The sequence below is a fragment of the Ruditapes philippinarum genome, unplaced genomic scaffold (genome assembly GCF_026571515.1).
Source record: "Ruditapes philippinarum isolate M1 unplaced genomic scaffold, ASM2657151v2 ctg2411_1_1_1_1, whole genome shotgun sequence".
NCBI lineage: Eukaryota > Metazoa > Mollusca > Bivalvia > Venerida > Veneridae > Ruditapes > Ruditapes philippinarum.
This window is the reverse complement of record NW_026855927.1, coordinates 1-72,089: the sequence shown is the minus strand read 5'-3', so window position 1 is coordinate 72,089 and position 72,089 is coordinate 1. Positions and strand designations below refer to the sequence as shown.

The 72,089-nt window shown below is 31.5% G+C and overlaps 1 protein-coding gene and 3 long non-coding RNA genes across 4 annotated transcripts; all 4 read left to right on the top strand.

Annotated features, from left to right (window-relative positions):
* Positions 1 to 50,753: 50,753 nt before the first annotated feature.
* Positions 50,754 to 52,801, top strand: LOC132744859 (uncharacterized). The gene is made up of 3 exons (XR_009627756.1): positions 50,754 to 50,886; positions 51,999 to 52,259; positions 52,718 to 52,801. It is a non-coding gene; the product is annotated as an uncharacterized LOC132744859 (long non-coding RNA).
* Positions 52,802 to 53,464: 663 nt separating this feature from the next.
* On the top strand, positions 53,465 to 57,732 carry LOC132744858 (uncharacterized). Its single transcript, XR_009627755.1, has 3 exons — positions 53,465 to 53,620; positions 54,960 to 55,175; positions 57,601 to 57,732. It is a non-coding gene; the product is annotated as an uncharacterized LOC132744858 (long non-coding RNA).
* Positions 57,733 to 59,566: 1,834 nt separating this feature from the next.
* On the top strand, positions 59,567 to 64,001 carry LOC132744857 (uncharacterized). Its single transcript, XR_009627754.1, has 2 exons — positions 59,567 to 60,040; positions 63,318 to 64,001. It is a non-coding gene; the product is annotated as an uncharacterized LOC132744857 (long non-coding RNA).
* Positions 64,002 to 68,072: 4,071 nt separating this feature from the next.
* LOC132744856 (uncharacterized) lies at positions 68,073 to 71,993 on the top strand (the record flags this gene model as incomplete). Its single annotated transcript, XM_060733648.1, is given in 3 exon segments — positions 68,073 to 68,277; positions 69,962 to 70,334; positions 70,958 to 71,993. Coding segments are annotated over 3 exon segments (927 nt in total). The 5' UTR covers positions 68,073 to 68,271.
* Between the last annotated feature and the right edge of the window lie 96 nt (positions 71,994 to 72,089).

Here is a 72,089-nt window from a genome sequence, read left to right as displayed (position 1 = left end):
GACCTATAGACATTTGCACCGTCTTTATTATTTATTGATATTTAACTGCGCGTATTAACCCATCTATCGCCTACGAATAATGCAACTTTTTTGTCTGCAGATCGTAGAAATATTGTTAATTTTGTGTCTGTGTTTTGCTGTTGTTTTTTTTCTCTTCTGTGTGCAACTGTCGATGTTATAAATACTTGAACATTTACATGGAAAATAAATTATCTCACAGGTTCATCAAACTGTGAAACTACATTGCTACATGTTAAAGAAAGGGATTTGTAAAAGTCCCTCTTGTCCTGAATTAGTTATAGATGAGCGGACTTACAAATAAAATATGACATATGAATATATAGCAGATAAATGTAATAAAGTGTTCTGAACAAAATATTATTATTCAACATATATATGTTTATAAAAACTTTAGAACTCCGTCAGCATTTTGTTTTCCATTAATATTTCATTAGATTATCCAGATGATAAATTTCTATTGTTTCTATTGGTAATAAGCTCACTCCCATCTTATTTACTAATTTGAACCAGATCACTGAACTATTCCGATACATACCTGTCGAATTGCATCTTTAATTCAGTTTCGAGATTGATACGATATACACATTATGTTGTATTTTTTTAAAATCTCAAATGGCGTTGTTGTCGACAGTATAAAATACTGTTTTAGAAATAATTCAATATTCTCATAGTTACAGCAAATGTCACATGTGTTACAAAATGTCAGATGTTATCATTTGAATGTCACTTATGACAAAAGTCTACGAATATCCAACAGACAAATGTAAAAGAAGACGCAAGAGGTCTTAAAATGATAACATTATAGAGTATTATGTCTATCAGTTGTAACAAAATGTGTATAAATTGCATACGATGTGGTATCTAACTTAACCCCTGGGAAAACCAATACTGAGTAGGTAATTTTCACGATTTCGAGAACAAACATGGCGTTGTCCATATAGCCGACAAGTAAACTTGCAAAACAAGTTTTTCCAAGTAAAAATCGACTTCAAGTTTGTTAAGTAATTTGTTTTAAGTTATTACAAACATTTTTTCTAACAAAAAAACTCCCACGTCTATCGGTATTTTGATACTTGTATGTACCGGTTTGATTGAATGGCTGAAAATAATTTTCTCGGGAAATCTGAATTATAAAGAAGGCGAAACATAAGCGGTCGTCTTCAGATCTACATAAAAGACATAAGTAGATATGAACCTAAGTCAGATTGAAAACCTAGTTAAATGAAAATGTGCTATCTTATTTATCATTCATGCTATATGTTTTATTAAATATCAGTTGAGATGTAAAATTCACACATAACTCTATGCTTTTAAAAAAACAACTTTTTTGTTACTTCAATATTATTGTATTGAACAACTTCAGTTTAAGAAATGTTTTCCCTAGTTAGAACGTGTTTAAAAATTCATGTATTTCATATAATTTGAAATTGAATGGGAAGCTAAGAACTGGTGTAATAATTCGTATTAAAACAATTAAACACTTTCTTGACATTTAACATATTTATTTACTTATTGACATTTAACATTTTTATTTACTGTCCAATATATTCAACTTTGTTTAAGTCTTGACTTAAAGTGTACATGAATTTAGTGTAATCTTGTTTTTGAAAAAGGATTGCATTCTGCTATGCTAAACAACTTTCTTGGGACACAATCCAAAGTACAAGATTTCTTGCTTTTATTCCACGTTAAAATGTTTTTTTTTAATTAGGAACACATATTCTGATGAATACAGCAAATATCAAGTAAATCCCAGAATAACGGAAAGAGAATATTGAATACTTTAATCGAAAAAAATAAATTTCAATTTAAAACAAAAGGTTGGAAGCAAGAACTGTCAGCAAAAAACGATTTATTTACAAGAACATAAATACTAATGTCAGCAAATTCAATACGATTCCTGCGGCTCCACTTTTATAATTATCCTTGTGCCATAGTGACATGAATTAGTTTACCGACCCATTAAAAGTATCTAAATTATTTGCACTGCTTTTAAATGAATATGAACATGTTTTATACCTCAGTTATAATACATAAATAAAATGGTAAAGGGTAAAGTACCACCAGGGTTCGCTGAAAATACATGTCTGTACCATTTAAAATATAAACATCTCTCTCATCTTCTATTCGAGAACTTTCACTATATTCCAATGCGTTAAACATTTAAAAGATGGGGAATATTTCAATTGATGCTATAGTTAAACTTTTAAACCATTCGCAGTTTTGAGAAATCATGAGAGTGTCATCTAAATGAAGTTTCTTTTTAAGTGCGCTTGTCGCTTGTGAAGACAAGGTATGTATATTTTTCACGTTGTTCTCTGTTTAGCGGCAGATACCATTTTATATAGTATAGTTTGTCGTTATCAAAATATATACAAACTTAAACTAAGCTTAATATCACCTTATTATGGCATTTATTTCAGTAAAATAATTATGTCTTTAGAGAAATAAAGATAAAGATCGCTGTAAGCGATGCTCAAAAATTTATTTGTTGGGGATATTAAAAATGGATCATAGAATGTATCAATATTTCTGTTAAGAAAGAAAAATGTATCTAATTTCGTTGAGGAATACCGGTATAAATTAAAGAATGAAATAAATTACTTATATGTGCCACTTGCAAAAGAAAATTTTGTTTTTCAGAATTCTCTTTTGAAAATCAATTCAATCATTATTATCAGAGTCCTCAAATTTCTGCTAGTGAGAAGAACCTATGTTAATTGTGTATTGTTATATCCTTGACCACAATTGGCACACTCTACACTGCAGCTCTTTCATTTCCGATAATTAGAACTTTCTCATTTGGTTTATTGAATTGAACAAGGAAGCTGATATCCCATTCCGACACATGTTTCGTGAAAAATATGGACGAAGAGGTAATTAATCAAGCATTTATAGCGTCTTCTTGTAGAATTATGTATTTCACTGTCCCATCGGTGAATTAAATGCTGGAAATGATATTAAAAACGCCAGAAATAATTCATGTATTTTCTTTAAAGATAATAGATATTTAAATAGTGCAACTGTTTAATGAAACTTATGTTCTATTGCATACTTCGATTTTGTTTGTAAACATTTTTTCCCAGAAAAGGACAAAAACACATTTTAAGCAAGAACACACATGAAATGACAAAAAATGTAAGAATCTCGTTTTTTTTTAGAACTTTTCTAACATTCATTTATGAAATAGTTTGATATAGTCAGATTATTCCAACGTTTACTTTGTATTCTGTCAATGATCTTCTAAACGAAATATCCTGTCTGTTAGGGTATGTTTTGTTTTTAAATCGCGAGATACTTTGTAATCACATATCATTTTAAATATTTGAAGAGGCCTAAGAGGTCAGTTTGTTTCGGTTTCTGACTCTTTAAAGTTAGGAAAGTAAGGAAGATATGAAACTAGCCTACGGAAGGATAGTAATTACACTTGGTGAAACGACGGCCAGAGGTACTCATGCTCTTTTTCGAACCAATCACGTGGTAAGTCATCATATAACCTTTAAAGTTTTGGTGTGATATATATCCTAACAAATAAAATTCTGTCTTAAAATATATATGAACGTGCACCTTGTATCAATCAAACCGTGCAACATTTTCGAATTTTGTCATTTTGGCGATCATTAGGGTTTCCGTAATTTTCTATTCTATTTGATTGGCATGTCAAGTTTTTAACTTCACTGTGTAGAAGTATGAAGCATTCAAATTTGAAAAATAAAGGCAATGTTTTTTATATTTTATGGCAAAGATTTATTTTTCTTAAATAAGGGAGAAGCTTAAAAATAAAGAATAAATGCATCAGTTACAAATGCTGCAATGATGGTATAAATTTGTCATTTACAATAATTCTTTCACATGTTCATTTGCAATTGCATGAAAGAGAGGAGACATAAACGAACTATTTCAAGCAAGTTGAGACCTAAGGAAGTCAATAAAGACATACCCCAATGAGTATTATACCTACTGAATACAATGAATCTATAACTTTTATTTTAAACGAATGATATTGTCAGGGTATTTAATAATCAATCAAACTATTTTGCAAAACATATTATTTAAAAAAATTTAAAATCCGCTCAATCGGAATGCAAGAATGAAAAAACTTTTCCTGAGCAACGCCATTTCCAAATGTAATTTCAAATATCTTTTGTATCATTTAGTGACCTGATGTTGTTAACTATCAATGTATTGTTTTTTTTAAATGATTTACAAATACAAACAAGTAGAATAAGATATTCAACTTAAGACTATAGTTACGAGCATCTAAACTGTCAAGCATGTTCTTCAAATATAAATGTTTCATTTGTACACAGTGAAATTAAAAAAAAAATAAATGTTTTAAAACATAGTCGGGACATGGTATTAAATATGTGTTTGAATAATCGACAGTTTAGGTGATAACAAATATTTTGTCTTCTTGATCTTTTGATTTACTTCATTGGATATCATCAATTGTAGAAATTGAAAATCACTAAAATAGAACATAACTGACGTGTTTAATCAAATACGCAATAAAATATCTCCTTCAGCATCACAAATTACTTCAAAAGAAGCCGTAAAATGAAAACACCAATGAGGTCTTATTTCCTTTAAGGGCAGATGGACACTCATTAAGCCTAGAACACATACTTAAATCGCCTGAATAGTGTTCAAAAACAGACTAAATTGTTCCGGAACAAAAACAAAAATATATTATTCTACTATTTTAAGCAGGGTTATATCCGTTTGTCAATGATTTTGTGCCTGCGCAATTTGCTTTTAAGTTGATTTTCGACAATATTTATTTGGAAAAGCATTTTGGAAGTGTATTTTTTTAAATTCAAACAATAAGTTTTGCAGATATATATAGCTTTATAAAGTTTAATCCAAATTTCAGTGTCTTATATTAGGTCATAAAACATTAAAAATGTTATCTCTGTATTATTGTAATATCTTTTTATGATATACCTCGTTTACTATTATCACGGCTTATATTAAAGCCGTGCTGTTATAAATATGGGTTTGTATATTCAATTTCTTTGATTTACTGAAAAAAGTTCCGTTAGTTTTTTTTGTTATTTTTTCTTAGTTTAAAAGAATGAATCCACTACTTATAGCCAGATTCACCTGAGACCTGAAATGTGATCCATTATTCACATTGAAATAAACAAGAAATTAGCTTCGTTTGGATCAATAAATCAAAATAAATTCAAAGTCGGACAAATTACTTTATTCTTGAAGCTTTGACAACTTTTTTTAATATAATTACAAAGTTTCAGGAAGATTTATATTTAACCTATGCATTGCAGTATCCGGGTTCGCCTTTTCAGGCAAATTGAGTTCAGCAGCTTTGAGCAAGTTCACAGTTCGATCATATAGCCGCTAAAATATCATTAACCTAAGTTTATTGATACTCAAATATATTATTTTAGAATACCTTACTTGATAATATCATTTTATCTTTGTGTTTTTCTGGCGGGTAAGAAAAAAGTAAATTAATAGAATATACTACCTATCAAGCAATACAAAACCTATACCATAAAACATCATGCAGTGCTAGAAACCTAATACCCTTCATTTTTCTGTATTTTGTTAAAGTGAAACTATTTTAACATAATTTCTTCATTAAACATCAACCTTGTTTTAAGTTTACATTGAAGAGTATATATGGTATATATTGTATTTGTAATATAATTTTACTTCATTTTTACCTTTTCCCGTGAAAGAAAGGATTGAATATATCATATGTTTTATCTTTGCAAAAATCCACAGTTTTTCTCTTTTGCAGTTTATGATTTCATTTGATTTACAGTTCCTGTCAGATGATTTTGTAGTATAAGTCATTCTCAGGTTTTTGATAAAACATCGTGTACTTACGAACTTTGAATCAGTAGTCTACTGAAAGTCTACAGCTGTTTTGCTAGAAAATTTCAAAATTGAACAAAAGAATTAATAATTTATTGATATTTGTTTTGAAACATAGAATCTTAAAATATAACACACGTAACCTTTTGTCTATGATATTTCATAAACACTAAATCCCATATAAAGATTACGCTTCTAATCATAAAAATAAACATTTGATTATATTTTGGACAAATATAATCAGTACTGTTCTATCTCGGTCTAACTCGAAGTATGTAATCTTGTATGTGAACACAAGGTTTATGTGCAAGTGGTTTTACCAAAAACTAAATCTTAACATTACTTAATTAGGTTATGCAAGTTATATAATCGTACTGTAGTGGCTTATTAGCTTAATTTCAATGTTATTTCATTTTGACCCAGTTTTTTTATTATGGTTACAAAAGTGATATCATGAACATGTTCACCTTCTCAGACTGATGAAAGCAAAAAGAAAATCTCTTATTGAAGGGACTCTTCAGTTTTCAAAGTAGGGAAATATTCTTGGGTGATATCAAATGCATAAAGAAAAATTTAATTTTTTTCGGATAAAGTCATACAAAATGTAGATGATAGCTACAGAAAACAGTTAATCGTCTAGCGTAGAACATAGGATTTCATTCGGGTAATTTACTTCTCTGTTTGTGACAAAGTACAAACACCGGTTTTATTTAAGCATTCATTGTTCTTTAGACAATATCACAAACCTTGGTGATTTTCATTTATAAATTCGGTTAATGCCAATTATGCCCAAGACATGCTTTTATTTTTGTTTCTTTTTGTTTCCCAAAAGATATATTATTCTTGGTGCCCTATTATAGATTCAAATATGTTACACGTGTTACTCATTGGCCATTTACCAGAACCACATTTTGGGTAATAATACTAATAATACTATTTTAGTATTGAAGTACTTTTTTGTTCACATTTTGCTATTTTTATAAAAAAATATTTTAAAATTCTGCGCTACTGAAATGTTAAAACATTTAAACGTTATTAAACCCATACTGCCCTTTCTAAAAAGGGAACATTTTTGAATAAGAAAAAATGTGCCTTATATCTTGCTCGAGAGGAATTTCAGATTTGCAAATGCAAATGTTTGAGTTAACAACTTCTAGGCACATTATGCCTTAAATTGAATAACTTTGTTTTTCTTAAGAAAGAGCAAACACGAGTTTTTTTAAAATGTAAATAATGGTTAAAAGCTAACTATCCGATGGAAAAGATGCTGCATGTAAAATTATTTATCATGAAAGTAGCAAAATGTATACAAAGTATTATTTTGACTTCCATACAAAATTACCAAATCACTGTAATTGTACTTATTGCCAGAAAGCGACATAAGCAATTAAGGAATGTATATATTAAGCTTAAATCATTCAGATGGAAAATATGAAGGGAAACATCAACAAGAGACATACATATTCACTAAATGCAGCCCCACAGTACCCAGGATCATCGGTAAGGGGCTAATCAGAGCCAGAAAAAAAAAACGGAAGTTACTTAGGTATAGAATATTGAAAGTAAAATATAAATAAAAAGTAATGCAGTTTTACGAATAAAGATAAGGTTTATTTTTGAATATCCTGTTAAATAAATTAATCAAAATGATATTAACCAATGTGCTTATTCAATTCTTTCTAACTGACATGTTAATCATATTGTTTTTGTAACTTTTAATAATATTTGATTTTTCATCTAATAAAATGTATCATTATATTGATTGAGTTATTAAATTAAAACACGTACAATATACTTTAAGACATAAAGCTGTAGGCCAAGAAATATTGCCTCGAGAGCATGGTCGTTTTTTAGTGCGCCGATTTTTCTTTTTCTATATAAATTGGGAATATTTTCTTAAAAAAAAAACACTATTGACGGAGGCCAATTATTCACACACCATTTGTGTGATACCGTTGTGCATACTGAGACCTGTGATTCAAGTACCGGCTGAGGTGTGCCGATTATTCGTGTGATTTTTCTATGTTTAATTATCGCTCATGACTTTATTTCTTTCATGATATATACGCTGTAATTTAATATATTTTGTAAAATCGTATTAGGGTTTCATAATTTGTGTGTATCCTAGGGAAAAGGTATATAATAACTCTATTCTCATTTTTACTTAACAAAGTGAGCTGTTGGGAAAATACATTTCAAATACAAAGCAAGAGACGACTTAAAATTATTTGAGAGATACCAAATAATTTAATTACATTTACAAATTCTAAAAAAAATTTTAATATGTTTTTACTTTGATCTATAGTGATCAAAATAGTTTACAATATATTTATATCGGACAAAATAAAAAAAGATAAGTTGATCGTTATAACAAAATTATGAACTATTTTTTGTTGACAAGGATCACCCAAGAGTAATTTAATTGGGCAATATAATAGTATAGAATGCTGATATAATCTTTCTGATTGACAATTATTGCAAATATTAGAAAGAATAGTTATATAACCAAGTAACATTATCAGTGTCATCTTGAAGCAAATACCTTTCCATATGATAAAGGAGACGTCTTTGTCTTTAATCAAGAAGAATCGTCTGGGGAAAATCAAGATCGGAAATTATCATTGCTCAATTAAGTTTTTAACCTCTGGCACGAGCTTGTCAATGATTTTCACACATGTTATGAGACTAAGGCCTGTTGTCTTGGTCTTCTCTTTCGAAGGTTAATTAACTACAGTGCATATCAATGCTTGTGAAAACTCTTCAGTACTTGAAGTATAATGACTGCACTCATACATAGTATGAATATGATATGAACATCTTTATCTGTAAATGTTACACATTATACAGAAGTATCATAAAATTATTTTCTTTAAAGTTGTCTTTAAACATTGTTGAAAGGGACTCAACTGAATGGAGGTTTTGTAACATTTGATGTAGGTCTATACCAAAAACCATACGTCGTTATATTTTTAAATTTTAAGAATGACCTGTTAGAAGGTGCCTTGAAGAAAATTTTAATTAAATGCATTAAATGTATATGTTTTTTAGATAAAGATTAAGAATAACGACTAACAAGGTATATGCCGGCGACGTTCATGAATTACAACCCCGACATGATTTAGCAACAAAGAACTCATGTGATCTATTATTGCACCAAAGGGACATTTAGTTTTATTAATTATGTACTATTTCATTTAAGTCTAGTCCGTCCAAATTATTAACTTGTTTCTCTAGTTTTGTCGGCACCTCGTTAATTTTGCAAGCTATCTGAAATGCTTGCAATAAAGTATCGGAAATGCCTTAATGAAATTCGGATCAATCACTCGCACTATATATTCGGTTTGGTTTTCAAATTTGATTTTAAATATTGTTTTTATTGTCTATTATTTATTCTTTCATTCCCAGTTCATCATGTAAACTATATTATTGTTTATGCTGCTAATTGGAGCTCCTTTAAAAATTACAATTTGTTTTTTGTAAGTTTGCTTTTTCTGAAATCACAAAACAAATATGTGTGAAGAATCTAATTGAATTACCTAAATAAGAGAGAAATGTACATAGACATAAAGTGTTGCATCGTAATTGTACAAACATTGTCTATAAGTATTAAGGACTTTGGAACTAATTCCGATAACAAATATAACAAATAGGCAACATCAGTGATCATCTATCGCCTCCATCTGACCCAGATACTATTGATAGCTGGTAATTAAATAACAGACAACAATTACAAATACATCCGACATATTCACAAGTGTTAGGTTTACACTCCTTGAGAGTGATTCTGAAGCAGTATTGGCTCCACTGAACCGTTTTACTATATTTTTGTTTATAACATTTATTAACTTAAGGTACATTATGCCCTAGAAAAGAATAAATTCTTCTATAACATTTTATAATGATTTCGAGTATGATGCATGTGTATCACCTGAAGAATGTTTTGAACGTGAAATTATCAGTCATATAGGTAGCAAAATGTACACAATATAGTACTTCGAGTTTCGTACAAAATACTTAATGTACATATATATACTATTTAGCAATACGTATGGCAAAAGATGATTCAGGTATTTATATTAGCCAACGAGTAACATTTTTGAAACTATAACAGAACACTAAAAATAAAAAGCTTTTCAGAAGTATTAATAATAAGAAGGTTTTTCTTGAGTCTAATGGCATAGTAACATTTGTTTAAATTATACACTCAATTTGAAAATGTACATTAGTTTTTTTTGTTTATTTCGGGTTCTAGTTAAACTTAGTGTTGTATCATTATTTTGGGGACGTTATTTAATGTTAAGGGATATTTGACATCAACTAAATATTAAAAACGATCAACTATCGTTTTCTTGCAACAAATTCACTATTTACACTAGTCTGTTTATTTCGGCTGTGTAATGTGAGGCACTATTGTGTTCAACTGTAACTGTAAGCCTGATGTCCAGGGGTAACACGCTCGTTCTAGGGTACAAATCCCAGTCAAGGCAACTCAATATATTTTTTTTATTTTTTAAAGTGTCTTTTAAGTGATTTTAACATTTTTTTCTGAAGGAATTTTCCATGATATGCAAAGATAAAGTATGGCTGTCACAAAAAATGAACATAAATGATATCAATATAATACAAGTTAGAAACTCTGGCCAAGCAAAAGTCCATACGTATCAAACTTAAACTGTTATGGCAAAAAAATCTAGATGGTAAAGTATTCATATTTAAAAAAAACTTGTTTATATATATTTGAAGATATTTTTGATTTAAGTTTTATTAGATTTCTTACATATGAACACTGGTTTTAGTTTTTGGAAAAGGGGAGTTTATTTTACGCGCATGCATTTATCTAAGATGAAGAAAATTTAAAACACAATAAATACTTGTTGCTTACAGTCACTTTGTACAATGTATAGGTCTAAAACGAAAACAAAGGCATAGATAATTCCTACAAAATGCATGTTTTATATGCAAAATAAATCCTCTAAATATACCAGGGTGATTGAAATTTAAGCAAAAAATCAACGATGGGGTATGACACTTAAAGAATAATATTAAAAAAAATGGTATGGTGAAATTTTCTCAATTTGAAAAATAACAAGAAGCGCCGCAATGCGACGAAAACCAGGTTTTCAACGACCAAGTTTTGATGTAACAGCAATCAATAGATCAAAGTGCACTGAAGTAATTGAGTAGAAGCTGAAAATTCTATTGTAAGCAAATGACCTTGAACTTGCTTCCAGATATCTAAGTGGCAATCCAAAGGTGCCACTCAGCAAGTTTGGTGTCAAAAGGTCAAAGCAAACTCAAGTTATAACATGAAAACTAAATACATTAATCTTGATCAGAGACACCTGGATAGCAATTCCAAGCTGCCTTTTGATATAAGCTACCCATTCATCAAGTTTGGTGTCAATAGGCGAAAGCAAACTCAAGTTATTGCGCAGAAACGGAATTTCTATTTTTAGTAATAAACAGAGACCTTGACCTTGATAACAGACACCTGGGTAGCAGTCCCAAGCTGCCTCTTGATATAAGCTATCCATACACAAAGTTAGGTGTCAATAGGACAAAGCAAACTCAAGTTATTGTGTGGAAACTGAATTTCTATTTTTAGTAACAGTGACCTTGACCTTGATCACAGAGACCTGGATAGCAATCCCAAGCTGCCTCTTGATATAAGCTATCCATACACCAAGTTTGGTGTCAATAGGCCAAAGCAAACTCAAGTTATTGAGCGGAAACTGAATTTCTATTTTTAGTAACAGTGACCTTGACCTTGATCACAGACACCTGGGTAGCAATCCCAAGCTGCCTCTTAATATAAGCTATATATACACCAAGTTTGGTGTCAATAGGCCAAAGCAAACTCAAGTTATTGAGCGGAAACTGAATTTCTATTTTTAGTAACAGTGACCTTGACCTTGATCACAGACACCTGGGTAGCAATCCCAAGCTGCCTCTTGATATAAGCTATCCATACACCAAGTTTGGTGTCAATAAGCCAAATCAAACTCAGATTTTTGAGCGGTAACAGAATTTATATTTTAAGTAACAGTGACCTTGACCCTAGTCACAGTACCTGGATAGCAATCCAAAGCTGCCTCTTGATATAGGCTATCTATACACCAAATTAAGTGTCAATAGGCCAAAGCAAACACAAGTTATTGAGCGGAGCGGAAACCAAAGTTGACACCAGCCCGCCAGCCAGCCGACTTCGGCATTACAATCACCCGGTTTTCGTTGAAAACCTGGTTAATAAATGTCTTAGACTATCTAGGTAAGAAAAAAGTTATGAAAAGTGATTCTTATCGGTGACCATTAGGTTCCGTAATCCTTAAATGGTCATTAATGTTCCACGTAACGAGAGAGAGGAAAGGTGGCATAGTGCATATGCAAACTTCTTGCAGCAGTTACTTCCATTGAAGAGTACAGCAGATAAACGAAAGGGAGATAACTGTGTTGAGATTGTTGGATATGGTATCTGCTTCTCAACCAATGATGTATACGTTTTGAGCCCCACAAGGTCACAACCGTGTTTCTTCATATGATAGCAGTCCTGGTAAGCTGCAAACTTTCTTAAAAACCGACCTCAAATGAAAAATGCAAAAGAGCAAGCTCGTAACATAACCAAATTATTTTGTAAACTTAGTAATAAACCTCGTAAATCATCTATGAACAATATCACAATATACTAGCTCCATGATTTATCTTTGTTTTATGTGTCAATAGCCATCAAAGCTAGCAATTTTGCAAGTATTAAACAATATTTGTTAGTATATTTAAGTGTTGGAGTATTACTGTGAACCAAATATAATGGTTTATTATTTTTTGTTTGATCTCATATGCAGATATATAAAATTTGAAATTATGAAATGTATAAATGTGGATATATATTTTTACTAAAACTATTAGAATGGAGATCAGCTTTTACAGTAGAAGAGTTTAAAACTTGTTGCTATTTCGCGCTTGTTCAGACTGACTTTTCACTTCAGCTTTAATGAGACACATTTTTCGGTCAGACAATTGATATTAAACCAACCAAACGAATGTTAAAAAAACAAGAATAAAGATCAACAAGGTAAAGGCAACGTTCACAGGATGCAGCCCCTGACACACCCAAGTAGGGCACCCAGAAGACACCCAACAAAGACCTGGAGTTGACATAAGGGCGGCGAATGGAGAGGGACATGGTATGTGTGAAATAATATAAACTAAAACGGGCCCATATGGGAACCAAAGGGACAAGGGCTGCAAGGGTGAAAAGGGGATGGGGTAAAAATGGAAGGGGGTGGTGAGAAAATACCTACCGTAAACGACAATCCAACAAGACAGACATCACAAAACATGTAAACATTTAAAAACAAGTAACAATACAGACATGAATCTAATATGAATTGTATAACTAAATGAGATAAATGCCTCCTGTCATTTTTATCATTCAAAATATTATTAACTTTAGAGTTTAAATAGCCATGCGAATCAAATAATCTTGCAGTTCTAGTAACGAAAGTTAGGGAAAGCCATTTACAACTTCTTTGCATAAAGTTTTAAACTATTGCAGTGATTGCAATATAATTACTTAAGAAACGAATTTTAAATTTAGAAAGCTAATTAATATATTCTATATATTATATTATAGTTCAAGTGTTTTTTAAATGCAAAAGCTGAGAAGACATTTCCTAATATAATTTTAGGCAAATGTCAGCAGATAACCCTGAAGACATTTTAACAGCAATAAATGTTAGAAGACTGTTATCATAAAATGTTAAATCCAAGATAATGTTGATGTTATGGTGCAATACATTTCAGGGTGCCTTAGTACATGATAAACATAAATCAGGCATTCACAATGAATCATAATCGTCTGTCTGAACAAATGAATATATTGAGGATATTTGTTAAGTTCAGTGTAAGATCGGAATATATTTCACCGAGTGAGCACCAAAAGGTATATTTCACGAGTGGCGCAGCCACGAGTGCAATGTGAACTTTTGGTGTTCACGAGGTGAAATATATTTCGATCTTACACTAAACTAAACAAATTTTCTTTTTAGCAATCAAACGTTAAAAAGAACATTTTTACCCAATACTAAATGAATAGCGCGCCAAATAATTATACAACGTGACGTCATTTACGACGTCACGTTATTAAGTTGGTTTCCAGTTCTGTGTACGCTGGTATTTCACTGAAACAACGTAATGGGCTTAAATTCAAAACAGTGAAATTATCAAATTGATAATTTCACTGTTTTAAGGTACATAAAATAAGATCATCTTGTCGTGGAAGATTATTAGACTTAATCCAAACATAACAATAATCAATGGTTATATTGAAATCGATATTATCAAGCATTCTTATAATATAGATTGTTAGTTTCCAGTACCGTCCATAAACAGGCTAAATCAAGTGTGTATTATTAATTCAATAACATCCAAGCTTCAGGCGGAAATAAACTTCTTATCACCTTGGTAATGATCAATCAGCTTTAATGCGAAACATTTTTTGGTCAAACAATTGATATTAAACAAACCAAACGAATGCAGACCTAATGTGAATTGTATGGTCAAATGAGAATAAAGCCTCCAAGCATTGTTTATCATTTTGCAAAAAGCCATGTAACATCAAATAACCTTTCAGAAATAGTAATACTTGACCTTAAGGGATAAGACTTTGCAACTGTTTTGCATAAAGATATTTAAACTATTGCAGTGATTACAAAGATAAATAATTAAAGGAAACAAATTTGAAAGTTAGAAACTTTATAATATAATCTATATATAATATTTCAAGTGTCTTAAACCGTTTAAACGCAAAAAAAACTGAGAAAATATTTCCACATTTAACTTTAGTCAAATGTCAGCAAATAACCCTGGAGACATTTAAACAGCAATAAATGTTTAAAAGATTGTTATCATAAAATGTGAAATCCAAGATAATGAATAGGAAAGTGGTAAGAAAGTGCAATATATTTCAGGGTGCCTTAGTAGATAATAAACATTAATGAGGCAATAATAAAGTATCATTAATGTGTCATTAACGTCTGAAATAAAGAACATTTGAAACTATTTGAGATGCTTTTGAATTCTAAATAATCCTGTGTTGTTAATTAATGTAGGATGAAATAGTTAAACTGATTTTCTAATATAAAAAATGCATTTGAATTTTTGGTAAGCTGAATGAAATTTCAGTTATATTTTCTCTCATGTGGGAAAGGTACCTATGATTAATTCATTTTATCGTGGAAGATTATTAAGTCTTTATCCAAACAAACAAATAAAAAAATTACAATAATGAATGGTTATGGTAATATTGAGAATTATCAAGTATTCTTATCATGTAGTTTGTTAGTTTCAAGTACCGTCCATAAACAGGCTTAATCAAACCGTACATGTACCTGCAAAATTTGGGATTCTATGTCTCTCTATTACTCGTCCGATTTATTTATCGTTAAATGACGAAATAATATTAATTTATGAATGAATCTGTATGTGATCACATAAAATAGTTTTCATCGGGACAAAATATACTAATTGCATTAAGTTTGATTTAATATTTATTGCAGTTTAAATGTCTCCTCAGTTACACTACTCAATTTATAAGAGTAGATACCTCCAAAGTATCTGAATATGAGGTAAGCATAAGGACACGTAAAATATTATAAATTATATACAATAACAGTCATTATCAAGGTTAAGATTCATAATTTCCATAATAGCATATCTGAAACAAAATGTCAATTCTGCCGTTTCTAATACAAAATAAATTGAATTAATTAAGTTCATTAGCAAATACTGCAAAAATATTCCTGTAAAGCAATTACAGAGGCCTATCCTTTAAGTTTAAAAAGATACTGGAAGGTGATCTGATATTTGCAGGCATTCATATTTTGACAATAGAATCTGAAAAAACAATGTTTAGCAGCATTTATTATTTCTTATCGCTCAATTGATTACAAAAAAATAATTTATAGTTTATGTGAATTAAAGACATGTTTGTCTTATCTAATTCAGCATATATTGATCTTAATAAAGTTTGACTGTTTAGTTATTAAACTAACTAATCATTATCAAGGTCAAAAGATGTGCTTTCTTACGATAAAACAATACATAAATGCCATTTGGAACATGTAAAATAAATAAGATAACAGAATTTAATTTGGTAAAATAGATGCAAATACTTTAGACGGTAGAACTTTGCTTTGCATAGTCTTCAGCTCATGATAAATTAAAGTCATCCTTGACAAATCTATTGTTTATAGTTGTATGTTTATTGAAAAAGGTAGTATAAAGGTATCATTTTCTGACTTAAATTGCTTTCGACCTATTTTCTATACTGATACAAAAGTTTTTTCTGGTTTAAATGGGTATAGGAAAACAGAAACACCCCACGATAACAATATTACATTTTATTTAGCTTTGCCAAAGAACTGATGTCATTTCACAGTATAATAAAATGTGTTCGCTTTGTCAAGAGCTTATAAGTGTATTGTTCCCATAATCTATTATAAATTAAAAGGGTGTAAAATGTGAGAATGGCGGAAAAACTTAAGAAATATTGACATCTTCAAACATCATGGTTGCTTTATTTAATAAATAAATGTGATGTATGTTTATCGCAAAAAGAGGCATAATCAAAAATATCATTTCTGCGAAATAAATTGGAAGGAATTATCCACTCAAGCGTTTATTTAAAAAGACAAGGTTAGAAAAACGAAATAGTCATTTAGATCTTTTTTCAACTAATAAAATCAAATAATCGGTTTAAAATACTGCTAAGCATTAAGCGTATGCCAAATAAGTAGAGCACGAGACAATAAAAATGTATGATGCTGATCTATGTAAGAATCATTGAATGACTGACAAACGAAAAATGATCCTAAATTATATAAATCGCCTAAAATAGAAAATACAGCAGCCAACTAATTTTTTTCTACTCATTACAAGATATTTTTCAATACTCGTATGCGAAAACAATTGAATGTCAAACCCCTGTTTAAAATTAAAACTGAAGAGGTGGTAATGTGACAATGGCGAATATGTCAAAGGTAATTTGCAGCTGGAATCATTTGTGTTGCAAATTACAAAGCTAAACTAGTGTAAATAGTGCAATGTAACACGGGCGCTTTAGAAGATCGCTAATGTTTCCAAGTTGATATTGGAAATTAATGTAAAAATGCCCTAATAACAATGGACAATGTTCGCTAAATTACGGAACAGCACGTTTATGTCACAGTAAAGAAGTGAGAACATGACTCAATTAAAATGAGTTTTTAACTTCTTTCCATTAGGTTTTGCTTTTTCACTGCTCAAGAAATCTCCCCTTTTCATGAACTTTTTTTTTTAATTCTTAAAAAAGGCAGTCCACCTACCAAATTGATTTTAAATGTTAATTTAAAAATATATTTTAAATTATTTGTTTTAACATGCACTCATCAAATCCAAAACCCCAAAAAATTTTAAAAGAACTTTAACCTTTTAAAAAAAAAAAAAAAAAAAAAAAAAAAAAAAAAAAAAAAAAAAAAAAAAAAAAAAAAAAAAAAAAAAAAAAAAAAAAAAAAAAAAAAAAAAAATTCCACCTACCAATATTGATATTTAAATGTTAAACTTGTTAAACTATAGTTATTAATATATAAGATGCTTAAACAGTGCACTCATCAAATCAATCCAGCTTAAAATGTTCTCCAATATGTGACAAAATGACACTCTTTGTATATCAATTTGTTGAAAATTCACCCTAAGTAAAATTGCTTTTTAATGCAGCTTTTTAAGATATGTTTCTTTGCTTGTTTATGTACAGTTTATCGAAAATAAGGTTTTAAATACTGGTTAATATGTCACATCGAATGTGTCACATATTAAAGCACATCGAATCTAAAATATCTAAAATAACTGACGCCTTAAATAAATAGCCAGCTATGTATAGTTTCTGGGTCAGATAATGGAAGTAGCAGATGATTGATGACGTGGCTTTTTGTTATAGGAATTAATGTTTTAGTCCCGTAATAGAAAAGAACAATGTTTGTTGATTAATAGTTAATCATTTTATGTTTATATATAGCCTTCTAATATTAACAGAACTGTTCTGTTCTAATTTAATTATTCTGATTTGGATTCTTTAAATTCTTTGATGAGTGAATTTAGATAAACAGACTTCACAAAATGAAATTGTAACTGTTAAACAATCATAAACAAATGTTTTAAATATATGATAAAGTGTTATACACCAAATACACACTACTTGCAAATACTTTATTAAGTTAAATTGATAAAACCTTATTATAACAAGTACGGCTAAAATAGAATTTATGTTCTAAAAACAGTTACAAACTGAATTTTTAAACACTTAATCTGATGATAGTTATCATGAATTTCATTTCTAACACTGAATACTAAAACAACTATGAATCTTGTAAAACTAACTTAACTTGCTTTTCATTGCACAAACTGTCATTTTGGTACATTTGAACGTAACATTCACAATAATAAAAAAAAGTTTGTAATTGTCACACATAAAATTTATGAAAAAAGAATTATTAGTTGCTTCCGGCTAGTTTGCAGACTGAATTACATTAGGGTCCTTAATATCCTCCGCTTAGTTTCACTTACTTCCACTTAGATGACATCTTCATCTGTACTAGTTTGGAAATGGTTTCTCAATGCGAAAAGGCTAAAGACAAGAAATATAAACTGTATAGGAGTCGGAAATGCCACAGTTAATAAACATGTCCATTTGATAGTTTTGTTCATGGAATACCCGGTATACAAAAAATGTACTTGTATCAGAAAATTGATCACTGTGTTTAAAAATGAATCGGATTCGTACTTGAGAAAATAAGACGGATACAATTCTTATTCAACCACCACATATTTTGTCTAAATGAAACAAAGCTGCTTTTATCTGAGTGGGGTAAACTGTACTTATTCACATGATTATGTAATCACCCTTTTAATTTAAGACCTTTGCGTTTAAAATTTTATTAAATTTCAATCTTATTTACTGTGATGTAGAAAGAAAAATGTTCTTCAAATCACGGATGTCACGGTTCAGAACTGTCCACTATTTAGGGGAGAAGATGTGTAAACGGCCGGAAAGCTCAGTCGGTAGAGCCACGAAACGTTAATCCGAGGGTTCCGGGTTCGAGCCCTGGTCAGGCTGCACATTTTCATTCATAATATACGTCACCTCAAAATAATGGTCAGAAAAATCAGCTTCTAGGCTTATTTCGTTTTTATTAAATCTTCAAATCGAACTGTTCATATTGCATTAAATATTTGCTGCAATGATATTTTAAACCTTTCTATATCCATTTATTGTAAAAATATTCGAAGAAATAAATTAATCATGGACATTACATAGTAATATTGCAGCAGAAATTTTAATTGGGATCGGTAATGCAAGTTACCGTCAAGGCTGACGAGCATTGGCTTAAGTAAAATTGAACATTTAGCTTGAAATGATAACATTTTAATTCAGAAAAAAAACGATGATATGTTCAAACAGCGGTTAAATATCATGGAATTTTCAGTGTGACACGTTAGTGCCATTTCATGAAAAGCTGCATATGGTCCCTAAGCGAAGAATTCATGTGCTCTAAAAACTAGATCTTAACTAACAATTAACAATCAAAAGGATTATTTGATTTTCTTTTTAATTTGATTGTAATATGTTTCTTTATTTGCAATTAAAGACAGTCATAAATAGGTTTAACTGAGATATCATTTTTGCAGAGTCCCCAAAGCTAAACGAGTAATTCTAGTAATTCTATGTCTACTCTAAAAGTTTGACCTTCAAGACGAAGTTCAATAAAGCCATTCCGATGCTTTATTGCCAGTACTTTATTGTTAGTACTTTAGAGAGCTAATGGATCCTTTGCAAAATTAATAAGCTGCGGCCAATCTAATACGTCAATAATTTGGACGGACTAGACTAAAAGAACATACTTCATGAATTATAGATAATGTTTCTCCTTGGCCCTTTGTGATTGTTGCTTGTCAGCGCTGCTGTCCTTCCTCGTTGATTTGTAGACTTACATGTTTAGTCATATCTCGGCGGCCGGACCAACAACTGGCTTTACTGGATAACTAATCAAGCCAGTAATTACTCCGCAAGAGACGGACTACTTATCTAACATGATTTCTGAAACAACTTTATCAGACAACTGACCATCAGAAGAATTCAATACTTGAATATGTGTAATTGTATATTATGGAACCATAGTGCATTTTATTATCTAACTTTTTTAACAATTTGTCTGTCCTCTCTGATATGTCCCGTTAAATGTAACGCATTTTTCCAATAATTCCATTATTTCACTGCTAAACGGAGGATGAAAATGTCATGCAGCCAGTGCAAACAAATATCGAACGACAGATTCCTTCCCAGAACATTCATGCCGTCTTATGATGGACAACACTGTTCTTGATACAAATAGTACTCATTTTGCAATTTTCCGTGTAATAATGAATAATACCGTCAATATTTGAATTATAATATATTTAGCGGGCTTTATTTTAATCTCTTCAACCATTTCACATCTTATTGAAATTTTAATGGCAAATTTTCGATTATTTCCCGTAAAAATGTGTCAAAATAGAGAGAAATAAAGAATCCCTAAAGCCAACAAGACAAAACTGAAAATGTTGCAGGCTCGGTTTGACTGAGCCTGTTCATGGACGGCAATGGAAAATGCAAATTACCGTCCTCGCTCCCTAGCACCGGCATAAGCAGTATTCAACACTTAATCATTGTAATGGTGAAATTTTGAATTACGAAACATCCGCAGATGTATTCATACGGCGGTTATCATGGAACCTTCAATGTGACACTTTCGTGCCATTCCATGAAAAGTACCACAAACACAACAAAAATGTCGTGCTGAACGATCTTTAAGGATCGAAAATATAACATCCCTGATTGAATGTACGGGCGACTTTTTACAGCCTCCACACGGCACAAACAACGCTGATGTGGCGATAAAATAGAGAGAAATAAAGAATCCCTAAAGAAAACCCAACAAGACAAAACTGAAAATATTGCAGACTCGGTTTGATTGAGCCTGTTCATGGACGGTAATGGAAAGTGCAAATTACCGTCCTCGTCTCCTACACCGACTTAAGCAGAATTCAACATTTAATCATAATAATGGTAAAATTTGAATTTAGAAACATCCGCAGATATATTCATACGGCGGTTATCAGGGAACCTTCAATGTGACACTTTCGTGCCATTCCATTAAAAGCGGCGCATGGTCCCCAGGTATGGTCCTCAAGACCCGTTTCTCACATATCTTTATTCGCGTCTAAATCAATAGAGTGTCATAATATTACTCATACAATCTTAATGTTCAAACTAAACAAATTTATGAAGCTGTTATAACAGGAAAATAGTGATACAATTAATGAAGAATTTTCACAAGCATTGCTTTTCACTACAGTTAATTAACGTTCGAAAGGGAAGACACGATAAGAAATCTTAAGGCGTTTTATAGTCTTAGAAAGTGTGTATTAGTGCTTGGCAAACTCGATGCTAGAGGCAATAAACTTAATTGAGCAACGATAATATCCGATCGTGATTCTTCGCAGCCGTTGCTACTCTATGAAAGAAAGCTTGCTTAATTTATCATTTTGTTTAGATTCATCTTTGATTCTGGTTATGTACTTGTACATACAGCCTCGTATTATGACTAATCATCTATTTTTGGCAATCATTATATCAGAAAAGATGTGTAATTATCTGATACATTTATAATTAGAAAACTTATGATTAAATTATAATTAAGCGTGTTTAAATGCTGTACACGTATTCTCTTACACAGTTGATTAACGACAAAATAGTTTATGATTTTTTTAACGCTCACCCATTTCCACATGTTCATATAGCAATATATCAAATATAGCAAAATATTTTTTTAGTTTCAACTCTTCTTTTTTCTAGATTTTTATATTAATAACAGCAGATGTTAAGTGCTGTGTGGCAGCTGGAAAAGAATATGTCCCGTACACCATCTTAGTGTTGTTGTTTTTTCGGGTCTCTCGGGATCATCACTTCGCATACTTTTAGTGTTGCTGATTGAATACCTCTTAAATTAGGGCTTATTACATGAGAGTAAAACATTTCCTTTTCCTCTCATGTACCGACTGAATTAAACCAAGTCTTAAATTGTCGACCTTTTGCTTTATTTTCATTGATATCCAGGTAGGGGAGTGTCAACTGATGTGTGGCAGCCAAAATAAAAGTTTGTTCGTACATAATATCAGTAATGTCATATTCCCCGGGTCCTTCAATTCTAGATAATTTGTTTGAATATTTTTAGTATCTTGAGCGTTATCAAATATCGCGCACGAAATAAACATGATAATTGAACTGAAACATATCTAATATTCTTCATTTTTTCGCTGAAATTCTCAAGAAAAGTGTATTTCTGTCATTATTTATTTATACATGTAATTATTATTTCTGAAACTGTCCAGCTAAAATTGTTCTCAAGTTTCAATTAAAGAATGCTGACTTTTAGTTTGCCTTTTTTAGCATCTTAGACCATCTTTGAACCAATTTCTATATCGACAAGACCATGGAAACATTTCGACATATATAAGGTAGTACATGTACTAATGACATGTATGCCAATTATCTTCTAAATGTTATTTGTAATTATTATTAGAACGTGTATCAGTGACATGGTAGTTACGTTATCTCGGAGGATAAAGATTACGTAATTTAAAACATCTATGTTTCAAACCTAGAATCAGTAAATTCCTTTGTGGAATTATAAAATGTGCTATCAAATCAGCAATAGACTTAAAATATACTCATGATTCTCGTAATTCGAGAATGATAACATGAAACGGTTGCACAATTTATAGGTACATGCACTTAATCAAGTTTCAAATTTTAAGTTTATTCGTTATATATCCCAGTTTGCATACATATAATACAAAAACATGAGACAAATACAAATTTGTTATAATAATAATCCTCCTCCTCTTGACGGTTTATTAAGCACAAACATCTGCCAGTGTTAATAAATCAAGTATAATTATTAACATTTCAGTGAAAAACATGGTAAGTTCAAAGAGATATCAAATAAACCAGATGACGCTTTTTCCCCGATGTCATATAATCTCATATAACTTAAAACAGTGACGTTAAAATAGATTTACTACCACATTTAGTGCAATCAAGTTGTCAGGTGTATTTTATCTTGTTTTATGACAATAATATTTCAAAATTCGACAATAACTTTGAAAAAAAATATTCAAACAAAAATTATCAACGGAATTAGTTAAAAACAAATCTTTTACGAGGTACGTGTTTAAAGAAACTGAGAACTTAGGCTCAACCCTAAAGTCATTTTTATTGTTAAGGAGAACAAAACGTTAGATTCTGGACTGGGTTGTTCGACAGTTGGATAGTACCCTGGCTATCTAACCGGTGGATTATGTATTTATCCACTGGTTAAGTACCACAATGCAACAGGGCCGGTTAGTGATTCTGTAAACAAAATGGTCGATTTATTGATGAATAACATATTTCTAAGAACCAGGAAGCTACCAAAGAATTAAATTTTCATGTTTTGTGCTTTCATGTTTTTGGAATTAAACAAAAAGTATATCAAAGGCCTTAAAGTATCGATAGATCCATTTTTCCTTTAGACACACATAAGTAAAAAAATTCAAAAACAACTTTTTTTTCAAATTTTGAATTACTTCCATTAGATGAGTACTGACACTTGTATGTTTTATAAAAGAATTAGAAAGTTATGACTGTCAAACTGAATTTTCTGAACTACAACAACAACAAATTGAGTTTGAAAAAGGGTTCTGAAAACACTTTTTCAGAAATGTTTCAATTTAATCCTATACATTTCATATGAAATGTTCTAGTTAAGAAAAAATAAACATATACTTGTTAAAAAGTTTAGTTTCAGACAAGTATAAATGGTGTTTACTGTTTAAATGGTGAGGACTAACAACTGTTTAAGGGCATTAGGACTGGTTAAAGTTAACCACTGGATAATGCATTATATCCGTTGGATAACTTTTGAATAACAGAATTTATCAAATAGACAAATTTTCCCCGGTGGATAATGATTTTATCCGTTGGTTATCACTAACCATGTTTTGAACAACCGGGTCCAGGTACTTTATTGCAAGTGTTATTTGTGACTGTTAGAATATTAAAAAGGCGGTCAAAGATTCATGAACGGAGCTGATTTCTTAAACACTGTCGCAGATGTAACTGTCATTGAGTAGCATACTCACTCTAATAAATTAGTAAAAGTGAATCAAAAGAACTGATTGTACACTTGCAGTTATTCAAAGAATATGAATAAAAGACTGATGTCAATGATAGTATTGATCATATCGTTTAAAATGGGAGAACGAGATTTGTAATAATCTAGAGATAAACTTAAATTACCAAGTACATGCAATAGCCTCCTAAAGTATGTTTGCATGATTCGAAATACTTTTTTCTCTCAATCATTCGTGTAAATATATATATTTTCTTGACTGAATCAATACGTAGACATTTCCTATGACATGACTCGGATATTCATTAGCTCGTTAAGTTAATCACTTTAATGTAAATCTATAAAATAAAAAAAGATTGGTGTTATTTGGAATATGATTGGATACGATGATAACATTAATTTGTATGTATAAAGGCTTCGATCATAACATTATCCATTTTAAAACAGTATAAGACATTATATCAATATGTACTTTTTAGCAAATAATGGTTTGAAATTAACTCATTATCTTTTCCGACCTATTGTAAAGAGCGTTTCGTTTGGACATGTTTTAGAAATTCTCTATTTTTGATACAAGGAATATATCTTTGAAAAATTCTGCTTGATTTACAGTAATGAATTACATGTTTGGAAAAGACTTGAATAAGCATTGTATGCTTTCGGATCTGATCCTTTTTCATCATTGTAAATTAATAATTGTATATAATATGTGTTTATTTGTGCATATGTTTGAAAAAGAGTATGTTTAAACAAAATGCCATGTTTTCCAATTAAGTTTGTTAATCAAAAAGTGTATTTTATATGATGAAAGACGAGTGTTGCTGTAATTGAGTTAAAGTCAGTTAATTTCGATTAAATGATGAAATATTTCCACAAGCTATGCTTTACAGTGTAATTTAATCAATTTTCTGGAAGGAAGACAAAATGCTTCAAGCCGTTTCATGCATGTATGAACAAAAGATGCTTTTCTATTTCCGATATTAAGATGTAGAATAATTATTGACGAAAGTTAAACAAATAACTAAGTTTTTTTTGTGTGTGTGTGTTTCTTTTCTTTTTAAATATGTCTATTTATCCGTCATTGCAACATTAATGGTTAATGGTGTCAAAAAGAAAGTCATAAAAGTAATGAAAGTTGAACTTTTTTTGTGAAGTAATTTTTTAAGAAAGATGAACATGAATTAATATTGTACACTGCATCTTTAGTATTTTTGTGTTGAACATAACGGTTTTTCTTGGTAAATAAACAAAAGTCGTAACAATAAAAACTTGCAATGTTTCTTTTTTTTGCCTTATCCTGATAACAATCATAGAGGAAAAATGAATGCATCAAAATTCAAAATCATCAAAATTTAAGCATCTAAGGCAACTTGGTATTTACTTGATCATATAACGCAATATCGGCCTAGATATAAGCTTTTTAGTTTATTTCTTGATACAATGAAAAGTTTAATCATTTTCTACAAGTTACATACTCAAACATATATTGTGTCATAAAAAAAAATAGTACATTGGCCAATCAATGTTGTTAAATGTCATCATCATGGAATAATTCTGCGTGCAGTGTTGGTGTCATTTTAGTTGTATTGGGGAAGCGTTCGTTCAATGCCACCCTTCTTTGTTGATCTGTTTTTTGTTCTTTCAAATCTTATTATATTGGAACTATTGCATTTGTATGTCCTTTAGTACCGAAATAAACCATGAACACATTTATTTAAAGTAGTTGAAAGTTGATCAAATTACGAAACTGTTTTTAGAATAACACGATTCCTTTTCTTTTCTTTTTTAATTAAAAGGGGTGTCTGTGTAAGTCACATCAACACCGTAAAGGTAATCCGACGGTTTTCAAGCTTTACACTATACACTGAATTTGCTTATTTCATTTATAAAAAAGTAAAAAGATTTTTAATTGTACACAATAAATACAGTAAGATGGATTTTCACAAAATATTTTTAAATAACTAATACAAACTTATCTTGCAAATATACGGACGGCCTTTATGACACTGTAATAAACTTATTAAACAACATGCCACATCATCAGATAATGCCACATTCAAACAGTTCATTACCGACTGTACTTGCCAAGAACAATTGTGAGACAATGTAGTCATATACATGTAGAAGTATCTAGTATATAGTTATGTATATTATATCTTTATCATGGTATAAGTGTAAAACACAGCACCAGCTAAATATAATATTAATATTTTCGTATTCTTTCAGCGTAAACTATGAATATAAAGATCAATAAGGCAGGACGCCGTTCAAAGAAAACTGCACCTGACAACACCCATCCATATACAAAGATGAAACAGGCGAAACTATAAAGATCGCTTTCAATAAGATAATTTAATTTATTTCAATTCTTATGGATACAATTGAATATCCCGCCACTAAAAGGTTTAAGCTGAAATCTAAATTGATATTCGTTGTTGTCTGTCGTATTGGTTTAGATGTGTTTTATTGTGCTTTTTTAATTGTAAAATAAATGCATTGATTTTACAGTATGGCATTCAATCAGCCCAGTATGAAGACAATAGAGATGCAGCATTAAACAATTTTTTGTTGGATGATACATTATTGACTTTAAGATTTGTAAAACAAATAATCTGTGCAATAACAAAGCAACATGCCAACTCAATCAATCAAGTCAGGACACTGCTGCATTGATTGAGTAATATGTTTGTTATCTTTTGTTCCGATTGTCATTGTCAGTACATTAAATAATACATGTATGAGTCCATGATTGTAAACATGTGAAAGTAAACATTCATATGCAGAAGGTTTCAAAATTCCATTTTATTTAGTTCCGCCCATTGTTTTCTCGTTTAGGGCACACGCTTTTTTTTTACTTGGGGACCATATGCCGCTTTTCATGGAATGGCACTTACGTGTCACTTTGAAGGTTCCATGATAACCGTCATATGAACACATCTGCAGATGTTTCAAAATTCCAAATTGTACCAGTCCGTGTTAAATGTTGAATTCTGCTAAAGCCGGTGCTAGGGGGCGTGGACGGTAACTTGCACTTTCCAGTACCGTCCATGAACAGGCTCAATCAAACCGAGCCTGCGACATTTTCAATTTTGCCGTGTTGGGCTTTCTTTAGGGACTCTGTTTTTCTCTATTTTATGGTCACATCAGTGTTAATTGTGCCGTGTGGCGGCCGTAAAAAGTCTCCCCGTACATTTAATTAAAGATGTTATATTTTCGATCCTTGAAGATCGTTCAGCACGACATAATTGTTGTGTATACATGTTATGTGGTATTTTAAGTTTCTTCTTTTTGGCCTTTTTCAACTTGGGTGGTTCCAGTATTCCTACTTGAATACTGTCTAATCACCCTAAGGATATGTTGCCTGCTTTTTTAATTGTCTTTTGACGTCTTATCTGTGATATGCAGGCTTCATAACCTCAGATCCCCTTTCAAAATTCCATTTTATTTAGTTCCGCCCATTGTTTTCTCGTTTAGGGCACACGCATTTTTTTACTTGGGGACCATATGCCGCTTTTCATGGAATGGCACTTACGTGTCACATTGAAGGTTCCATGATAACCGTCATATGAACACATCTGCGGATGTTTCAAAATTCCAAATTGTACCAGTCCGTGTTAAATGTTGAATTCTGCTAAAGCCGGTGCTAGGGGGCGTGGACGGTAACTTGCACTTTGTATCATAGTTTGAAGACCTTTCTGTTGAAAATGTGCCAGGGTTAATTCGTATACATATACATTCACAGTGCGTTAACTGGAGTGCGGGTATTAGTTACCCGCACTCAGGAGCATGCCTATTGATTGGCTTATTTTTGCTGGGGTTTACATATTGTGACGGTGCTATGGGGCGTACACGGTAATTTGCACTTTCCAGTACCGTCCATGAACAGGCTCAATCAAACCGAGCCTGCAACATTTTCAATTTTGCCGTGTTGGGCTTTCTCTAGGGATTCTGTTTTGAATATACCGTGTTAGATAGATGTTTAAGAAATTAAATTACAAACCTTCGTCATTTCACTTGTTTATGATACATTATATCAGGAAATGAATTCAAGAATTTTACAATTAAACAAACATTATTCTTAAGGTTAAATTTACAATGCATTTAATTTACAGTTGCAGATCTTTCTAGAGAAAACGGGTATAAGGCGTGATTTTGGTTTTCCATTTCGACGTTATGACCAAACCATTAGATCAACAAGATCAATTCATACATTCATTTCATTGATATAATAAAGAACTTATGGATACACTAACAATGTGGCCATATATTCTTCGGAGCAGTTAAAGGCTGCACATTCCCTGTAACAGATAGCAAAAAAAAACCCTGCAAAATTTAAAATGTTGCAGGCTCGGTTTGATTGAGGCACTGCTATGAGCAACTTACTGTCAACGCCCCCTTATAGGGGATTCAGTTAGATGTTATTGTAAAACGGTGAATAAAGGAACATCAGCAGATATATTGGAATGGCAGTTATAATGGAATATTTAATATGACACATAAGTGCAGTTTCTTAAAAAAGAGGCTTATAGTCGCCAAAAAAAATAGGTATGCTTTATAAACTAGATATTTTCCAATACTTACTGAATCAAAATGATGCCATGTCATTTAGTTTGCAAATAATTGAAAACGTTTGTGTAGTAGAAGTTGAGTTGAATCCTCATTTATAAAGAAGGTTCGTTCAGTACAATTGGATTTGCTGGAATTAAATTCAAATGAGTTCTATATACGTATATGTTTTTGATGCAATGTCTTTTGCTAACATAATTTTTTTTCTATTTCTTAAAAGGTTTGACCTTCAAGATAAAGTTCATTGAGAGATAATTCCGATACTTTATTGTCTGTACTTTAGATAGCTAATGGAACCTTTGCAAAATTAATAAGGTGCAGTTAAAACAAGACGAACATTCGTCATTAATTTGGACGGACTAGACTTACAGAAAACTATTTATTCATGAATAACAAGGGTACAATGTTCCCCTTTGGTGCCTACCCTGTGGCCCATCCCTATTACTTCTTGTCAGAGTTGCATTTCGAAAACGTTGTGTTTTATCTTTGATTTGTCTACATTTTTCTTGTTTTTGTTTTGTTTCACGCTGAATTTTACACATTATTTGGTCATTTCTCTTTAGTCGGTCCATTTTACCGGCTTTTAGGATAAACAACTAATAATTTCCAATTTCTGCAAGTGATATGAATTTGAAATGAAGCAATACCCATGTATCGGATGGTTATGTTCTCTTAACAAACTCTTCTGTTCCCCTGACCAGACAATATGTGTTTCTTTTAAGAAAATGATTCACAGACATTGTCGATGCAACAACGATATCAAACCTATTCAAAAGACAATTCATGATCAAAACTCGGATCGCATGAAGGAAAAAGGGTTTAATGGCGTTTTGACATATCTTGTATCTTAAAGCAGCATGTCTCAAGATTCTTGCTAATTTTCATTAAATTTTATAAATGTATTTAAAAGTAAAATATTGGGTAGTGAACAAAGGAAATAATTTACACATTATAAACGGCACTTACCATCCGCTCAAATTACCAAAAAGATGTCAAAATATTCAAATTATCCCTTACTGCGTTAGTAACGCAGTATAATTATGGTGATTTTTAATGCAAAATCAGTCGTAAATCTCTCACAACATGTGAATCATTAATTGAATCTTCAATCTCTTTACTTTTCTTAAAATCTTTAAACATTTTTCTCAAGTTTGATTTTCTCGAAATATTTCGGCTCATCTATAGGTATGCAGTTTTAAATTATGAACACTTTCAAATTTTTCCTTATTAAATGTCATAAGACAAAATCAATGTATATAGAACTGTTATAACAGGAAAATGGCGATACCGTGTTTTATTGTAGTCAGTTTTACTGAAGATTTTTTACAAGCATTGATATGCAATGTAGTTAATTAACTTTCGGAAGAAAGAGGAAATAAGAGATCTCAAGGCGTTTTATAGTCTGTGAAGGTGCGTGTAAATTATTGACAACCTCGATACTAGAGGCAATAACCTTAATTGAGCAATGATAATGTCCAATCATGATTTCGTTTACCTTTCAAACTATTTTACAGTGTGTCTATGTTTAGTTTAAATAGTTCTAAACTATTGCAAGTGATTGTACAGTCAGGAAATAAGTTTTAAAGTATAAATACCATATAGGTAAGAAAGTATCAATACAGTATCTTTAATCGCTGTAATCGGCGCTATACATAATTGTGTAGCTTTACAGATAGTTAGAATTAATGTCGTCTGATTGTTGTGAAAGAGATAATGTCATCCATTAAAACGTAAAGTTAACATAAATTTAAGTATGAACTTTATGTCGGATCAATATAAAAAACAGTTTATATACACTATACGAGCATTGACTGTAATTGCCCAACAACTGATAGTAAACAACTTTTCTTAATGCGTAACATTAAAGAAATCGATATTTTTTATATAAACATCAAAACCAATTTTTATAAAGAAAATAATATTTATTTATTCATAGGCAATATAACACTAAGAGATGGTAGCTGTAACGTGTAGATTTTACTAATACCTGTACAAGTTGTCTATGTTTTCATAATAAAATGATGATAAAAACATTAGCAATTCCAAAAGTATGTATTGTATATAAAGTTTGCTTTAATAACTTAGAAGAAGAAGCTTTGTTCTTTCACAAATAGCGCAATATACAATTGACAAAGCCATTTTGGCTCATAGTCACATTTAGTATATACACATATGAATTAATAGTGTCAACAATATATAGTAAACAAAATGAAATGTTACCATGTATGTAGAATAGAAAGATGCATACAGTGAAGGCCAAAACACCTCACTACTCTGTGTTTTAAAATTACAATGTATGCTCATACCGTTATATTCTGTTGTCTTTTTCATACCTGACTAGTCTTTTATAACAATTTCCTATATGATTATTAACCCATTACTGCATGAGCATTTTGTGAAAAAAGGCTGTTTCCATTGAAAAGCCTCTTGGTACAAGTTCAACTTGCTATGAAACTATTAAAAAGCTTCAATACTGTTCAAACTTGGCACAAATGTTGACTGAGTCATAGCCTTTGTAACGGAATACTCAATCTTAAAATTACGGTTACCAAGGCAACGAGGGGACATCTCAAAATTGCAAAAAAAAACACTATTTTGCGTTGATTTTTCCATCATAACTGATTCCAAAGTGCTGAAACTTCTCAATTAATTGAGATACAGTCAAAGACTTATCAGAGTCGGTTACACGTTAACCTAAGCCGAACTGAGGCCATTTTTAGCCCCTCACAAGTCTAAAATTTTCTTGGAGATGAGGGTGTCTGCTGGCCCCAATCAAACACCCCTCATGCACCCACCTGATGTATCAATTTGATAGGGGAAGGCGCAGAAAAAGTGGTTACTTTTTAACAGCATTTCTCAAACGAAAACAAGTGTTTGGGGACTAAATAGTGTCTTATTTTACTATTTGAGACCTCAAGGGGTGACAAAGCGTGAAAGTACGTCTGAAGAAACGGGTCAAGACTGATGTAAACATATTAATTAAGTATAACCCTAATTGTGCATCTTTTTATTTTTGTATTATTTGTATATAACAATTCTCTACAATATCAATTTATACACACACACAATACACACACACACACACACACACACACACACACACACACACACACACATATATATATATATATATATATATATATATATATATATATATATATATATATATATATATATATATATATATAATATATATATATATATATATATATATATATATATATACTTTTATTCTGTTACACTGTTAACTATCTCCTATCAACAAACAGAACATAATAGAATAAAGCATAGCTCCTTGTTCACAACAATAAAGATTACAATACATAATCAAAACGCAAAGTAATCAGGTCTTACGTGTACAATTAAATGTAGAGAAACACAATAAAGATACACAACATAATTATATATTACACATATATCACAAAGTTACAAGTTATATCAGAGAGTGATCTAGTTAAGTGTTATGTTTAATGAAGAACTTTATTTATGATATAAAGTTGATAACAATTCGTGCAATAAGAGTTGATTTAAATGTGTAGTCTTTAGCTTTAATTATTTTATAACAGATTAAGTCTTATCTTTATCGCTCAGTTAATAAAACATGCTAAATTATTTAAAGTTAGGCTGTTTTGAGTTGACAGTAGCTGTATTAGTTTGTGAATGTTAGGCCTTTCATAAAAATAACTGTCTATATATCTTTTCGTTAAAACATTGTATTTTTCACATATGAGAATAAAACGATCTGCATCTTCAATGTCTGTAGCTGAACAGATACCTTCTCAGTTTTAGTATTCGAATGTGCGAAAAGCATAAGGACACGTAAAATAACAGTCATAATCCAGGAAAAGATACCTAATTTCCATAAAAACATATCTGAAACAAAATGTCATTTCTCCCGCTTCTAATACAAAATCAATAAAAGTAATTAGTTCATTAGCAGTCACTGCAAAAATATTCGTGTAAAGCAATTATGCAGGCCTAACCCTAAAGATTAAAAACATTACTGGAAGGTGAGTTGATATTTGGAGGCAATCAGATTTTGACAATTTGAAAAAGACAGTGGTGAGCAGCATTTATTTTTTCTCTCTCAATTGGTTACAACATTCATATTAAAAAAGTGCTTGTTTTGCGCAGTAAATGGTCGCTGAAAAATTCCAGGGATTATACAGAAGTTGCAGGAGTCGCGCTGAGCGAGTTATTGTTCAAAATGCACGCGCCGTACTACGACAACTGCCCGACGGCGGGGAAAACTTCCGTGTAGATGGTAACGGACGAATCGTCCCTCGACGTGCACGTGACGTAAACTCGGAACCAATGGAACAACATATTGACTAGGGTATTTCCCGACCTAGTGACAAAATCCGTTTTGTACATTTGAACGTATGTGGATGGACTACAGAAAACTCTAATTTGCGTATCTCTATTGTTGAAAGTCTCAATGCGGATATAATCTCTCTTTGTGAAACACATCTCGCAAACGATGCAGTGATCGAAATGCCAGGTTTTGTATGGTATGGATTTAATAGACGTGAAATCCATCGAAATGCTCCTAAAGCCTCTGGAGGAGTCGGATTATTAATAAAACAGTGTATTGTTGATGCATTTAATATTGAAATCATAGACAAATCATTCGATGGAATATTAGGACTGAAATTCGTCAATAAATCGACCGAAATGAACTTCATAGTATATTCCTGTTATTTGCCACCTGAAAATTCCGCCAGGGGAAGGGACGCCCAATCGTTCTTTTCTCACCTACTGACCCAGATTTACAGTAATTATGAAAGTGACTATATCTTTGTCGGGCAGATTTAAACGCTCGAATAGGGAATCTATCGGACAACATTGACTTCTGTGATCTCATATCACCTCGTGAACCGTTAGATCTCAATGTTAATCAGCACGGTCGTGATTTCATTGACTTTCTCATTGACTCGAAATTTGTGGTTTTAAATGGGCGGTTTAATTCTATAAATCTGGACAATTATACTTCAATTAGTAGTAAAGGCCGCGCAGTTGTAGATTACTGGTTTGTACCGCAAGACATTCTTACAAAATGTACCAATTTTCGCGTTACAACAATGCAAGAGATCTGCGATCAAAATCTACTATATAGGTTACTTGGCGAACGCTCTAGGCTACCTGACCATTCGGCCATTTTTATGGAATTTGACTGTCACGGTTACGTGCATGCTAGCCTATCAGACCCTTTAAGCACAAATGCCCACGAAAGGCGTTTTAAATTACGCAAAATACCCTCAGATTTTATGGATAATGACCGGGCTAGAACAGCTATCGATAATTTAATATCAGAAATTGAATTTTCACGGGAAAATCAAAGCGACATTGACACTGTATATGATAAATTGTGTGACACAATCATGGACGAAATGATTAGGGTTGTCCCAATGTACAATAGTACAAATAAAACACGAAAACGCCGAAAGCAAGATAAACCATACTAGAACGATGATTTGCAAAACTGTTGGAACGAAATGCGCGCCAAAGAGAGACAGTTTTTGAAATATTTCGGCAATAATCAACAAAAACGTTATTTACGCAGTCTTTACATCGAAGCGCGAAATAAGTTTGATAAACTATTGCGGCAAACGGAAAGGGTATATCGACAGCTGCAAGCAGTTGAGTTGGAGGAGATATCAATATCGAACTCAACAGAATTCTGGCGTAAAATCAAAAGCCTTGGGCCCAGAACCAATAAAACAATACCAGTTGAAATTATTGAAAATGACAGTGTTATAAGTGAAGAGAGGCGGGTTTTAGAAAAATGGCGAATAGACTTCAAAAACCTGTATAACCGATGTGAAAATAGTGATTTTGATGACGTGCATTATGACCGAGCAAAATTACATAAACAATGACTTGAAATGAACATGCACGACCCATTATATGAAAGCAATAACCAGCTAAACGGAAATATTACAATGACTGAAATTTCAAATATAGTTGTGCAAGCGAAAATGTATTAGTAAGCTATACACCTCGTTTGTTAATAAAAGAGTGACTAAGTATTTAGACGATAACCAATTGCTTGCAGACGAACAGAATGGCTTTCGGTCAAACCGTTCCTGTGAAGACCACATTTTTACGTTACATAGTATAATACAAAATAACCCAAAGGTGTTTTCCTCCTTCATTGATCTAAAAAAATGCTTTGACTTTATTGACCGAGAAATGCTACTTTACAAACTATTGCTGCACAAAATTGACGGAAAGGTGTATAACTCAATACGGAATATATATGCAAACTCATTATCATGCATTCGGATCAATAATAAACTTACCGACTGGTTTCAATGTGAAACAGGTGTAAAACAAGGCTGTCCACTCTCGCCTACATTATTTGCAATTTTTGCTAATGACTTAGTAAAAGAAATAAACGATCTGAATATAGGCATTAAAGTAGGTGACACATATGTTTCCATTTTGATGTACGCAGATGATATTGTGTTGCTTGCGGACTCCGAGGAGAAGCTTCAGACCATGCTAAACACATTACACAATTGGTGTAAACGCTGGAGGGTTTTAATTAATACCTCGAAATCAAAATGTATGCATTTCAGAAGGGGTAGGGCACAGAAAACAAACTTTGAATTCAAAATTGGTGACAATATACTTGAACTTGTTGACTCATACAAATACTTGGGTGTAATATTCAATGATAAGAATGATTACCGGCAAAATAGTGAAGCATTAGCGAAAGGTGCAGGTAGAGCTCTTGGTGGATTAATAAGTAAAATTCATAATCTTAAAGACCTTCGTTTCAGAACATTTGAAAAATTGTACACTTCTTGTGTCGTCCCAATTTTGGAATACGGTGCATCCGTTTGGGGCGCAAAACAATACCAGGCTATTGATAATGTGCAAAACCGTGCGCTAGGGTACTTTCTAGGAGTTCACCGCTTCACACCGATACTCGCCCTATACGGCGATACTGGGTGGCTACCAACCAGTTATCACCGGTGGATATGTATAATCCGTTACTGGAATAGACTTATCAGTATGAGTGATTCCAGGTTAACAAAAAAAGTGTTTATTCATGACTTCAACCTAAAGAATAACAACTGGTCAAGCGACGTAGAACATATATGTAATCAGTTAGGTCTAAGAGATAATTTTGAATCAAAACGTGCAATCGATTTAAAAGTTGTGACAGAATTGACGGTAAATATGTACAGTACAAAGTGGCAAAATGAAATCCAAAATATATCAAAGCTACGGACATACAGACAGTTAAAATTTAACTTTGGGTGTGAAGATTATTTAAACCTAAACCTGAAAGAAATTCGAACGGTCGATGTTATCCCAACTAAGAACTGGCATTCTCCCTCTTAGAGTTGAAACGGGACGTTATATAGGTGAACCAGTTGAACAAAGGATATGTAAATTGTGTCAAACCAATGTTGTTGAAGATGAGAGGCATTTCATATTATATTGCAATTTGTATGATGACATCAGACAAACTCTTTTAACTGACATAATCACACCTGATGCCTATAACGTACTATCTGATGAGCAAAAAACTTAACGTCATTATTAATGACCACGCTAGAAAATGTTCAAAATTTATTCTACAAGCATACCTCCGCAGAAGAGGTATTCTTTATTCTTGAGACATTTTTAAATGTATTGGTAAATCATTATCATTATCATGTTGCCAGCTGCCACTCATAACTTACTGATTGAACTGTATACATCAATCCTCTAATTTGTTGTTGCAAAATGTAGTATACATTATTCCACTTTTCTTTCTCGTTATATATATGTATCAATTAACCAATGTCTTATATATTTTGAATTAATGTTAAAGTCACTTATAGGCCCACTGGGCCGGGTACCTATAAATTGTATGTATAAATTGTTGAAAATAACTTGTAAATGTACAATGTGACTATAATAAACCAATTTCTTATCATATTAGGTCTCTTTGTATTAAAGAAACAGGACAGTCTTATTTAATTCGTTATAATCTACTATAATTGATCGTTTTGTATTAAACTAAGTGATAATTATAAAGGTCAGAAGATGTGTTTTTGTTTAAGAAAACAATTCATGAAAGTTATTTGGAACTTGAAAAATTAATTAGATAATAGAATAGAATTTAATTTAATAGATGCAAATACTTTAGACGGCAGAACTACTTTGCTTTATTTAAGCTCATGATGAACAAAAATCATCCTTGACAAAGCTATGGTTTATGAGTGTATGTTTTTTTGTATAAAAAATGCACTATAAAAGTTTAAGTTTCAGACTGCAGCCCCGTTTTCATTATCAAATTGCTTTCGATTTCTTTTCTATACTGATACAAGACTTCTTTCTGTTTTAGATGGATATTGGTTAACAGAAATACCTAGCGATAACTATTCAATGAGAAAATATCACACTATATTTGTTTCTACTCATTACGAGATATTTTTCAATACTCGTATGCAAAAACAATTGAAAGTCTAACCCGTATAAAGCTTAACTGCTTAAAATTAAAACTGAAGAAGTGGTAATGGGACAATAGGGAATATGTCAAATGTAATTTGAATATGGAATCTTTTGTGTTGCAAATTACAAAGCTAAACTAGTATAAATAGTGTAATGTAACACAGATCGCTATTATTGGAAATTATTGTAAAATTACCCTAATATCAATGGACAATGTTCGCTAAAATATGGTTAGGCACGTATATGTCACAAAAACAAGTGAAATCAAGAATCAATTAAAATGAGTTTTTCCTTTCACTACTCAAGAAATCTCCTATGTTCATGAACCTATTTTGAATTCTTAAATAAAGCAAGAAGTCCACTTCCCAGTATTGATATTTAAATGTTTAATTTGTTAAACTATAGTTATAAATTTATATAAAAAAAACTTTTACAGTACATTCAACTAAAGAGATGAAAATAGGACACATTTTGAATATCAATTTGTTAAATATTCATCCTAATAAAATTATTCTTACTTGATTTCTAATCCAGTTTTCTTTCTTTTTTTGTCAGATATGTTTTTTGCTTGTTTATGTACAGTTAATCGAAAATAAACTTTTAAATACTGTAGAATATACACAGGCTCTAAAATACGTGATGTCTTAATTAAATAGCCAGCTGTTAATGGTTTCTGGGTCAGACCATGTTAGAAGTAGATGAATGATGACGTGGCTTTTCGTTATTTGACATGGCTTTTTGTTATTGGAATTAATGTTTTAGTCCCGTAAATAGCAAGGAACAGTGTGTAGTAGTTAAAGTGAATCACTTTATGTTTAAATATAACCTTCTAATTTAAGTTATTCTGATTTAGACTTTAAATGTTTTTGATGAATGAATATAGACAAACAGATCTGCAATAAAGAAATTAAACTTTGAAACAATCATAGCGGTTTGAGTTTCACATTTAAATTGGTAGACATTTGAAATCAATACAGAGTGAATATTTTAGATGAACTTATTATTCTGTTTCTAAAGAGCTATATACAATTATGCGTCAATATTTCTAAAGGGTTATAAAAATGAATTAATTCCATCAAATGTTCTCTTAATGAAACAAATGTTTTAAATATATGATACATCAAATACAATCTACTTCAAAATACTTTATTATCTATTAAATTGATAAAAGCTTATTACGACAAGCACAGCTCAAAGTAAAATCATGTTCTAAATAGACTGAGGGATGTTGCACGTATTCATTATCCCTCATGAACAGACTCAATTAAACCGAGTCTGCAATTCTCTTGTAATTTTGTTGTGATTAATGCTTCCGAGGGATCACTTTGTTTGCGCAAATGATTGTAAAATTAAATGTAATGATTATTATAATAAGTCTTATTATTATTTTAATAATAATGAATAAATAAATAAATTAATTAATTAATTAATTAAAGAGTTTGTTATTATTTGTCACACAGAAAATTCCAGAAAAAAAGAAATTATTAGTTGCTTTCGGCTTGTTTTCAGAAATATATTAGGTTCTTTAATTCCCTATGTTTATTTCCATTTACTTCCACTTACATGACATTTACAGACTAAATAGGTCGGAAATGTGTTTCTCCATGTAAGCCATGCTAAAATCATGAAATATAAACTGTTATTGATGAGTTTCGCTGGAGTTCAAGAAAATGTCACAGGTAGTTAATATGTTCTTTTGATATGATTTTTACATGAATAAACCGTTATACTTGAATCAGAATATTGATCTCTGCGTTTACAACAAGAAATGAATATGATTCGTACTAAGGAAAAATAAGAAAGATACGATTCTTAACCACCTCCACCACATACTTTGTCTAAATAAGACATAGCTGCTTTTGTCTGTGGTAAAATGAACGTATTCACATGATTGTTGTTTAATCGACCTTTTAATTTACTTTAGATAGCTAATGGACCCTTTGCAAAATTAATAAGGTGCCGCCAAATTAGACGCATACGTCAATAATTTGTTCGGACTAGACTTAAAGAATAATGTTCATGAATAAAAAAGATACAATTTCCCGCCTTGGTGCTTTCCCTGTGGTCCTTAGCGATTGCTACTTGTCAACGCTGATGTTTTTCTTCGTTGATCTTTAGACCTTTTTGTACATTTCTTACAAGGTTTATTTACACTGATTTTAACACATGTTTGGTCATGTCTCGGCGGTCGGACCAACAACCGGCTTAACTTGATAACTAATCTAGCCAGTAATTTCTCCGCAAGAGATGGACTACTTACCTAACATGATTTCTGAAACAACCGTGTCAGACAACTGACCATAAGAAGAAGTCGATACTTGAATATGTGTAATTGCATATTATGGAACAATAACGCATTTTATTATCTGAAAAGATTTAACAATTTGTCTGTCCTTTCTGATATGTCTCGTTAAATAAACGCATTTTTCCGATTATTCCATTATTTAACTGCTAAACAGAAGATGTAAATGTTATGCAGCCAGTGCAAACGAAGATCGAACGGCAGATTCCTGCCCGTCTGATGATGGACTACACTGTTTTTAATACCAAACGTACTCCTTTTGAAATTTGCCCTAAAATAATGAATGATATTGTCAAGATTTAAATTACAAATATTAAGCGTGTTAAGGTTCAAAGGCTTTTGATTTTAATCTCTTCAATTATTTCACATCTTACTGAAATTTTAATGGCAAATTTTCGATTTTTTCCCTTCAAAAATTGTCAAGACCCTAATACTCACATATCTTTATTTAAGTCTAAAAGAATCGAGTGTCATAATAATACTCATACAATTTTAATGTTCAAACTAAACAAATTTGTGAAGCTGTTATAACAAGAAAACTGATACAATTAATGAAGAATTTTCACAAGCATTGCTATGCAGTTAATTTACTTTCGAAAGAGAAGACACGATAAGAAATCTCAAGGCGTTTTATATTCTAAAAAGGTGTGTTTTAATGTTTGACAAACTCGATGCTAGAGGCAATAAACTTAATTGAGCAACGATAATTTCCGATCGGGATTCTTTTCTTCGCAGCCGTTGCTAATCTTTTAAAGAAAGGGAAGCTTAATTTATCACTTCGTTAAGATTCATCTTTTATGTACATTTTATGACTAAATCATTTGTTTTTGGCAATGATTTTATCAGAAATGATGTGTAATTGTCTGATACATGTATAATTAGAAATCTTATAATAATTTAGCGTGCTTAAATGTGTATACGTATTCTGTTACACAGATGTTTTGCGACAAAATAATTTATGATTTTGTTTTAACGATCCGCTCACCCATTTCCACATGGTCTTATAGCAATATACCAAATATAGCAAAACAAACTTTTTTCAGTTTCAACTCTTCTCTTTTTTTCTTGATTTTTATAATAATAAGAGCAGGTGCTAACCAATTTGTATATCGAAAAGACCATGGAAACATTCCGACATATATAAGATAGTACATGTACTAGTGATATGTATAACAAATCTTATCTTATCTTCCAAATCTTATTTGTATTTATTATTAGAACGTGTATCAGTGACGTGGTATTTATGTTATCTCGGAGGATAAAGATTACGTAATTTATGAACACTTTAAAGCATCTATGTTTCAAATCTAGAATCAATAAATTCTTTTGTTGAGTCATAAAATGCGCTATCAAATCAGCAATAGACTTCAAATATACTCATGATTCTCGTTATTCGAGAATGATAACATGAAACGTTTACAAAATGTATAAGTACATGCACTTAATCAAGTTTCAAATTTTAAGTTTATTCAATATATATCCCAGTTTGCATACATATGATACAAAAACATGAGACAAATACATTTGTTATAATAATAATCTTCCTCTTGACGGCACAAACATCTGCCAGGTTTCATAAATCATTATTAACATTTCAGTAAAAAACATGGTACGTTCAAGAGATATCAAATAAACCAGATGATAGTTCACGCATTTTTTCCTGATGTCATATAATCTCATGTAACTTTAAACAGTGATGTTAAAATATATTTACTATCACAAAGTGCAATCAAGTTGTCAGGTGTAAATGTTTTGTTTTATGACAATAATATTTCAAAATTCGATAATAACTTTGAAAAAACAATTTATTAAAAAACGATTATCAAAAATTAGTTCAATAAAATTCTTAAACGAGGTATATGTTTAAAGAAACCGCGAACTTAGGCTCATTTTTCTCGTTAAGAAGAACAAAACGTTAGAATTCTGTACTTTATTGCAAGTGTTGATGTGACTGTTAGAATATAAAAAAGGCGATCAAAGCTTTATGAACGGAGCTGATTTCTTGTTCATTCAGAATTAAACGTCGGCTTAAATTTCAGGTGACAGATGTAGCTGTCATTTAGTAGCATAATCACTCTTTTAAATTAGTAAAAAGTGAATAAAAAAACTGACTACACTCGCAGGTTATTCCAAGATAATGAATAAAAGACTAATGTCAATGATCAATGTATTGATCATATGGTTTACTGTGGAACTTCAAAATAAAATGAAAGATAATGTAATCTACAGATAAAAAATTAATTACCAAGTACATTCAAAAGCTTTTGAACCATGTCTACTAAAGTATGTTTGCATAATTCTAAACACTTTTCCCCCAGTCATTCTTGTAACTGTATATGATTTTTCTTGACTGAATCAATATTTTGACATTTCCTATGACATGACTCGGATATTCATTCACTATTCTACAAGCTCATTAACTTAATCACAATAATGTAAATCTAAAAATAGGAAATAGATTGATGTTATTTGGAATATGATTGGATACGATGATGACATTAATTTGTATGAATAAAGGCTTTGATAACGTGTGATCATAACATTATCCATTTGAAAACAGCAAAACACATTATATCAATAAGTACTTTTTAGCAAAGAAAATGGTTTAAAATTAACTCATTATCCTTTCCGACCTATTGTAAAGAGCTTTTCGTTTGGACATGTATTAAAAATTTTCTATTTTCGAAACTAGGAATATATCTATGAAAGAATCCGCTTGATTTACAGTAATGAATTATATGCTCGGAAAATACTAGAACAAGAATTGTATGATCCTTTTTCATCATTGTAAATTAATCATTGTATATAATATGTGTTTATTTGTGCATATGTTTGAAAAAGAATATGTTTAAACAAAAGGCCTTGTTTTTCCGATTAAGTTTGTTTGTCAAAAAGTGTATTTTAGTGATACCATAATTGAGTTAAAGTCAGTAAATTTCGATTAAATGATGAAATATTTCCACAAGCTATGCTTTACATTGTAATTAAATCAATTTTCTGGAAGGAAGACAAAATGCTTCAAGCCGTTTCATGCATGTAGAAGCAAAAGATGGTTTTCAATTTTGACATCTTAGATGTAAAATAATTATTGGCGAAAGCCAAACAAATAAGTACGTGTTTTAATTTGTTGATAATTTGATAAAATGTAAAATTTATAATTCATTATTCTTATAATCTTTACAGCGTTTTCAATCTTAATTAAAAAAGAAGATACAAAATAATTTTAAGGCTTTTTGGATTTGAACGCATCCGATGAAATACCAGAATAAATGTGATATAATGCTAATCATAAAACAGTTTTTCCTTTCAAAAACATACACTTTTAAAAGCATTTAAGTGTGACTTTCAAATATTTCTATTCTAAATAGTTTTATCTTACATCCGTCATTTCAATTTCAACATTCGTTAAATTAATTGTTTATGATACATTATATCACAAAATGAACACGAGAATTTTACAATTAAACAAACATTACCCTTAAGGTTAAATTTAAAATGCATTTAATTAACAGTTGCAGATCTTTCCAGAGGAAACAAGTATATGAAGTTGAAGACGTGATTTTGTCCATTTCGATCGTTATGACCAAATCATTAGATCAACAAAATTAATTCATTCATTCATTTCATTGATATAAGAAAGAACTAATGGATACAATCACAATGTGGCCTTATATTCTTCGGAGCAGTTAAAGGCTGCAAATTCCTTGTAGCAGATAGCAACAAAAAACGCAAAATTGAAACTATTGCAGGCTCGGTTTGATTGAGGCACTGCTGAGTGCAACTAACCGTCAACTCCCCCTAATACGGGATTCAGTAAGATTCAACTTTTAACATGTTATGGTGAAACGGGGAAAAAATAAACATCCGCAGATATATTCAAATGACAGTTATCATGGAATATTAAATGTGACATATAAGTGCAATTCCCTTCCTTAAAAAGCGGCTTTAAACGGTATGCTTTATTTGTTTGTTTGTTTGTTTCATTTTTACGCCTTTTCACAACAGTATTTCAGTCATATAGGAGGGTAGTTTCCTAATCATCGTTCCTCGAGAGTCACACCAGTACTAGACTACCTTCTTCCGCGCTAAGCTACCAAAGCATCTCCCGGGGATCGAACCCACGCCAGAGAGGTAACTGGATTAGAAGTCATCGACTCTCAACCCTCGACCACTTATGCTTTATAAACTAGATATTTTCCAATACTTACTGAATGAAAATGATGTCATGTCATGTAGTTTGCAAATCATTGATAACGTTGTGTAGTAAAAGTTAAGTAGAATCCTCATTTATTAAGAAGGTTCGTTCGGTACTATTAAATTTGCTGTAATTTTTCAAATGAGTTCTATATATGTATATGTTTTTGATGCAATGTCTTTTGCTAACATAAATAGACTTAAAAGGTTTGACCTTCAAGATAAAGTTCATTGAGAGATAATTTCGATACTTTATTGTCAGTACTTTAGATAGCTAATGGAACGTTTGCAAAATTAATAAGGTGCAGTTAAAACAAGACGAACATTCGTCATTAATTTGGACGGACTAGACTTAGAGAAAACTATTTATTCATGAATAACAAAGATATAATGTTCCCCTTGGGTGCCTACCCTGTGGCCTCTCCTTATTACTTCTTGTCAGAGTTACATTACGTGAACGTTGTGTTTAATCTTTGATTTGTCTACATTTTTCTTGTTTTTGTTTTGTTTCACGCTGACTTTTACACATTATTTGGTCATTTCTCTTTGGCCGGTCCATTTTACCGGCTTTTAGGATAAACAACTAATAATTTCCAATTTCTGCAAGTGATATGAATTTGAAACGAAGCAATATCCACGTATCGAATAGTTATGTTTTCATTACAAACTCGTCTGTTCCCCTGACCAGACAATATGTGTTTCTTTTAAGAAAATGATTTATAGACATTGTCGATCCATAAACGATATCAAACCTATTTTATATCAAAGACAACTGATTATCAATACTCGGATCGCAAAGATAAAGAAAAAGGGGTTAATGACGTTTCTGATATCTCTTGCATCTTAAAGCAGCATGCCACAAGATTCTTGCTAATTTTCATGAAAATTTTAAAAATGTATTTAAAAGTAAAATATTGGGAAGTGAACAAAGGAAATAATTTACACATTATAAACAGCACTTACCATCCACCTAAATTACCAAAAATGTTGTCAAATTAGCCCTTAGTTAGTAACGCAGTAGAATTTTAGTGATTCTTAATGCAAAATCAGTCATAAATCCCACACCACATGTGAATCATTAATTGAATCTTCAATCTCTTTACTTTTCTTAAAAATTTTAAACATTTTTTTTTTCAAGTTTGATTTTCTTGAAATATTTTGGTTCATCTGGGGGTATGTATCTTTAAACAATGAACAACGTTTCTAGACTTTCAAATTCTTACTTATTAATTGTCATAACACAACTTGTATATAGAACTGTTATAACAGGAAAATGGCGATACCGTGTTTAACTGTAGTCAGTTTTTACTGAAGATTTTTTTACAGGCATTGATATGCAATGTAGTTAATTAACTTTCGGAAGAAAAGAGGAAATAAGAGATCTCAAGGCGTTTTAAAGTCTGTGAAGATGTGTGTAAATTATTGACAACCTCGATACTAGAGGCAATAACCTTAATTGAGCAATGATAATTTCCGATCATGATTTGTGCGTGAAAGGTGTTGAAGATTTCTAAAGGACAAAAGGACTAAAATAATTGGTAAAAAAGCAATCTTGAACGTTATCAAATGGCTCACATGAGAGAGAGTACAATAAATGGACCTAAATGATATTGTATATTCACATTTTAAATTTTTATTTAACAATGCTTAGAATGCGTGTCCACTTTTTATTTTCGACCATTTTGTTAGCCGTGTTATCATTTAGATGCGTCAATCATCTTTTAATTTTAATATGTTTTTATTTTTAGAATGTGTATCAGGGAAATCAATCTGATCAGATAAATAAACGATAGTTGTGAACATTTTTAGACTAGGTTGTTTTACGTTTCAAACCTTAAATCAATTAGTTAGTTCAAATGTAAATGCTCATTTCGAAGGAGCACTGGATTATATTTAAGGTCGCAGATATAACCGTCATTAATAAGCATATTCACTCTTTTTGACTCTTACAGTAAATCAAAGAAAATGAATAAAAGACATACATGTATATTCAAGATAGTATTTATTTAATAGTTAAGAAAGGGAGCACTTCAAAATAAGATCGATGGTGATATTGCGATATAATCTAGAGATAAACTTAAATTTACAATAACATTCAATGGTATTTGTCTCCTTAAGTAGGTTTGCATGATTCCGAAAACTTTGCCCCCAATCATTTCTTTACATAAATATCAAAATTCTTGACTGAATCAACAATTTGACATTTCCTTTGACATGACTCGGATATTTATTCACTACTCTACAAGCTCGTTAAGTTAATCAAAATAATGTAAAGCTATAAAATAGGAAACAGATTGGTATTATTTGGCATATGATTGGAGATGATGATAACATGTATACTTAACTTACAGTGAGTATGTAATGTGTGTGGTCATAAAGTATGTTTAAAGTAAAGGGGATGTTTTCTCGACTGCATTAAGTTATAAAAAGGATTTTGTTACTCCTGAAGGAATTGGGTTATATCAGTTTCTCAGGATAAATTATTAATTTATAAGCTACATGTATTCTATACAATATAATTTATCAACAATCTAGAAGAAAGACAAAATGCTTTAAGCCGTTTCATAGAGACGAAGGATATGTTTAAATGTTCGACATCTAAGGTGCTGATTCATTATTGTCTAAAGGAAAGCAAAAAACTACGTGTTTCAATTTGTAAATAATTGAATAAAACATAATATTTATATTGCACCTTGTTCGTGTAATCTTTACAAAATATGTCACGATGTGAATCTATATTGCATAACCCCCTCCCAACAAAAACAAAGGAAAAAAACCTAATAATGTTACAATTTAAGAACGCTTTTTGGTTTTAAGAACGAACGTCATGAAATGCCAATCCAAAAAAGAGCTCCCTTTTGAAAGCATGTGCTATTAAGTGCCTTTAGTTGAAACTTTTACATATTTTTATTCTATATAACATAACATGAGCCGTGTAAGCTTGGCGCGAAATGGACGTTTCACCTCCTAGACGTTTCAGCCTTGGTCTGTTTCGCCTTCTATAAACAGTATGTGTGACGTGACCAATGCTTTTAAAGCCTATCGGTATACATTGAGTGATCTTCATTATAGCTTCAGTCTGTCATTTGAACTTTAATGTTTTGAAAAAAGAAAGATGCTTTGAAATCATTTTCAAACAGTGTACACTTTTCTATGAAAAAAAATTGTAATTGATTCTTTTGTTGTAATTGAATGTTACCACAACATCCTTTTCAACATTAATATTCGACACAACATTTCGAAAAAGTCGAAGGGCTGATCAAATACAATATATACACATGGTCTGTCTTATAGTTTATTTAATTTTATACAATTTATATTGGAAAATAGGATATTTCTGAAAAATAAAGATAATGGCATAGCTATAAACTTATTTTTTAGATACGAAAATAAAATGAATTGATATTGTACACTGTAGCTTTTTGATTTAGACGCAGATGTCTACATTTATCTTTTTATGTTCAACACAGCTGGTGTCTTTCTTTTCTTTTATTAGAAAAGAAACAAAAATAACTACATAATTTATCATTTAGGTTTATTGACTTATCTTGTCACTATATGTCACAAGCAAAAATAAATGTATCAACAATTGAAAAAGAAAAAAAATGTAAGAAAACCTGATAAGATATCGGACTAGATACTATCTTGTCTTTTCTGGAGATTGTTTCATGATAGAGTGTAAAGTTTTATAATGTTTTACAAATTGCATATTATCATAACGATGAAAAAGGCAAATTAGGTACTTATACCATATTTATTTCACTGTAAGTACACGTATTTCAATCATTGTCCCATTTCATGCCGAAAATGAACCATAAACTTAAGTCATTAATAAAATCAGTAAATCAAATTACGTAACTAATGTAATGTTCAAATGACATTTAAAAACAAAATGGCTTAATCATACATCAGAAATGAAGTTTAAATGCAGTTGTAAATTAACGATAAAATGTGAATATTACAATCATTCTTATTTAGACTGGTTTTGAGAAAACATTTCTCTTATATGAACTTAATACATATTTGCATAATTAAAAAAAGATACATCTGACTAAACCTTTAAAAAGAAAAAAAAGTATTGAAAGAGAGTATCATAATATCCGACTTATCGATTCTAGCATAAATCCAACCGATAAGATAACATGGCAGTTAACCATAATGATGAACATGTATATTTTCAGTATAGTACATTAAATTAACAACAGTTTATACTTAATGAATACAAACACAAAAATAGAACTATCCGTCTGAAGCCATCAGAATTGCCTTTTATTGATCAATTTGAATTATTCAAATCCGTCAGTTTTGATATGGAGAGATGAAAATTGGTCCAGGTTTTATTACGAGCCTTTGTTCAACGAAATCGTCAACCGAGTCCATGGTAAGGCGCTGAGAAATATAGGGGTTACGATGAGGACGAAAGTACGAATGTATAAAAATTTATGTGAATATGTAACGGAGAAAAGACGCAGGGAGAAGAGGACATCAGTTTCGCAACGAAATCATCCCATTTAGTAAGTCACAGAGAGCTGAAGACTTTCAGTAACGATTTAATATAAATCGTTTTTGATGAAATAACATATTAACATTATGATATATTGCAAACAAATGTAACATATTTGTCTCTCACCCAAAAACATTTATGGTTGATTCGGCAAAGATTGATGAAAGTTTATTAACCTTTACTTTCCTTTTATTGTTGTCACATTGTTAATTAATCAATTTATTAATTATTATTAATTCATTGCTTTTGTTTCGTAGCCTGTATAATAGCCATAAAGTGCAATGTCATTGTATTATGCTGTCCATTAATATAAAAAGATTGATTTCGGAGGAGTGTTCTTTTTAATACTGTATAGCAACTATATAAATCATTTTTCTCTCTCTTTATTATTATTATTGACTTTATATTACATTGTTCGGTTTGACATATGAAAACAATTTAGGTCATACTGCGAAGAAACAGGAAAGTTGAAATCTCTGGTGTTACTTATTTGAAGCAACACCAGGGGTCATTACTACCTCAACTGCAGGAGCTAAAAAATGCATAGTCTCCAGTAATCGAACCCATTTAGTCGCCTCTTAAAATCACGAAGGGATAAACGGTAACTGCAATTCTGATGTCTAAACTCTAAATGGCAACCACATCCAACAAGTGGATTTATATTACATAAAAACTGACAAATGTATGTTTTTAATAAGTCAATAATCCGATTAATGTGTCACTCCGCTGTAACTTCGTATCTTCGCTGCATTTTAATAGTTATTTAATAATTGTTACCATGCCAGTTAGAATTTGAGAACAAAGATAAACAAGGCAAGGCGACGTTCACAGAATGTAACCCCAACACAATCCAGCCACACTAGTAAGGCACCCACAAGACCCCGAACCAAAACTGATAGACGACACATTGACAGTGAAAGGAGGAAACCTTTGACTAGCTGGATTTGTGTAATGGATTAACCTTGCTTTGAATTTTGAATAGTCCATTTAAAGTTTAAAGGGTATCAATATCAAAATAGAAAAAAAATAAGCTAAAAGCAGTACAGAGTCTGGTCAGACTGTACAAATGTGCTAGTCAGCCTGGTTTTTAACTGGTAGCAAAGGTTAAACCCGTTCTATTGTAGTAAATTAATGGTTAAAATTTGTTTCATGATGTTTGTAGTCCCGTGGAGAAAACGTCGATTTAATCTTCCAGCAACGCATTCAAGAAAGCTCATCGTCCTAAGCGGAGACATTCTTCAAATAATTTTCGTTATATGCCCGTCACACCGGACTTGCGACATAACTGTGTTCCTAGGTCGCGATGGACGCCGTAGGGTCAGGTTGAGAACGACTTAAGTAGTCGTAAAGACCCCATCAATATCTCGGGACGCGGAGTAGTAGTAGTAGTAGTAGTAGCAGTAGTAGCAGTAGTAGCAGTAGCAGTATCTTTATTTTATCTTTATTTATATCTCATCATTATTTATATCTCATCATTGCATATACATGATAAAAACATACATATATATTTTAAAACAAAATAAATAAATGCAATGCCATTCCTTATGGAATTAAAAGAGAAAGTCGTCAGAAATTACATTAAAATCGAACAGTTTATCTAAACTAAGCATGGAGTTAAAATACTATACAAGAAAGACATTAAACAATTATTTATAGTAAAACATATATCAACATAAAATAAAAAAGCACGAATATCAAGATGAATATCAACATCGAAACACTGCATTTAAGAGGTTTCTGACATATAATAAAAAATAAGGTAATAAACAAATGTGTGAAACATTCGACATCTAGTGCAATATTTTATTTACAGAGTTTAAAACGACGTCTATCTAAAATATTTTTACAGGTTTTGGCACAATATCTTATCATTTTTGGCTCTTATTTGGAAAACAAGTAAGTATATTTATCAGAATCTTGCATTTCAGAGAACAAACTATCATGCCCTATTGCTCTAGAATATAAATCTACTCTTAAATCATCATAAACCTTACAATTAAACAAAACATGTTATTCATTTTCAACTGATTATCGTTACAAAAAGGACAAATTCTATCTTCTATGCTCAGACCCTCATAACGGCCGGTCTCCATACGAATCGGTGCAACTCCTAATCTAAATTTACAAAATGCTGACCGATGAGAAGACGGCAATATCATTTTACAGTACTGTTCGCTTTTATACTCAGACTTGAAAGTTTTATATAAAGTTTTTCTAAAAACATATAATTGCCTAATGCAACTCGTTGCTTTTTGGCTTTAAAAAGTTTATTTCTGTTTGCCTATAACTTGTAAATGTATTAAACCATGTATTTTTTAAAAATATTTCAAGACCAAAAAAAAAAAATAAAATAAACAAAACAAACGATGTACATTACCAGCATCATTTTCAGATTTTAAATTCTTCTAATTTTTAAGATATTTTGAGATCATAAATGTATTTTTGCGAGAAATCCTAATGTATATATAAAATGCATGATACATTAGCGCACATGTTACAGACAAAAATACACCATTAACATATCGGGACCTCAGCCAATTTTCTAACCCTTCCCAAATAAATCACAATAAATGTATATTTCAAACGAACTGATTTACAAGCATTTTTGTCGTGTTAACATGATTTTCGTGATCAGTTAAAAGCCTTTAATAATCAAAATGAGATGTACAGTATACATGGTACAGCTGTGTAAGTCAGATTTTGCTCAGACGTCGTCCGTGCGTGTTGGAGCTCCGCGGTAACTGGTGGCCTTCAATACAGAAAACGTAAGTTATTGTTGGTACATGTTCTAATGCATAAAAATATTGCTACTCATGTAACATGCTTAAAATTTTGATTTATTTTGCATCTTTTTTTATTTTTTCAGTTGCACAATAAATTGCATGTCAGTTGTAATGTACGTTTTTTCTACGTCTGTGAGATAGGGGGCTATCAATCTTATTAAATTTATTACACTGACTATACGTGCTCTAAACACCGGACCAGTTTGTCACTTTTTTAAGCGGCGTTTACGTTTCGCATTTTGTATTATGTATCACAGTTTTATTTATTTAATTTTGATGTTGTTAGCAACGTATAGGTTCAAACTATGTACAAGACCGTGAAATTAAAATGTGTCGTGTTTTAATGCACCTTATCCTAAACATTTTGCCATCAGCAAGATAATTTAGCCAAACTTCATTTATTTTACATTATCATTATCAGTAATGGAAAATATGCAGTATGTCTTAGTTTTTCAATGAATATATCATGTTCAGTATAATTTATCATTAATATACATTTAAAATAATTTAATTTATATATATGAATTAGAGTACTTAGCATTTTCTTGTCTCCATCTATGCATATTCCACATATATTTTCTCCAAAAAATTGATTATACTTGTATTGATTTTATAGAAACTATCAAACTGCTGTTTTTGCTTCGAACAATAGATAATATTGTATGATTGATAAATCTATAATTAATTATTTTCTAGAAACTATGATTGTAATTTTTGCTCAAAACAATCAATAATATTGTATGATTGAGAAATCCATAATTAATTACTTTCTAGAAACTATGAATCTGCTATTTTTGATCCGAACAATCGATAATTTTGTATGATGAATCCATTATTACTTTGTAGAAACTATGAATCTGCTTTTTGTTCAGAACAAACGATTTTATTGTATGATTATCGAATCCATGATTTTTTTGTAGAAACTATGAAGCTGCTATTTTTGTCCCGAACAGTCGATTATATTTTATGATTGTTTAACTCATAATAAATTACATTCTAGAAACTATGAATGTGCTTTTTGCTCAGAACAATCTATGACATTGCAGAACAATCTATAACATTGTATGTTTGATGAATCCATGATTATTTTGTAGAAACTATGAAGCTGCTATTTCTGCTCGGCGCTCTGATGTTAGTTGTGGCGTTTGCCCAACGACCTTACATGTATCGTCGACCCCCTCGTTTATATCTATTAGGAGGGTACCCAGGTTACATGGGTCGTTGGGTAGGGCGATACGGAGGGGCGGGAGCCGGACCAATGTTTGCTGACGGAGAAGGACCGCCGGGGACTAGAGAGTACCATGCATCTCATGGACATTTTCATCCACATTAAGCTCATCGAACATCTTCACAATGTAAGTTTTGGTTTGCTAAATTTTGCAGTAAAAGTATGAATACTAAAAATTATGTTAATAAAAGTGTTTTTTAACAGCATGTATTGTATTGATAGAAGTCCTGTAAAGTAGAGGTTACAAAACATATTATTTTCAAAACATTTTAAAAGAAATAAGTATTTCAACTTGTATTGAAACTATGGTAAAATGATCAACATTAAGATCATGTGTTCGTATGTAAAATATTGGTAAACATATATTTCAAAGTGGAATGTAAAGATAACAATAAAATGATAACATGATGGTACGTTTTTTCGTGTGTGCGTGCGTGCGCGCGTTTGTATGAGGCGTTATTTAACCTAGTAAACGATTACAAATATTTGAAAGGGACTCTGAAAATAATTGTATTTTAAAACATGATCTAGATCTAATTGTTGTCTGCCTAGAAATGAATATATAAATAAAATTAATATTTACAGACGCCGTTTTGCTTCCACGGATGTGTTATGACAACCAGCACGTGTATTGTCATGTATATGTTTTAATAAAACTGTGAAAGGTGACAACTTGTTTTCAATTCAATATCGATATCTAAGTATATATTAATTAAAAAGTAATCGGCATTTGCTCAATATGAGCTAAATGTCATAATGTATATATTAAATCCAAAATTAAAGAAGAAAAAACAATTTAAAGTTTTAGTTATAAAAAAAACGTTCCGAACTCATTTCGACTATATCAAGCAGCCGATACACGGAACATTAATTTATGTGAAGCTTTGGAAAATATTGAGATTTTAACTGAATTGATATACAAGTAAATCAGGTTACACCCAAATAACTATAAAGGCGTCTTCAATTCAGAAAAAAGTGGTTGCGAAATATAACCATTACATTATTCCAGTCAAGGTCTTTCAGGATAATTGATTCCAGCACTTCAAAACCTGAAATTGAGTACCGCTCAAACCAGTATGAGGGATTTTGCACTTTTTCATAGACTCAACCACACCAAGTCTGCAATTTTCATGTTATTTTGCTGTGAGGGATCACCCTTTTTCCAGATTTTAAAACCATGTATATTTATTTTGTAGTTATATAAAAGGTTTTCAAAACATTGTTCCTAATTTTCTCTATCATTTGATATAAGTTCAGGTTTTGCAGTTGGACTCAATAAATTAGGAGAATATTATGTAAGGGGAGAGACTTACATACGCGGTTTATGTTGAACACATATTACGTGATGCGTTAAAAGCCGATGATTAATTTAGCACGGACGATGCACCAAGATCTACGGCTTCTTTTGTAATCACGGGCTTTACTTCAGAATATTCGCGTGTTCTTTGCGGCTGGGTGTTTTTCGGCAGCATCTTAATACAAGAAAAGGTATGTAAAATTTATATCAAATTTTTCAGGATGTAAAGGTATGATTTAATTATCACAGGAAGTGAATTACATGAACACTATTTTTTTTAAATTTCAAAGCGATATTGATGGCTGTGCGTCGGTATTTTTTACAGGTCATGCAATCATTTCGCTTTGAAAAGATATCTGTAAGAATTTTATAGAAAAAGACTTTCGTTTTCAAGGCCAAACTTGAAACAAACTAATCTATAACTTTACAAAGACACGTTGTAATTAATTTTGTGTTATCTTCATTAACAAAAGTATAAGATTTTGAAAATTTAATAAGCTATAAATAATGCAATAAATACGATGCCACTAATAGAATATGCAATAAAGTACAATCTCGTCTGATCTTAGTAACGTTTCGCTTAAACAAAAATATTGAGAGAGAATATTAACTGAAATCCGCACATTTTTAGGCTCACAAAGATTTTTAAACATTGACCATTTTCTTTTTAATATCATTGAAAAAATAGAAATCGTAATTTATTTTTGTAATCTTAAACAAAATTTCATTTTTGTATCAAAAATATTGCTGATTAAGCACATTTTTAAATTCGTTCTTTTGTAAGAGATTTTTGTGTCACATTTGGTCAAGAGTACAAGCACAGGTTTACTTGTTTAAACTGGGCAAAACAAACCTGTGTCTTACAAAAAAGTTTTACTTTGATGTATCTCATATAAATGAAATAAGGAAATGGTTTTACGCACATTTTCTACAACAAACATAAACTTAAAAGATAAATTAATTGTGTCACTAGAAACTAAACATGGACAAACAGACACGCATAAGACCATTTATATGTTGATTCGTCGCACAAAACATGTATATTGACATGTACATGCAAGCGTATTTTTTCTTTTATGATATTGCTTTTGTTTCGTTCTATTTTGTTAAGTATAAAAACACTTTTTAAATATTGATGGCAAGAAGATGAACAAGATAAGTTTCTTCTATTTTCATAAAAAAGTTCACTTGGTAAACCAAAGACTATGGCAATGATTTTGTTTTATTCCAGTCTACATTTTATTATTTTTGGGATTCCTTTTTTCAACAATAAAAGGAAAGGAACCTGTATATATCGTTTCTACTTGCTTGAAATAAAAAATAAAATAATCACAATTTTCCTTTTTTTCTTACTAAGAACATCTTTGTGCAAGATATCAGATTCAAAAAATTATCCATGCATTCATCTGCCTGCCTGTTCTGTGTATCATTCCGACACAAAGTAAGGGGAAGTGTAGAATCTAAAGCATGAAACTTTGCCAGTGTCCCTTAACCACAAACTGACATGATTTTCTATTTTCATGTTAACAGTTATGAAGTTGGTGTTTGTTTTGTGCGTCCTAATGATATGTATGGTGTCTGCCCAGCCGCCGTATTTCTTTGATGGTCCACCACCTTTGGACTTTATCGGAGGAGACCAAGGGTATATGGGAAGTTGGGTTGGTACTTATGGTGGCGCAGGGGCAGGAGAGATGTACGCCGATGGTATAAGACACTAGTCATTTCCTCAGGGGATACAATAAAAATGTAAGTCGTCTTTCTGTATATCATAAAAGTAATCATTTTAGTTGTCTTGTTTTTTTGTATTTTTTTTTTGTAATTTGTAAATACTTACATGTACATTTGTTGTTCTTATCTTTTTGAAAAGGTTAGAATAAAAAGAACAAAATTCTACACTAGCAGTTCTAATGCCAAACAGATCACTATATATGAATGTACCTCCAAGTTCTAAAAGAGGAATTGAACGCTCTCACCGCGTTGTTACAGGATTACAACATCAGTAATACTGTTTTATTGTGTATAAATAACAATTGGGTCGCGTTACGACAAAACCAACATAATGGGTTTGCGACCAGCATGGATCCAGACCAGCCTGCGCATCCTCGCAGTCTGATCATTATCCATGCTGTTCGCTTACAAACCCTATAACAAGTAGAGAAACTGATAGCGAACAGCATGGATCCTGATCAGACTGCGCGGATGCGCAGGCTGGTCTGGATCCATGCTGGTCGCAAACCCATTATGTTGGTTTTGTCGTGACGCGGCTCAATTCATTTTTATATGACACAATGATGAGTAAATTAGCATTACTTTAAAACACATTTTTTTTTCTCCTCAAATACTGCAAATCAGAAAAGAGTTTTTGCCGATTGAAATGTGATGGAAAACGGTTTAAAAACTTAGCAAAGGTGAAAGGGGTTTTGAATATTAGTATTTTTTTTGCATCAGATAGGTATTGTACATTACATAGATTGTTCATAAATAGTTTGTTTGTGACATACCGTATTTGACAGACGCATATTTAAGTTTTTAATGCACAAATTTTATTATATTATTTAATTAAAATGCAAAACGACTTTAAAAATTGACCAGGATCATGCTATATTATGCTACATATTAATATTCACTAAAGGAACTCCCCTGAGGTCCAAGACCCTAAAAAGGAACCTAAAAATGAACTTTGACAAAGATCAGCTGGGCCACTTAAAACAGAAAGATAATTAATGTAGTCAATGTAGTACAATACTAATTAATAGCTTGAAAATCGTATTAAGCTCTTCTTCTTAGCACGATTTGGGTGGATTTTGTGCCATTTTTTCACAATAAAGAACAATTATTATGGAAAAACTGAGAGAGCAAATGGTCTAAATTTTGCACACAAGTTAATGGTCTAGATCTTCAACAAATAGAACATTAATCTCGAAAAAAGATTTACAGTATCTTTATGTCAAAAGTCTTCAGTGAAGTCCCTTTAAGGTGCAAGTTTTAGCAAAAGTAGATTCATATGATTTAGAAATAAATAGGTTATCGAATGTTATTTCGGCTCTTTTTTGTATGACTGATTATAAAGTTTTTTTTTTGTAATATCTATAGCGGTGGTTATATTTAACCTATACCGTACTTTTATTTTTGGTATTTATTACATTGTGGGGATAATCATAAATGTATGTTATTAATTTTTATTTGCCTTCTGCGTAAAGGAAATAAACATGTCAAATGGTTTGTCGTCTGCTTACATGAAGTCGTAAAATACTCATAATGATCATATAACAAATCTATTTATGCAGAATTTACGTGTAAGAAGGTTTTCTTATGGAAGAGAATGTTGTATGTTTGAGTGTGAGAGAATGCTTCTTTTCATAAAACCCCCACCTTTTGACTAACAATTATAATTAACTTTAAAGGCCCATTATGCCTAAGAATTCCTTTTATTTTTAATTTCTCATGTTGTTTTTTTGTTTTTGTTTGTTTGTTTTTTATCTGTTATAATGTCAGAAAATTACTCAATGGCCAATTTCCTGAACCATTTATGCGTATGTCACGTTTTACCAATAAGTATAGTCATAGTGATTAAGTATTTTGTATGGAAGTCAAAATATTACTTTGTATATTTTATAAATTTCACTAGTGGTTAATCAGAATATAATCATCTGATAAATTACAGTAAAACACTGGAAAGCATGAAATAAATAATATTAATATTGTTTAGATTAAAGGTCCATGAAACCGTAGAAAAGCTTTTACTTACAGTTCTCAAAAGCTTTTTTCTTTTTTTGTGTCGTGATAAAGTTTCCAAAACGGTTTTTATTTGCCAATTACCTGAACTACCTTTTGCTCTAGTTGCATTTCGGTAGTTATGAAAATCTCGTGATTTAGTATTTTGAATGGAAGTCAAAATACTACATTGTTTAAATGTCGCTACTTTAATTACAAATAATCTCACATTCAGCGCTACTTTCTTTAGGTTTTAAGCATCTTAAACAATTATTTAAACGTTTTAAATATCATGTTTGCCTTTTTTTAAGAATGGTTCATTTATTTATTTATTCTGTAAGATAAGAATGAGAGTTGTTTAAAAAAAGTCCAAAACAAGTGGCATTATTATTTATATAATTACAATTATCATACTGTTTTATTATACTCATTCATCTTTTATTTCTTTATATTTCAGATGAATGGACAATATTAATTAGAATTCATCATCTGTTGACAATCTCGTTTTGTGATGTATTTTTGTGTGTTTATTATATCATACATGTATTATGTCGTGCTTACTGCTAAAATAGCTTTTAACTGTACAATTTTCTCTATCATTTTTCTATTTCCCATTATAATCATACCAGAAGTTAATGTCTTATTTAGTCATGAAAATGGTCTAAAAAAGTACATCATTTTATAGAAATAAACGCCTAAGTTTTAATAGAACGAGCCAAGTACTGCTGGTAATAGATAGGTTTTGCTCCCATTTCTATTTGTTCACACACCGCTTGCGAATACAACTTCGCGTAACCAACGTAACAAGTGATGTTGTTTCTTGTTACTGTACCGTCTGTAGATTGACTTATGGAAATGTGAACAAAACCAAAAGAATTATTTTACATATTACATAAATGTACATTCAGTACATTCATGACGTCACACCACGAGCAATATAATTGGTGTTGAACAAGGAAAACTGATCTTGGTAAACGTATATGTGTTTCTTCATGTGAAATTTCTTTAGAAACGTTACTGTCTTATTGCTGGTATATGATAATAAATGAAACTGCATTCGTTTTGACTGAACATGGTCTACACTGTAAGCAAAAAAAATCCCAAAAACTGTTGAATGGTTTTGTATATTTAAAAAATAAATGGACAAATACATTTAATACATTTAGCGTCGTAAGGGTTAAAATTGAGTAACCAACAGTATATAAACTAGTTAGACCACACGGTCGTGAAAACTTGCTTGGATGCAGTTGTCTAGTGGTGGTACTTTTTACTATATTATACCGTATTCGGTCTGTTTATTAGTTTGAGGTCCTCAATCGCAACTTCTAGGCCATTTCCTTCAAACTTCTGATATTGATCTCAAACACAAAAGTATGAATACACAAAATGGGTATACTGGTGCCTCATATTTCCGAGGTACTAATAATTCCAAGGTATTAGGCATAAACAGCCTCAAATGCCTCCTAGACGCCATGCACCTGTCAGGAGTTTAACTTTTTCTTTTTTTTATTTATTTTATCAAAATGTTACATATAGGACTGAGAAAACATATTATTTTATTCAGATTAAGAGCAAAGTTAATTATTTCACAATTTTAATTTTACTTTTCGTATATTGTCTTTGTTAAACAACCATTAAGATATTTGATAAATGCCTTATAGAAAATCCCCACTTTCAGACGAGGCTAGGTATAGATATACTAAAAAATAAAGATAACTATAGGTTTTGCTTTTGAAACTCTTAAAATGTAATTGCCTTAGAAATACAAGAACACAACTTTACTAACTAGGCAGCAGATGGGTGTTAGTTGCAATGTTGTGTACATAATTGCTTATACGTAACAATTAAATGGTATAAACTATGATGTAATTGACATGTCTTTCCTACAATATTCAACATATTTTCCAAAGTTTTATTTTCCTAACTTTTGTTGTCTGTGTTAAACAGTTAAGTACCACGGAAATATGAGACACCAGTATACGATGTCAAGGTTTGACCTACGCTGCAAACCAAATAGTGTTTCGATGACTTAGTTTTTTTCCTATTAAATATTGTGAACATCTCTTTACATTAAGTTAATGTATACATTAAGGAATAATAACTACATTATTTATATACTTATTATGTTTTATCATGTTGCCACACATACCCTGGACAAAACTAAAGCCGTATAATCTTTTCAAAGGGGGGAATGACGTCCAACGCTTTAATCTGAAATAAAATGTATTACTATTTAAAACGAAATGATTTTGAAGATGATACACAATGTTATATGTTATAGTCGGATAAATTAAAGATTGTCTTACATATAACATGTCGTAGCTTCTCCAATGATATTGGAAAAGTAAACCATAATCTCTCCTAAATCAGGAACATAATTAAGACAATCCTGGATCAAGGACAGAGGTCAAACTACCTAAAGGAATGTCCTGTCAGCATGTATAATGACCATAAGTAAAGTCATCAGTTCATTTGGTCATTGTCTACTATTAACATAACACCTGCAATGATTTATGGGTAATATGTGATATTTTGACACTCGTCATTATCGTCTGCTTGCTCTTTCTCTGGCGTTTGTATAACAGAAATAAACATTAATTACATCCGCCATATATTACAAGTTTTAATTACAGACATGTATATTGTCAAATGTAAACATATGGACATGCGTAATGGTTGTTAATTGAAAGCGTATTCTTATAAGGCCCAATGACAGGCCTAATGAAAACTTGTAATGAGTTTCGCCCACTGATCATTCGTAACAAAATGTCATAAATGAAAGGTTTATTTCAGTTTTATGACCATGGTCATAGTAAGTAATACATAAGTTATTGTCCTTGCAGAATAACTAGAACTTAGTCGGCGGTTTACAACGGAGGTTATAACACTTTATACAGGTAAGATTTCTTTATGCTAATAAGAATATAGACAAAGGAAAGTCTTGGTCATTTTTTTAATAAGAAATACTAAAAAAAATAAGCATTCTTTAATTTCTAAATATTTCTTATAATTTTATTGCCAATTTTGTATCGAAATAATTTCTTCATTTTTTTTCGAGATTGAGAAAATAGTTAAAATCTAATAATATCTGTGTGAAATTATATTTGTGAAACTAATATTGCAAACTTAAAATAAAAAATACTCACATAAGAATAGTAACAATATTATGAAGATATACAACAGAAAATTAAACAATTTGAAGAGCGATGCGGTAAAGTTTATTCTTCGATTATTATTTCTTTTACATTTATAATCTACCTAATCTGTTGTTGTATTTTGCTGTACTCAACAACGATAACAAAACATCTATATTTTTACTATTATTATTATCATTATTATTATATTATTATTTTTTATTATAATTATTATTATTATTATTATAATAATAATAATTATTATTATTATATTATTATTATTATTATTATTATTATTATTAGGACCGTGCCGAATAAGATAAGCATGCAATCGAAAATAGTACGTTTAAATAGAAAATGTCAATAAGAAACAAATACAAAAATATTGTTTAAATTTCCATCAGATTTTGGTTCAAAAGTTAAAACTAACATCGGTTTCCGGTTAATGAAATAAATGAAATTAATTGTTTATAAAAAACTAGAATATATTATATATATCATCGGAAAACATGCATTAAGATTAAACTGTATTCCGATTAGAATTGTTTCTAACTGCCATGGGTTCAAATACCGCCAGGGTTTTGATTATCTCATGTTAAAAGGAAAGTCAGCATTAGTACGCTTTTGTCTAAAATAATATACCAAAGAACACCTGAGGTCTTTCTCTTAGAAGCACCTGAAGTATCCCCAAAGGTAAAGCTTGAAGGACAACTTGTAACCCCAAGTGTCCGGAAAAAAACAGCAACAATGTTTTGCAAACATATTCGTTATGACCATCCTCTGTTCTAAATATGAATTCTACCTTTTTCAAGCTATTTCTTTATAGTGTAGTTTATGAAAGAAAACTTCTCTTACATTGGAGAGGGAAATGAATCTGTATCAACAAAAAAAACATTTTGGAATGCGAATTATCTCCCCTTACAATTCAACGTGTTTCTTTTTATCTCTATATACATGCATGTGTGATTAAATTAACTGTGTTCTGATCTAAACACATCTAAACTTGTATATTAATTAAATATCCAAGTTTTGAATTTAGATATATTCACTGTTGGATTTTGATATCAATTTGTTAAAACAAAATTGTCAACAGAATTAAGTCTGGCCTAAGCTGACCTGAGTCTATATGAAATATGCAGGCCAGCCTGACTCTATATAAGTTCTGCAAGCTGACCAGATTCTATATCACATCTGCAGACTTGCCTGATTCTATATGACACCCGGAGGCTAGCCTGACTCTATATCACATCTGCAGGCTGGCCTGACTCTAAATCACATCTGCAGGCTGGCCGGACTCTTTATAAGATCTGCAAGCTGCCTGACTCTATATAACATCTGCAGGCTAGTCTGACTCTATCTAAGTTCTGCAAGCTAGCCTGACTCTATATCACATTTTCAGGCTGGCCTGACTATATCACATCTGCAGGCTAGTCTGGCTCTATATCACATCTGCAGGCTAGTCTGGCTCTATATGACATCTGCATGCTAGCCTGACTCTATATCACATCTGCAGGCTAGTCTGACTCTATATGACATCTGCATGCTAGCCTGACTCTATATGACATCTGCAGGCTACCCCGGCTCTATATGACATCTGCAGGCTAGCCTGACTCTATATGACATCTGCAGGCTAGCCTGACTCTATATGACATCTGCAGGCTACCCTGGCTCTATATGACATCTGCAGGCTACCTTGGCTCTATATGACATCTGCAGGCTACCCTGACTCAATATCACATCTGCAGGCTACCCTGGCTCTATATGACATCTGCAGGCTACCCTGACTCAATATCACATCTGCAGGCTACCCTTACTCTATATGACATCTGCAGGCTACCCTGACTCAATATCACATCTGCAGGCTACCCTGGCTCTATATGACATCTGCAGGCTACCCTGACTCAATATCACATCTGCAGGCTAGCCTGACTCTATATGACATCTGCAGGCTACCCTGACTCTATATGACATCTGCAGGCTACCCTGACTCAATATCACATCTGCAGGCTACCCTGACTCAATATCCCATCTGCATGCTACCCTGACTCTATATCACATCTGCAGGCTACCCTGACTCAATATCACATCTGCAGGCTGGCCTGACTATATCACATATGCAGGCTGGCCTGGCTCTATATCACATCTGCAGGCTAGCCTGATTCTTCATCACATCTGCAGGCTGGCCTGACTCTATATCACATATGCAGGCTGGCCTGACTCTATATCACATATGCAGGCTAACATGACTCTATATCACATCTGCAGGCTAGCCTGACTCTATTTCACATCTGCAGGCTAGCCTGACTCTATCTAAGTTATGCTGGCTTGCCTGACTCTATATGACATCTTCAGGCTGGCCTGACTCTATATCACATCTGCAGGCTGGCCTGACTTTATCACATCTGCATGCTAGTTTGACAATATCACATCTGCAAGCTGGCTTGACTCTATATTACATCTGCAGGCTGGCCTGACTATATCACATCTGCAGGCTAGCCTGACTTTATATCACATCTTCAGGCTAACCTGACTCTATATCACATCTACAGACCAGCCTATTTCTATATAAGTTCTGCAAGCTGACCTGACACTATATCACATCTGCAGGCGAGCCTGACTCTATATAAGTTCTGCAAGCTGACTTGATTCAATATAAATTTTGCAAGCTGGAATGATACAATATAAAATCTTCAGGCTGGCATGACTCTATTTGACATCTACAAGCTGTCTGACTCTATATAATATCTGCAGGCATGACAACTGCAGACTTGTCTAATTTTATGATAACTGCATGCCAGCCTTACTCTTAAGGACATGTGTTGACTGGCATGACTTTATATGACATTTACAAGCTTCAACCAATATGTGACATTTGCAGGCCGTGCTGACTCTGCACTTCCCTGACTTTAAATGATATCAACAGGTTTGAGAACCATAAATTGTGTGCACAATTTCCGTTCATTTCTCCACCAGTTGAGTCTCTTTTATATTAAGTGTTCAAATGGCTGCAAAAAAATGTACTTACATTTTTATTTTTCAGAATGAAGTTCCCAATAACAATATGTTGCTGTTTGCTGACAGTGTGTATCACCGTGACAAAAGCACAATATCCATTTCAAACCATTTACCCGGGAGGATTCCAGTACCCGATGCAATTCCAAAGAGGATTTTCTGGCAGCGGTTTTGGCAGAAGCCGCGGAGGGAGCATAGGTAGTCAAGATTTCTTTGGCGGCACAGGTGGAAGAAATGGGCTGCCAGTATGGGGAGGGGCTGGAATTGGAGAAAGGCATGCTGACGGCATAGATAGAAACGGAAGAGGATGGTACCCATTCCCAAACCACTAAATATCTTGGAAGAAGCTTGACTATTTTACTTATATGATGGAACGTATATGGTGTTTATAACGAACTAGCTTTTTATAACCTTTAATGAAAATATGATTTCGTGAAAAAAAGAAAAGACATAATACAATTTGTGTAATAAGATATTTAAATTCATTGCATTTGCGTCCATATAGCAGAATTACTTGTGATAACTCAACGATACTAGTACATGCTGGAGAGTGTTTTAGACGGACAAGACCTTCATGAATAAGGATAATTAACTCCATTATAACGTAAACAGCCTGTCTGACATTTGCCTCCCTTGGTTAAATTTTTGCTGATAATGCATTTTTGTTTAATATTTATTTGCTTTAATTGAAATAAATAACATTAAATTCTAAGTGATGATTTGTCTTAAACTGTCAATGATGTAAATCGCGTACCTTTGAAAGTTTATACAAAAAAAGCTAGTAAACCATGAAACAACATTTAAGATAATGGGATATTATTACAATGTTATTTTTTTTTTTGGAATTTCTAGAAAGACTAATACGTGTACGTGTATTTATAAACTTTATTTATGTTCTTACACGAGGCTTACAGTCATATGTGCACATTTATTGCATGAATAAATACAGTAGTGAATACATTGTCAGACGAAGAAAAAATTTCCCCTTGTGATTTAATGTGACGTAATGCATTTTTTATGGTTATAGCTAATGATCGATCAACGTCAGTGAATCATAAAGATATACCGTGCATTTCCTTATAACCATTGTGCTCAATACACCACGTACACTGTACGTTTATACCACGTACACTGTACGTTCAAAAATTTCATTATGAATGGTAAATTTCAATAGTAAAGACTTTTCTTAACCTTTCTCCATTAATCCCTATTTTTTGAGGATCTGTTGTTGTTGTTATCATTGAGCAGCTGAGGATTGTTGGCAACGTTAATCAAGTTTCAAAAAACAGGCACACTTAAACATCTATTACCATAGATAGAGAGGTATTTTGAAAACCGTGTTCACAGACAACACCAGGTATAAAATTCCCGAAAACAATTCTAGTCCATTTATGTCACACAACTTGATCTCGGTCTCTAAAATTGACAATATATTGGTGTTAATAAGTTATATCTTAATTTTTTTTAATGATTTTCAAATACTAGAAGCAGGACTAGTCAATTTCAGGAATTAAGCAGGTTAAAGGATAAGGACAAAAATGATTAGCCATTATTTAGCTTCTATACTGCCTCATTATGTTATGAATTTTAGCTCTGTTAACAACTTGGACCTGTCAATTGTAAAATCATAAAAAGAACAACCAAGAGATAACATTCTCGAAAAATAATCCAATGGCAACATCTTCGATCCACAGCTACTCCCACTTTAATTACTAATAACACGTTTTTGGAAGAGACTTTAAAAAAACCCGAGATCCCTCGTACTGGTGCTTTCACCTTGCACAGAAAAGACCAGACATTTTCTTCTGAAATGGAATAACCTTTTTTCGATTGGCTCCAAAACAATTTACCAGCGCTCTCGTGGAGTAAGTTGCACGTATGAGTTTCCGCAATACATTATTATTTACAAAATAGTTGTGAAAATATAAATTTAGGACTAAATAGTGTAAACAAGGAGACATATTATGTTGAACTGCTGGTTGTAATCTATTATGGTTACTCCCCTTTGAATATTGTGACATGCCATGGTTTTACATGGCTGCACAATATAGAGATGCAGAAAGTGGAAGTCATGACGTCATCATTTCGACGTCAACGTGATTTCCATCAAATTCTCACTATGAAGGCTACAAGTTTCATTGATTTCAATAAAAAGCTGCGCCTCAAATTTTTCAAGAACTGTTCGCATTTCAAATTTATGTAATTCAAAAAAGCCAAGTTCCCTCGAAAAATAAAGATACGAGTGGGCAGATACTGCTTTTAAACAATTTCTTTACATGGACTAAAAGTGGTTAACCATTAAAACAGGCCAGACTGAAGATTCGTGCAATCTGATAAGATTCTCTTGTTGGAAGCATAGTTTAAAATTTTGATGCTGAACTCTCTTTTTAATTTTTTTGAATTTGAATGGAATTTTCCAAACTAAAACCCATTTAGCAAATTAAGGATGTTAATAGTAAAACAATGGACAATTTTTGTTTGGTTTCCAGTCTGATTATTTAATTAAGCCGCGTCACGACAAAACAAACATAGAGGGTTTGCGACCAGCATTGATCCAGACCAGCCTGCGCATCCGCGTAGTCTGATCAGGATCCATGCTGTTCGCTTACCAACTCTATTACAAGTAGTGAGACTGATAGCGAACAGCAAGGGTCCTGATCAGACTGCGCGGATGCGCAGGCTGGTCTGAATCCATGCTGGTCGCAAACCCACTATGTTGGTTTTGTCGTGACGCGGCTCAATTATTGATTATTTAAGCTAATTGTGAGGCTATTACACGTTTTGTGATTTGCATGGAATCATTAAGTCTGGAAAAAAATGTAAAAAAAATATAATATTAGTAGCTCTATTTTGTAACCGGAAGAACCCCTGTGTATTAAAATTTGTGAAGGTTTTGGATATGATATATGGCTCAGTATAATCGGTTCTATTAACACAGCCATATAACTTGTCAAAACAAATATCTAGTCTGCACGATTGTGTCCTTTTATTGTAAAGCTAATAATAATAATAATAAATTCTCAGCAGCTCTATATATGAACCACACGACTATCTACTGAAAATTTATGTGAAAAATGTGCAGAATCATATAATAATGCAATCGGAACAGCTCGGCTATTGTAATAACACAAACCTCGGATCCGTTCTACTTATTTTTTTACTATTGTGTTGGGGGTTCTTATCCGAAGTTTGACGGAAAGGGCCGAAAAGATGCGATTGAAAATAATGGAGTATGTTCAGGTGAAAGAACTCTTATCATATACACAGAATAACAACTGACGACTGTTAAAATCTCCATTAAATCTCCATTCATCATATTGTTAAAGTGGTAAGATAGCTGTCATGGTTATTGCTTTAATGGTTGTAGACGTGAAATAACTTTGTTCATACCATAAATGATTACCTTTCAAACAGGTATTAATTAGGTAACGATTTAATGTACACTAAACGTTAATGGCCGAAAACCTTACCAACAAAATGTACATATTTCACAATAATTATATTATAATTATGTATTTATGAAACGTCGTGATATTTGGTTAAGTAATTTTTGTATTGATATTCAAAGAAATTTAGATTTTTTAAAAAATGTTTAATTACCTAAAAACCTACAGCCGAAAATAATCAACAAAATGTGCTTTACGTAAACAATATTTCACACGTGTAATTTTAGATTATTTTTTTTATGTAACATTTCATGATTATTTTTAGCTGTCGGTTTTTAAGTTATTATAATTTATGATACAAATGCATACCAAAAAATCTAAATTCTTTATATATGTGATAATTTAAAAGAAAATCAAATTTAGAAAGTATCAAAATTTTGGCTTGAAGCGTTTATTTTTTCAACCACGAGAAAGATGATGTATTCGTAAAATTTAACACCACAACCAATAAATAAACAGCATTATCTTATTGTTTTCAACGATATACTAAAATATATACATCAATTAGGTGTATACCAGTTAATATATCACACTGAGACTTGGGTGAATATAGAATTTTTGCTTTAGCTTATAGTTTGAAAAATAGGGTATGGTAGAACGCCTAAAGAAAAGATTTTTATTACATTGCGATAACGTCAAAATCATTAAATGGCGCCATTTTAATAAGCCTGGCGAGCAAGATAAAAATATATGTTCCGTTTTAAATTAATTTCAAAATGAGAGAATTTTATATATTTACTCTCCCGCTTTGCGCAACACATATTCTCTATAAGAAAAGTTAAAGAACCATTGTAAATTCTCATATCGTCGGTATATTCGAACTTTATTATTCAATTAAAGTATAAACTCATTCAATCAACAGTAGCCTTTGATAGTATGTCCTTACAGTCAAATACAAATCAGTCATTGTATTCTGACAAATTGTTTAAATATTGACTGTCAAAAAACTGCACCCTGTGGCAGGCCTTGTGAATATCATAAGTAGACCATAGGCTATAATTTATAAAATATATTCGTTTTGAGCTAGGAATATACAATTTGAGATATGATATGGATAAAACTGCCTCTGTCCACTCTTTCCTTACAATAAGTGCATTGTAGTACTTTTTCACGCTGGTGAACCAAGGACATTACTTCATACTTACAGGAATTTCAAATTTTAATTAATAATTAATCATTGGTTCTAAAGCTACGGAAGACATTGATATCCTTATATCAAAATGTTAATTATTATGTTGATGGTTTTCCATACTTCAATTTATGAATATGATGTCGTTAACAATCTACATTCTTTTCCGGGTTTTTTCTTCAGAGTAATTCCAGTTATGCGTCGTTCGACTTAACCCATGTTACTATATATAATGTATCAATTGAGTACAGCACGGTCTAATCATATTTAATAAGCTAAACATCACTAGATGCATTTAGTTTTAAACATCATTTCAGTGGAACTATGATTATTCTCACAATTTAATAATAAAAAAAGATACACATCGTCATAAAGAGGGATCTTTTTTCATCATCGTTGGTTAATAAATGAAGGTTGGTACATATTAGTGCGTTTATATAGTACAAGTTCGTAACACCTTTTAGAAAACAACCTTTTTAGTTGTTAAACAGGGGTTACTGCAACATACTTAATTTTGCAGTTTTGGGCGTTCTTTAGGGATTCTGCCTTTTTTCCTTTTTTTTTTAATAGAGATGTTAAATTCATTGCTTGAATTCTTACTTCAAAAAACTAATATTGTTGTTGTTAAGATTAGATGTTAATACTCGACAGAAGACAACTATGCAGAGGTTATAGATATAGTTCCTGATTGTTACAATATTTACCTCCCTTACCAAAAGTGGCAGCCCTTTTTTGGGGTCAATATTCTTTACAAGTTTGCTTCTTTAAAAAGAAGCATGCGTCTTTTTGCTGCTGTAGGAGATTTGTTTAATTCGAAAATATTTGGGGAAAAAAAGACACAATGAATGGTTATAAATTACAATAATTATTATTATTTAACAAAATAGAATTTATTATATAAATTGAATATATAGTATCATAATGAAAGTTTGTTTTACACTTCATTTTTTAATGTTTTGAAAGATTATATGCCGGAGAAATGGACTTTTTCTTGGCGCATTAGGGATATTTTTTCTACAAAGGGAATTAAATTAGAATAAATGATATGCATATCAAAAGTAGTATCAAATTTTCTTGTAAAATTCAATAAGCAAATTTTCGGTTAATGTTTTGGTAAGAATATGGAAACATTTCCTCGACATTTTCCAAAACGGGCATAAAGCATGTTTATCAGACAATTTTAAGTCCAGGATTTACATAAAAATGTTTTATTTCATTTGATTGGAATAAACAGAATATTAAGCTGCATGCCTTCAACCACAATATTTTAATAAAAATCAAACTTGTGTCATTTGCGCCAAAAAATCCCCGTTGCGTTACTTAGTCATACCGTTTGCAGCAAAATTTCGGTACATGGTTCACTCGGTCATATAATAGTGTAGCTATAATGTTCACTGTTACTATTTATCGTCACTGTCACTATTTATCGGAATATGAAATAGTAAAATGCTATTCAGAAAACAATACTGTAATCGATTTATACAGTTTAAAACATTAGAACGAAATGAAACATCCACGTAGCGCTAAGTAACGTAAATGATATTTTCCGATTTTCTATGTACCGATTTGTTCACTCCGATGTTAATTTTTCGTTTAAGTTAAGTCGTATTTTGAAACGGAGCATGCGCAAAACAAATTTTGTAGACTGCTCCTAATGGTTTTAAGCTGTAAATGAGATGCATTCACTACAATCAGATACGCAAAAATGGATGCCGCCAGCAATCAGTCTGAACACCGTGGAGAGGTCTGATGACCTCTCCAATAATATAAGTGAAAAAAAAATAAACAAAAAGAAAACAAAAAACATAATATATGTTAGATGCTTTACAACTTAATAAAAGAAGCGCAGAACATGTGTGATAAAGGTAGCAAACATGTAAACAAAATAGTATTTCAATGACTTCCATACAAAATACTGATTCACTTGAACTATACCAACTGCCAACAAAGCAAACAGAAACAAACATAAATCATCAATGTGGCAAATGAGTATATTTTTAGAACAGTAAACGATATCAATTCGATACCATAATGGGCCTTTATTATATCACGGTAATTCTTGAAATAATAACATCATATAATTATATCTATTTCTAGATCTGGATGACTCGCTTCTTGGGAATTCTTCTTGTACTTGTACAAACCAGTAAAGGACACGACTACCATTTACCACCCCTACCTGGAATACTACATGGACATAGGAGCCATGTACCGGATTATTTACTCAGTCACCCCAGCCACCTGGTCTATAGCCAAGACAATGGTTTCAGACCTTTGCATACTGGATACGGTCATGGTCAAGCAGAATTCATGTTTCCAAACTATGAATATAATAATTATGATCCTAGAATGATGCCCTCAAGCCATAGATTATATCAAAACGTTCAGGGTGCTATCTCTCCGGAACATGGATACCCTACACAAGCGGTACACGGAAGGAGAATGACTCGCCAACCTTATTTAGAGCAAGGTAATTATATGAGAATTACATAACAGCTAAAATAATTACATTTACAACTAATCTTTTATATACCTTTATTTCTAAAAAAAGAAAATACATATTTAAGAAATCATTTAGAATTACACGGCTATATTGTGAGAAAATGACAGTTGTCTAACCATATTAAAATCAACAATATTCAATTTAGAAAAGAACTGTGTAACCATCCATATTTTTTTTAAAAAAAAGAGAAATTTAACTTAATTCGAAAAGGCGAACTTGAAGTTCATTTAAGTGACATTGTGCTTATTTTGTCATTGTTAAGTTGAGCTGAAATGACTATTATTTCAAAAGATTGACTGTTAAAAGGGTTATTGACCAACATTTGTTTCCACCTGTTTATTCACTATATATCCTTGGATGGGCATAATGTCATTAATGGGCATAAATATTTATAACGAATTTATACTGCAGATTTGCTTTATTTGAGGAAAGAATATTTAATTTACTTCCTAAATTTACTGCTGCCGTGAATATAGACTATATAAACATCATGCCTATCCAATGAAAATTGTCGTTACAAAAGTTAGGTACTTTTTAAAGAGGTATATATTGTAAAGCAAACAAACACCTAATCAATGCTGTCATTATAGGGTATGGCATTTCTGGTAACGATGCTTCACGAGAACCTCGAGGTGGTATGCCGGTAGATCAAATAAATCCAAACGGAGCTCAGACTTACGACCCGATATATGATACTGGTACTCAGTCATATGATGTCAACCCTCCACAGAATTACGAAAACACCATCGTGGATACATCATTTCAACCAAGAATGTCTGATAACAGATTTGGTCAGCCAAGGACAGCTGGAAGTCCGCGAGAAAGAGTACAAAGGCCAAGACGCCAGAGACCGGAAGCACAGCAGGAAGGATTAGATCGTCAAGGTCAACGTGATCGTGGCGGTATTCGTGAAGGTTATATAGGAGCCAGAGGTGGGACTCGTGGATTTCCCTACATGGGTGGATTTTGTGGCGGCAGTCCTATGTGTCGGGATGGGGGCTTATCTGCGGGTGTCGCTAACGGAATTGGAGTCGGAAGTTTAGAAGAGTTTAATCGACGGAGGAGAACTGGTGAAAATAAAGATTTAAGCCTTTACGAAACACTGATTCGTCGACGTTCTAGAAGACAAGAAAGCTAAAATCCATTCTGTGTAATCGGACGATTTATATACTGTCTGCTTACTTTTGCATTTGTATGACAGAGCTGTTTGCCAATCACTTTTCTGTTATTTTTCTACTGTTCTAGGTAATATGTTATTGGTAGACTCAATATTTTAATGAAGAATGTTTAAAAATTTTGTGTTTCACTGTCCATTCCCCGTTATACGTTATGATATACTAACATAATTATGTCTTTTTTACAATCAAGCGTCTTTTTAAGAGATCTCAGAGTGTATGCATAATAACTATTATGTACTTGTATCGATTAATTATACATTTTCCATGTCTGTATTATTGATTATAACAAACGACTGATATTGTCAATTTTTATTTGAAAGATTGACTTACATTACTAAGTCTTGGCGTAACTACAAAGACACTCTGTGCCATTTGGATTTGAATTTGTGTAGTTTATGTCATTTGAACATAAGAATAATTACATGTAAAAATGAAGCAGAAACAAAATGCGATGAAATAAATACATGTACATTATAAGAAATAAAACACAGTTTTACACTTATCCATATCACAATGTTTACATTTTTTGTTTTGAAATTAACCC